Source organism: Lactuca serriola, chromosome 9, assembly GCF_051521515.1.
Source record: "Lactuca serriola cultivar US96UC23 chromosome 9, Lser_US96UC23_V15, whole genome shotgun sequence".
In the NCBI taxonomy this organism is placed as follows: domain Eukaryota; kingdom Viridiplantae; phylum Streptophyta; class Magnoliopsida; order Asterales; family Asteraceae; genus Lactuca; species Lactuca serriola.
The window spans coordinates 219,663,550-219,735,638 of NC_136416.1; the positions used below are offsets into that span (position 1 = coordinate 219,663,550).

Here is a 72,089-nt window from a genome sequence, read left to right on the forward strand (position 1 = left end):
GCTCCTAGGCTTGTACATGCCACCAAACTTTACCAAAACGTCACTTTAACTCATATATGTGTATAAAATAGAATAATAGTTGAAAATGCATATAAAAATATTAATTATATACAAAATTGCCGCCTTACGTCACGCCTTACAAACGAAGTGGCTCGCCAAGACTCGAAAAAGCTTGAGGCTTGACATTGCCGCCAAGTCACGCATTACGATATTTAGAACCTTGGTCTTAATACAAAAAAAAGATTAAAAAAATCACATTTTTACACTTCGAAGCGAAAACCTAGTAGTGTTATGGGACCCCTAGGAACCTTTAGGTCTACCACTGTTCATATACAAATAAAAGTTACATCTTCCATCGTTCAGTTAGCAGCTTTTCAGCTAATTTTGTTGAAACCATTAAACGAAATCAATTATCTATCCTATGATATCTTTGATACCTAAAAATAATTTCCAAATAGCATTGAGTAGATTGAAAATTTTTATTACCTAATTGAGATATTTTTAGACATACAACATACATAAAAAAAAGTGTATGTTGTTGCAATAATTTGTAAAACCGACAAAATTAAAAAATAAAATAAAATAAAAAAATCATACTTCTTCCGTCCAAAAATTGATATCCACGGACAAAAAACACAGATTAAGAAAACTTTAATTATCACTAATTTTATTAAATGAAATGACAATTGTAACATTTTGTTGTATTTAATTGCATCTTTTGTTGCATTTAATTCCAATAATAAGGGGTGTTTTTGATAAAAAAGATATTTATTTTTATAAGTAGACTATTATTTTAGAATAAAGCAAAAATGAAATATTGACTATTAAAATAAGACGGGGGAGTAATAAATCAATTTTCCTTTCTTGGCAGGTGAGGGATACGTCTCTTTGTAATATGATTTCACCTGACGCATTTTCCAATTGAAAAATAACTATTATGTAAAAGAACGTACAATTAGAAAAGACAATTGTCATAAAAACTCTTATGTTTGTAAGCTTTTATCGGTTTTATCTAGGGGTGTTTAAAAATATCCGCATCCGAAATATCCGATCCGAAATTTCGGATATCCGGATTTTCAGATATCCGATTTTTCGGATTAGGATACGGATAATGAATTTATAAAGTTTCGGATATTTCGGATATCCGATATCCGAAAAAAATAATTTTTCTTTATTTTTTAATATTTTAAAATGAGAAAATAGAAACATTGACATGCTTAATGGACTAATGTTCCCCACCATTTTCAACTTTTTCATGACCATTCTTTCCAAACTTTTATTGCAAACATTTCCATTTACAATCGTTATATATTTGTTTGTTATAATCCTGGTTCGTTGGCTTATAATCAAAAACTATTAAGTAAATGCTACATATATTTATTTGTTGCTATCGATATCCATCTATGTCGCAAGATTTAACATAGTTGCTATTATTAATTTTAAGAGTTGCGGTGATTTTACGGATCGGATGTTCGGATGTGGATATTTATTTAAAATTAATGAAATTCGGATATCCGGTTTAATATCCGAATCCGTATCCGAAATTTCGGATATCCGAAATTCGGATATCCGAAATTTCGGATACGGATTCGGATATCAAAAATCAACTATCCGAATTTTCGGATATCCGGTTTTGAACACCCCTAGTTTTATCTATAGTTGTATTTTAGTTTTATTAATGCTTCAAATTTGCAATTTTTTTTCTATTTTATCATTTTTGCAAATTAATCTGAAAAAACTAAAAATTTCTATCAAACTCAAGGTTTTAATGAACTAGAAAATCAAACTCAAGGGTTTTTTTAACCAGAAAAATGATAAAACTAAATATTTCTATCAAATATAAGAACTTTAATAAACATCCGGTTTTAATAAACGTAAAATATGTAAAAGAGTTAAATCGACAAAAACTTGCAAACATAAGAATTTTTATGTTATAGTCCCATTAGAAAAACAAAACTTTAACACCCTTGGTTTTACAATATATACAGGGACTAATCATAAATAAATGATATCTCAAAGGACTTAATTAAACAAAATAATTTTTTAAGCATCATGTCGATTAATAACAGAATTTCCCGCCTCTCTTATTTTTAACCTGAAACCCCTCATGCAATACCTGTAAATCACTTCGCACAACACAAAAACTTCATTTTCATTCTTCCTGTTCATCTTCTTACTTCACAAATCTTTGGAAGGAAGCAGGATAATGGATCCAAATCCAGAAATAGAAAAATATGCGAGAGCCAAAATTGAAGAACAACATCCAGATCTGCCCTTACATCTGTCGTTGCTGAAACCTGATGGTGGTTGCATTAATCCTCACTGCTATATGAAAATTTTCGGTAAGGAGTTGAATATAATCACCGTCTCTTTTTCTTTCTTGATTACAACCTCGATGTTCAAGAACTTGATGGACCTTTGTTTTTTCTTTCTCTAATTTATGTTGAGGTTTCCAATTGGATTGAATTTCAAGAGATTTATGTTGTGTTGGGATTCTTGACCTAAGTATTTGTGTGTAGTGATCCGATTTATATGATCTGTGGTTGATTTCCTGACTAAGAAAGTTGCAATCAACGCTGTTCATATATAATCATGATCTAAATTTCAAATCCAAGCTACTGTTAATGAGCGACTTTGAGTTGGTGACGTTACTTCAATGAATTCATCTGTTTTTTCACAGAAATTTCAGTTCTATAATCTGTTTCTTGAAATAATCTTTGTGCGTATATACATTTCAATTATTTGTTCAACTAACTTGATTTGTTTATATATTTTCTCACGATTATCAGAAGAAGAAGGGAAAGCTCAGAAACTAACTGAGGCATTTGCTTCAGGGGAGACACTTGTTAGGAAATTACACAGGATTCGTAATAAAGAAGTATGTGAAATCGCACATTCCCTCTGTAATTATATACAAATATGAAACCCAAGTTTCATTGATCTCTTGCGAATTAATAATCTAATTTAACCCTTCTCTTTTTCATTCACAGCTTGTCAAATTCATTGACAAAGATTTTAATGGGATTAAAGACATTCACGTAATCTCAAAAGCCACAATTGGGGTAGTAGCTGATGCTGAATCCAATCTTCTCAATCATTCATTTCTTGACATGGTGGGTACAGCTGGCGAAGTCAAACATGCTGAAGAACTTATCCTAGACAACATTCTGAAGGTCATATATATATATATAGTAGCATTTTACAACATATATAGACACCAACATTTTCTGTTTATTTCATACTTACACTTACCAATTTTGTGTGAATTCAATAACTGCAGTCATATAGTAGCATTTGCTATCCAGTAATTCTAATGCCACCAGGCATTTGTTGGGACAAAATCAACATCCCTCTCCACAAGGTGATAAGTACATACAAACTTAGCTTCACAGAAAAGGGTATTTTGGTCTTTACATTTCTGTATCTGTTTATTTAGGTTTGTCGTGTCCTTGGCACGTATGGAAGTAATCTCTTGAGAATTGAAGTGGAGACTAAAACATGGATAAAGGTGTGTTATTTCATTTACACATCTTGATCATATATTTATGTTATAAATTATATTTAAGAGTTTGAATGTTCAGATTGAACAAGGACCCTCTCCTGGTGTTTGGGAATGGGAGAGAGTAGTGAATGTATTTGGTCCTAAGGAAAATGTTAACAAGGCCAAGTCTGTAATTCAGTCAGTAATATCTGATCAGGTGATGTAATACAGTAATTATATATTAATATATAGTATTTTTTTGTTCAAAGAGTGTATATAATTGAATTTGGGTTAATGGGGTTTTTGTTGTTGCATGCATGCAGCCTGGGGAACTATCTGCTACTGAAGCACTAAATGAATTCTTGAAGCAGTTTAAAGAACCAAGTTGTAGTGAATTAATTGATACTATTGATGAGGAATCAAACAAAAAGTCGAAGAAGCAGAAGGTTGGTGAACATAAATGGGGTCAAACTTTTCTAAGAGTTAAGAAATCCGATGGAGAGGGATCTAAAGAAACAGAAGGTAAATCAGAGTTTAAAGTACCTACTTGGAGTCAAACTTTTGGACACGTAGCTTCTAGTTCTCCTGGGGGAAGTAAACAAACAAAACAAGGGAATGAATATGATAATGATGATGAATATTCCGGTGAAGTGGAGAAAGAGAAGCTGCAGGCTGAGGAAGGTGGTTCTGGTTCTGGTTCTAGTTCAACAGAAAAAGAAAAGAAGAAGATCGATAAAGGGAAGCAGCACATGAAATCTGAAGATGAATGATGTCAAGAATCAGAAGATGTCATCCGAAATCGTTATGAAATCTATCTACATTGTGTGTGTCCCATGTGTGGAATTGGAAACAAATTGTTGTTGTGTAATCATGCATGAATGATTCGAGTATTATTGATACAAAATAGTTATGAAATATTGTTTTTGGTGAAATTTACAACACCCCATTTAACAAGGGATGGGAAAATATTAGTAAGTCTTTTTTGTGTTGATGAAATGACTATCCACTCCTCCAGGTACATGTATCATAAGAAGGAATCTTTATCAAGTAAAGACGATGGAATTGACAATTTTTGTAATAATAACGGATATACACAATAATAGGGAATGTACACACATAATATATATATATATATATATATATATATATATATATATATATATATATATATATATATATATTGGTGGCAAATATCATGGAATATACACAGGAATATATAACTCGTTTTATTGATTATGATTATGATATGGTTTAGCCGTTTAGGTAGTTTAGGTAAATAATGTTCATAAGACCATTACTTAGCAATTAGATGCATGTTATTTTAGAACAAATTACATGAATGATCCATGTGGTTTGGGTTAGTTTGCATACTTGGTCCCTAACATTTTTTTAACTAAGATGGTCCCTCAAACATTATTATATTTCGTATTTAGTCCCTAATATATAGGAACCCAAACTTGTATTTCTTCCTTCTCTCACTGCAACACCATTGCCGCACACAAGCTCAATTCACAAGTGAAGCAATTGGATCACCGTTGCCGCCCGCCAAGCTTCATTTGCGGGTGAAGAAGACGGTTCGGGTTCAAATATGTCTCTAGTTTGTGCATCGTTTGGTCCCCATTTCCATTGATTTTGCCTTTTTGCAAATTCTTGTTAATTTTAGAATTTCCCTTTCTGATGATTAAGAATATGAGTTTGGTGGGCAGCAGTGGTTGTTGATTTTGAATTACGGATTTCATTTTAAAATAATTTCCATTTGCAATTTTAGTTATCATCATACAACGAATGAGAAGGCAAACGGGCAACAAGTTGCGCCGCTAAGCCCAACAGTTAAGAATGAGAAGGCAAACGGATGAATTTTGTGGTTAGGATTTGATGGCTATAGGTGAGGTTCGCAGGGTTTTTTTATGATGAAAATGTTGGAGATGGTTTTTGGCTTGCTAAAGATAAACAAGTGTATTTAGGTTTGATTTCCAATAGTTAGGAATTTTGATTTGTTGGTCCACCGAACAAATCGTCTTTATTTCCTTACCTCTACGTAATGGTGAATTTGGAGTGAATGAACGGAATTTTTGAAGACAAAATATGTTGTGAACCTTGTTAGAATCAACAACAACTAGTTTTTCGATAGGAATTCAATGGCAAGTTTATGTTTGGTGAAGGTGGGTTCTTTGGCCCAAAGACAAAAGTAATTAAACAGGGTCGAATTCTTTGGAATTTGAAAGTGAATTTAAATAAAGTAATCAAACAAATACTTTATTTAAATTTACTTCCAAATTCCAAACCTTTGATTCATAGTTCACACTAACAGGGGCGAATTTGTCAATGATTTTGGCAATTGGTTCTTTGGACTTGTTTAGTTACATTCATTTCCAAGTTTTAGAATTGTGTTAGTTAATTGTTGATTTGTTAATTGCCATTTGTTTCATAAATTAGAATAAAAAATGTATTTATTCAAGTTTTTTTTCTAAATGAATGATAAATAAAAGTACTAAGAAGATAATGACCAATATAAACATATAAGGGTTGGTTTAAGTTCACTACCTGTTGATCGGACATAACGATCATGTATGAAATTTTATCATGTAAATTAGAGAGATTTAAATTAAAAGAGCATATTATCAAAAGTAGTATTTTTTATTTGTGTTTTGTTTTTTTTTTTCTATCATGTTAATATAACTTGATCCGGACCCACAACTAGTATTTTTTTATTTTTTTTTTCATTTTCTATGGATTTCACTTGTGAACCATATGGTTTTTAGTTCTAGATTGACCACTAGATAGGATGTCTTTCTCGACATATTGGTAATGACATAGAAGGATGTGAACATGATGGCCATGATGTTAGGATTTATTTTAGTTGATGGTGTAGTTGATGTTTTTATGTTTGGGTGTTTGTTGGTTCGAAACGAAAGAGTCATTAGGTGCCTTGATGAAGATTTGAGTGTTTCTTCATGAATTCACCTCTTTATGGAACTCACAAAAGAAACACTTTCAATAAAAAGGATGAATAAGTTATAAACATTGATGGAGAAAATGACTATCATCAGTGACTCTTTTAGGGAGATGACCATCACAAAGATGACGGTGGGAGGGATAGAAGGGATAAGGTGTGGTTTGTGGATTGATGGGTTCGTTTCATATAATCAAAATAATATATAATAAGCAAGAAATATATATATATATATATATATATATATATATATATATATATATATATATATATATATATATATAAAAGAAATAAATAAGGGTAAAAGGATTTTTTTTTATGTATATTAAGGACAACATACATAATAGAATAAAGTTTAAGGATCATCCAAGTTTTAAAATAAAAATGTTAAAGACCAAATATGCAAACTCCATCATATCATATCAAATAGAACAACAATTTTGGATGATTTGGTGTCTGTGCTAAAATTATTGTAAATTTGTAATAATGTTATGGACTTAGTTTTTCCATATTTTGTACTTGGTTATGTTACAATATTAGTTTTTTCGGTTCATTGTTTAACTTTTATAGCTTTTTCCAAAAATATGTTAATTTTTGGCTTTCAAGATTTTGGTTTAGGGAAAAACTTATCCAATAAGATGCCCGACAGAAAACAATGCATGTTCAATGAAACATTTTAGTTTCGGATGCAGGACGGGGATACCATACCTCGCCCAATGCCCGCTCCATTGTCATTAGTAATTAGGAGTTTAGGAGGCGCAATTCATATTGTTTCACTAATGTTTTTGCATTTAATGTGTTTTCCATCGAGAATTGTATGTGACACTGTTCATTAGAAGTTAACATGAATTAAAAGAGAAGTCAACAAAGATTATTAAACGTCTCAATTAAACAAATACTTTCACATATGGTGTGGTCATCTTCGACCTACCCGCATCAAAAATAAAAATTTTTAAAAAATCTTGTTTTTTTCTCTTTACTTCGTATATTTCTTTTTTTTTTTTTTTAACATAGAGTTGGCCCTATTTGAACGCAATTTGCCTCTAATCATATTCAACTACAAAAACCGAACTTGAACTCCCCATCTTAATTTATACAACACATACAGTACAGGGACTAATCGTAAATAAATTATATTTAAAAGGACTTAAATGTATTAATTATCTTTTCAGTGACATGTCAAATAATAACAGAATTTCCCGCCACTCTTCTTTTTTTTCTTGAAACGCTGTACTTCACGCAACACAACGAATTTCATCTGCATTCTTCCTTTTCTACTTCTCAACTCTCAATCTATCAAACGAAGCAAGACAATGGAACCAAATCCAGAAAAAGAAAATTTTGCGAAGGCCAAAATTGAAGATCCAAATCAAAATCCAGGTTTACTTCAATCGCTGTTGAACACAGATGGTGTTCCCATGGATGATCGCTTCTATATAAAAATTTTCGGTAAAGAGATGAATTCTAACCTCCATGTCCAAGAAGTTGATCGATATTTGTTTGTTTCATCTGTATATGAAGACTTTCGTTTAATTTTCAAGAGAATTCTCTGTTGTATTGTTTTTGTTGACACTAATCTGTATCTGTTGGAGATTCTTGTTGTTTTTTGTATGAGTAATCTGATTTATATGATCTATGTAGTTGATATCCTCACCAAGAATGTTGTAATCAATGATGTTTTCCAAGAAATTTCTGTTCTATAATCTATTTCTTGAAAATAATCCCTATGCGTAGATTCATTTCATTTATTTGTTTGATTAACATACATTAATCTTTATCAATTATTTTCTCATATGGTTATCAGAAGATTATGGGAAAGCTCAGCAACTAGCTGAGGCAATTGCTTCAGGTGAAAAACTTGATAGGAAAGTATATCGGATTCGTAATAAAGAAGTAGGTACATTCCATCTGTTACAAATATGGAACTCATGTATGTTTTCATTCTCATTCTAAAAATTCTATTTACAGCTTGTCAAATTCATTGACAAAGATTTCGAAGGGATGAAGGACATTCACATAATCTCAGAAGCCTCAATCGGAGTATTAGCTGATGCTGAATCCAGTCTTCTGAATCATTCATTTCTGGACTTGGTGGGTACTGTTGATGAAGTTAAACTTGCTGAAGAACTCATCCTGGAGAATGTTCTAAAGGTAATTAACTCCCTTGTTTTTGCAAAAAAAAAAAAAACCTTTCATCTTTCTGACTAATGTTTCCATTATCTGTAGACATATAGTAGCGTGTGTTATCCAGTAATTCTGATGCCACAAGCAATTTATATGGACCACATCCAAATCCACCTCCACAAGGTGAGAAATATATACTATACTGGACATAAAACAAGAAGGGCATTTTGGTCATTACTTGTCTGAAGCCTTCTTTTCTCTGAATCTGTTTATATATAGGTTTGTCGGCTCCTTGGAACCTACAGGAGTAATCTCTTGAGAATTGAAAAGGAGTCGGGTGCATGGATAAAGGTTTTTTTATTTCATTTAAATATCTTGAACCATAATTAAATACATTGCTATTACTAAAACTGTCGATTTTTTTTCAGATTGAACAAGGTTCTTTTCCTGGTGTTTGGGAATGGGAGAGAGTAGTGAATATATTTGGTCCACATGAAAATGTTAACAAGGCTAAGTTGTTAATTCAGTCAGTAATATCTGAACAGGTGATGTAGTTATTATTTTTTTTTCTTTTAACTTGTTATTCAAAGACTGCATATAATTTAATTGGGCTTGATGGGATTTAATTTGTTGTTGCATGCAGCCTGAAGAACTATCTGCTACTGAAGCACTAAATGAATTCCTGTATCAGTTTAAAGAACCTAGTTGCAGTGAATTAATTGATCATAAGAAGTCTGTTATTAATGATGAATCAAACAAAAAGAAGAAGCAGAAGGTTGGTGAACCTATTTCGGGTCAAACTTTTCTAAGAATTAAGAATTCTGGTGGTGGAAAATCAGAGGGATCTAGTTCTAATCAAACAGAAGGTGAATCAGAAGAAAAGAAAAAGCAGCATGAGTTTAAAGAACCTACTTGGAGTCAAACTTTTGGACCTGTAATTCCTTCTCCTGGGGAATCATCAGAGGGAAGTAAACAAACAGAAGAATCCGGTGAATTGGATATAGGGAAGCAGCAGGTGATGCAGGCTGAGGAAGGTGGTTCCAGTCTAACAGATGAAGAAAAGCAGCAGCATTTGCAGCATAAGAAATCTGAAGATGCTGGTCCTTTGTCAGCAGCATGATGGATCGGGTGTGTCACATGCATGCAAATGGTATTAGACTGTGTAGGGAAGGGGAACAAATTCTTGTTATATAATCATGAATGAATGATACAGATGTTTGTAGTACAAAATGGTTAGGAAATCTTGTTTTTGGTCAAATTTACATCACCCCATTTTACAAGGGATGAGAATCTTAGAAATTTTTGTTGTGTTGATGAAATGTCTATTCCTCCCTCGGGCACATATGTATATCGGATTTCGAAAACGTTTGATTGTATTAACAAAACGGAAACAAAGGAAGGAATATATTTTGGTTGAATTTATGTGTTGTTACTTATTGATGAAATGCCTATTGGCATATGTTGTCATTATTGGTGTCGCCATTATTTCTAATTTTTATTTTTAATAAAAATTTACTGTGTTAAATGTGATTTGAGAATTAAAGACCAACAGCTAGTTGGCGAAGCATTAGCTAGCTGACGAACCATCAGTTGGATGATCTGTAACTAATCCATAGCTAGTTGGTTGACCAGTAACTAGCTTGGCTGACAATCAGCTGACAGAATGGAGGCCCAATTTAGTTGTGTAGCTAGGGTTTATGTGTATACTTTGCCTATATAAAGGATAGTAGCTAGGGTTTAAAGTGGTCGTCGTGTATTTGATTGTGATAACATTTTTAACTTTGTGAATAATAATACTCCCTCATGCCATGGACGTAGGTCATACTTATAAGAATATTAACGAAAAGGTTGAAGATTTCAATATTATGTGATTGATTCTATCTGTATATACAATGCAAAATTGAATGACTATACATAAATAAATGTGTGTTAGGTGTTAATATGCTCTCGCAAGACGGACGATCATGAGAATAGTCCAATCTTGGATAGAAGATTGTTGTAGCAGTGTTTTTAACAATGGTTTGGTTAGAACACCCGCAAGTTGGTCACCTCTTTTTATATGTGTGACACGTATATACCCTTCTTGGACTTTTTCGTGAACAAAGTGAAAATCAAGGGCCAAATGTTTCATTCTTGAGTGGAATAATGGATTTGCAGAATAAGGAGTGGCACTCAAATTGTCACAAAAAATGGTTAGGTTAATATTAGATTTGTAGCCAAGTTCATGTAGCAGAGAAATAATCCATTGAACTTTAATTGTAGTTGAGGCAATAGCATGAAATTATGCCTTTATTGATGATCTTGCTAAGGTGAGTTGTCGTTTTGAGCTCAATGCTACTGGGTTGGAACCAAGATATACAAGATATCCTTTGGTACTTCGATAAGTTTGTTTGTCATCTGTCCAATCTGCATCTGTGAATGCATGAAGATGTAATGGGAATTGCGTCATATGAGAAATCCATGGTGAATGATACCGTGAAGGTACCGTAGTAGCCTTTTTAGGGCAACCCAATGAATGTCAGTTGGGCAATACATGAATTATGATAATTTGCTGACAGAGAATGAAACATCAGGGCATTTTAATGATAGATATTGTAAACCACCAACTATAGATCTGTAGTCCGTAGTATTTGGTATGGGTGTGCCATCAGTAGCGTTAAGGTGAACAGAAGTAGTCAAAGCTTTTCTTGATAGCAAGTACAGTAAGTTCACTAAAGCTCTTCTCCATATTGGATTCAAGCATTACAAGGCTGATCATTCACTTTTTATCTTCAAACAAATGGACATTTATATATCATCCCTTATCTATGTTGATGACGTCATTCTTCTGGAAAAATGATGACCAGTAGATTACTAAAGTCAAAGCTTTTCTTAATAGCAAGTTCAGTATCAAAGATTTGGGACCGTTGAAGTACTCCCTTAGCATTTAAGTCACCCAATGACGGATGGAATGGTTCTCTGTCAACGGAAACATACCCTTGATATATTGGTTGATAGTTGTATGAAGGTTGTAGACCAAGTGCTTTTCCTATGGAGCGAAACATCCGTCTGACTACCGAAGATGATTCTCTTTTGACCGATGTTGGAAAGTACAGGAGGCTCATTGGTCGTCTTCTATATCTGCAAGTCACACGACTCGACTTTACCTTTGGAGTCAGCATGCTTAGCCAATTTGTTTCCGCTCCTCACGAAACACATTGGAATGTTGCTCTCCGTGTGTTGCGATATCTCAAAACTACACCTGGTCAGGGTATTTTCTTTTGACCGATGTTTGAAAGTACAGGTGGCTCATTGGTCGTCTTCTTATCTGTAAGTCACACGACTCGACTTTACCTTTGCAGTCAACATGCTTAGCCAATTTGTTTCGCTCCTCACGAAACACATTGGAATGTTGCTCTCTGTATGTTGCGATATCTCAAAACTAGACATGGTCAGGGTATTTTCTTTCCCACGAATGGGAATTTAACCTTGGATGCATATTGTGACTTAAATTGGCTTGGTTGTCTTTTCACGCAACGCTGGTTATTTCATTACTCTTGGCGGTGCCTCCATTTCTTGGAAAACAAAGAAGTCAATATGTGGTATCCTGTTCTTCTGCTGAAGCAGAGTATCGGTCCATGGTCACTACTTTAGTGAAATTTTGTGGCTTTGTTGGTTACTATATCTTGAAGCTCCCCACACAGGTGCAACTCGTCTTCATTGCGGTAATCAAGTTACTTGTCATATCACCAAAAATCCGGTTTTCCACAAACATACTAAACATGTTGAGATGAACTGTTAATTCGTCCGTGAGAGAGTTGAGGCGTGAGAAATTTTTCCAGCTGCTATCCACACTAAAGATCAACTTGTTGATCATTTTACTAAACCTCTTGGGATTGAGGGTTTTCGTTTACTACTAGGCAAGATGGGCGTTCACGATCTTCACGTTCCATCTTGAGGGGAAGTGAAGAAAATCGTATTTATTTACTTGTTTAGCTAGTTATGCTTATCTTATTAGTACCTAGTTCCTGGAAGGACTCTACTTTACCTCTTTATTTTGTTGATGTATAAATACTCTCCTGATCGGTTTTATGAATGATAACCTGGAATCAGTTGATTCCAGTTTGACTTATTCTTGTTTTCTATAGATCATGTGTTACTATCACTTGTTGTATTAACTTATGAGATTAGTTGAGTAGGCTTTGCCTTAGTTGTCTGCTATAAGATAGCTAGTTTTAGGGCTTTCGACATAAAAAAGCTTATCCAGCTTGGTTTCGCTATCGCTCATGACTTGTATTGTAGTCATCCTGGAATGCCTTTGTACTATGTGCCAAGGAATCCTGACTAATTTACTAATTCGGGGGAAGATACTGAACTTTTGTATTTGAAAAATATTTCAGGGGGAATCTCTGAGGTAGATGTCGGTTGATAAAGGGATCCCTGATCATAATTTCCAATATGAATACTATGCCTGACCTGAAACTATTGAAACTGACAGCCGAACCCAATGAGCCGAGTCTAATAAATGAAAAGTATGAATACTATGCCTAACCTGAAACTTTTGAAACTGACAGCCGAACCCAATGAGCCAAGTCTAATAAATGAAAATATGATGGGTGAGTTAATTATTTTCTTTCATGTGAAACCGACAGCCGAACCCAATGAACCAAGTCTAAACTTTTAAAACTGACAACCAAACCTATATGTGTTCTCATTTACAAATAATCAATCATGTGATGATTGAGTTAATTATTTTCTTCATTCTATAGTATCAAAAAAAATCTCCACTTTTGAATCTTACAATTGATATAAGATGTATGTGATTTGAATCTTTCAAGACTTTTAACCCTCTAACATCTCCTATCATATATGCGTTTCACCTACACCATAGAATATTAATTTTTATTATTTTATGGATTACTTTATTAATGGTATGATATTTATATATAAAACGACGTCATTTTGTGTATTTTGGTTCGGTTTGGTGTTTTTTGCTTTCGAGATACTGAAAAACCAAACCGAACCTAAAAAATCGGTTTTTCTAAAAACAAAAACCAAACCATTGGTTTTTCAAATGTTTTGTTTTTTTGGTTTCGGTATTTTCAATTTTATTTTGCACACCCCTACGAAAAGATGTCAAACAATACTAATTAAATGAAAATATAAAAAGAAATTCGGCAAACCGTGAAAATTTGTTGAGCACTTATTCCTATATTTTGCATTTGATTAATATTAGGTACTTTTGAGCCAATATATAAATTATGTTATTTTGGAGATATGACATAAAATTAGTTTCACGAATGTAAATGCATCTTGCTAACTTTTGTAAAATGCTTTTTATTTCAAATAATTAAGGGATTTTCTAATATGTGTCCTAAGGCATATAAGAAGTATTAATTAATCATAATTATTATCATAATTAAATGTTAAGCATATTAATTATAAGAAATATTATCATAATTAAATATAAAATTCATTAATAATCCATAATTAATGCATTTCACATTTAATTATGGTAATAATTTAGAAAATCCCAATAATTAATAGTAGTTGATTCGTAAATTAGGGATTAAAATATATTTTTTTAACGTTCTTAAAGAATAATTTTTCATATCTCGCGTCATATTGTTGGTAGGAATGGCAATGGGGCGGGTTCGGGGCGGGGCATGGATTCCCAAACCCGCCCCGATAACTTTCGGGTATCTTATCGGGGCGCTCCATTGGGTTTCGGGTTTCCCCGTCGGGCTTCGGGTATCTTATCGGGTTTACAACAATTGATAACGAAATCTTTATTCTCTTTTAGGGTACCCCAATGTCTTATAAAATATACATGTTCTAACAACTCTTTTAAATTAAAAACATGATGCATCACTTTAATAAAATAAACTGGACGTTATATTAAAAATTATTTGATTTAAGTTTTTGTTAATACGTCAAAACACATAAAAATGATCATTAACACCAGATTGTTAATAACTAAAAAAATTATCCACAATAAGTATTTTATATTTGAAGGCGTACAATTAACCGCAAAAATTTTTGAACATTATATATATATATATATATATATATATATATATATATATAATCGGGGCGGGGCGGGTCGGGGCGGGGCGAGGATAACCCACTCCCTGTCCCGAACCCGATAATGACCCGTTACCCGACCCGAAATGATCGGGTTTCGGGTTTCCCCATCGGGTTCGGGCTTTTTTGCCATCCCTAATTGTTGGTTATTGCTTTAACGCAATTTTTCCAAATTCCAATTATATTCGATTAGAAGAATCTGAACTTGAACACCTCTTCGTTATACAACAAATACAGGGCCTAATTGTAAATAACTTATATCTCAAAGGACTTAAAAGTACAAACTCATGTCTATTAATGACAGAATTTCCCGCTTCTCTTCTTCTTTACTTGAAACCCTTCGTACAAAAACCTGTAAATCACTTCATGCAACCGAAAAATAAAAATCATTTTCATTTTTTCTGATCGTCTTCTTTCTACAATCGTTCGAAGTGTGCAACAAAATGAATCGAAATCCAAGAAGAGACAAATTTGCGAAGGCCAAAGTTGAAGAACCAAATCTAAATCTTCGTTTATCTACAGAGCTGTTTCTGAAACATGATGATCATCCACTAAATGATCTCTGCTATATGAAAGTTTTCGGTAAGGATTTCATTATCATTACGAAACTGTATAATATCAGCTCCATTTCTTTTGTTTTTGTCTTGTAATTTCCACGTTTAAGAATTTGATCGATGTTTTGTTCCTTTTTTGCTTATAAGGGTTCTTGGAGAACTTCGTTCAATTCTCACAAGATTTCTGCTGCGGTGTGTTCTTGTTGTCTTTTTGTATCAGTAATTTGATTAAAATTACCTATCTGTTTTGATTTCATTATCAAGAAAGCTGTTAATTAGTTGTAATCAATGTTTTTACTTCTCTAATTTTCAATATGAAGATAATACTCGGAAAGCTCACCAAGTAACTCAGACAGATGCTTCAGAGGCCAAACTTGATAGAAAAGTATATAGGATTCGTAATAAAGAAGTACGTGATCACATTCTACGTATCTCATATCTGTTACAAATATAGAAATCATTTTCGCTGAAAATTCTGTATATATTACTCTTTTTCACAGCTTGTTACAGTCTTTGGGGACGATTTTGAAGGGATGAAGGAGATTCAAAGAGTCTCAAAAGCCACAATTGGGATACTAGCGGATGCTGAATCCAATCTTCTCAGGCATTCATTTCTGGATATTCTGGGTACTACTGAAGAAATTACATCTGCTGAAGAACTCATCCTAGATAAAACCCTAAAGGTTATTGAAAGAAACAAAAAAAAAACTACGATGATTATTTTTCATTTGATACTTATATATAATTGCAAATATTGTGATTAATTCATCTTTTGTAGACATATAGTAGCTTGATTTTTCCAGTAATTCTGATGCCACCAATCATTTATGGAGACAACATCACCATCCCTGTCCACAAGGTGCATGATTATAAATATACACTTAACTGAATCAAAAACAAGAAAATCATTAATGATAAGATCTTTATATGAAGGCTTCAATTCGTGTATATATATTATTGTATATGTTTATATAGGTTAATCATGTCCATGGCAACTACAGCAGTAATCTGTTGAGGATGGAAATGGAGTCTGGTGCATGGATAAAGGTTTGTTAATTAATTATGATCTTAATTAACATGCATATTTTAAGGAATAAGTAAATTGCTATTACTATTATAACTTTGAATTTTCAGATTGAACCAGGTCTCTCTTCTCTTGGTTCTGAATGGAGAGTAGTGAACGTATTTGGTCCACAAGAAAATATTGTTAAAGCAAAGTCGTTAATTGAGTCAGTAATCTGTGAGGTGATACATGTTAGTTTTTTTAACTTATTAATTAAAAAACTTGATAGGTTGATGCATGTAGAATTAAATTGCATGGGCTTTATATATCTGGGATTTTGTTCTTTCTTTGAGTTTGATCATGCATGCAGCATGAGGAATTATCTAGTGATGAAGCGTTGAATGAAATGATGCACCAGTTTAAAGAAGCTAGTTGTGTCGAATTAATTGATGGTAAGAAACTAAAAGGGAAGCAGCAGGCTGAGGAAGGTGGCTCCGGTGGGGATGTGCATGAAGAAGATGAAGTCGATGAAAAAGAAGGTGATGAATCGAAAGAGAAAAGGCAGAAGGGTGTTGAAGAATCTGGTCCTACATTAATATTAGCGTCAGGGTGTTATGGATCGTATCTACACTGTGTGTCCCATGCATGCATGGAAATGATATAATAGATATATATTATATATATAATAGATATTGTGACTCGAATCGAACTCTGGTTAATTATGTAATCATGAAGGAATGATTCGAATATTCATGGCTGATACAAAATGGTTAAGAAAGAAATCTTGTTTTGTGTCAATTTAATTTACACAGCCCCGTTTAAACAAGGGATGAGAATATTAGTGAGTTGTAGTAGTGAATTGATGTACAAAAGGTACGTGTCCATATATATACTTCCTTTTATTTGGAAAAAATGTAGAGATTATGTCAAATTTGGTACATATATGTGTTTAAGATGGACATCCATAGTATTTTAGATTCAACCAAATCATACAGTTATAAGAAAGTGTAACATGGAATTTGAGAAAACAAAAAAGGAAGTGAATAAAGACACAAACATTAACAATAACAGAAAAAAAAAAAAATACCAAATCAACAACGGTTTTAACAAATTATAAGGACGTGTAACATGGAAATCGAGTATAAAAAATAGCTAAAAAAGCCAAAACACCTAACAATATCATCAAAGATGTGATTATTATTTTTGTTGGTCTTTGAAATTTTCCAGAAAGTACACCACTTTCCGTACAAAAAACTGGATTGGTTTTTCCATAAGTCTCTTGGGTGTGGGCAACGCCATTCAGGCGTTATCTGATGTGGCAGCGTCATAACGGGGGAACACCGCCCCGGGTAGTCGTTATTACGCGTTATGTTACCATATGTTATCACGATCACGGGCTATAACGCGTTGAATAAATCAAACGGTTGAATTTTCGACCGTTTTTCAAACGGTAATATTAAAAAAAAAAATTACACTATAAAATATATACAACTTATATCATTTTTAACTACAAAAAACATAAATCTCTCTCAACAACATAATTCTTTCAATATTTCAAAGCTGAAAATATGAATCGTCTTGATCCGGCTCATCCGTTCAATGATGATAACGACGATGACGATTTGTACGTGACTATGATGTACCAGTATTATATGGATAACGTACTACAGCCAGATCCAGCTCCACCACTCACGCGACGTGCGGCGTTAAATAGAGATCGTGAGGAAGGGCATAGACGTCTAGTTAACGATTACTTTGCGGAAAATTGTGTCTACCAGCCAAGCGATTTCAAAAGAAGATTTCGTTTGCGAAAAAATGTTTTCCAAATGATAGCCAACGCTATGGAAGCAAGGTATCATTTGACTCGTCTTTTATAATTTACAAAATGTCACTTTTAGATAAAATAAATAAAACTTTTGCATGTTTAATATTTAATTAGGTATGAATTTTTCCAAATGAGATATGATGCTAGAGGCAAACGAGGCTTCACAGGGTTGCAAAAATGTGTAGCTGCAATTAAACTTATGGCAATAGGGGAGTCGCCCGATTCTGTTGACGATTATATGAGAATGTCTGAGAGGACCGCACGAGAAAGTTTGTATTTATTGGCAGGAGGTGTTGTCGAAACCTTCGGTGACCAATACTTGCGCAAACCTTCGTTGCATGATATGCAACAACTATATGCGGCGCATGAAGAAAGACATGGTTTTCCGGGTATGCTTGGGAGCATTGACTGCACACACTGGCAAATGGAGAAATTGCTCCGTGGCGTGGAAAGGCCAGTATTCGAGCGGTCATCATGGAGCGCCTTCGTTGGTATTAGAGGTCGTTGCTTCACAAGATTTATGGATTTTGCATGCTTTTTTCGGGGTTGCGGGTTCTAACAACGACGTCAACGTTCTCGATCAATCACCAATATTTGACGACCTTTTGTCAGGAAAAGCCCCGGATGCTCCTTTCACAGTGAATGGAAATGAATATAAGTTTGGGTATTATCTTACAGACGGAATATATCCACAATATTCCACGTTTGTGAAGGCGTTTCGACACCCAATAGATCCAAGAGACAAATATTTCAAGAGACGACAAGAAGGAGCACGTAAGGACATTGAACGTGCTTTTAAGGTTTTGAAATCAAAATGGCACATAGTTGAACATGCAGCGAGACCTTATGAGTTAGATACTCTACGATATATCATGTATGCATGTATCATAATGCATAACATGGTTGTCGAAGATAAAGGACGCAATATTGCAACGTATTCGCCTACGGAACCAAGACATGTGCAATTTCAACCAGGGACATCAGAATATTTATATAGAGTGGTTGATATTCAAGATCAGCGAAAACACAAGCAACTTCGTGAAGACTTGGCGGATTACATCTATATTGGTCACGAAGATGAAGATGAATAGTTTTAGGGCAAAAAATGTAGGTTTTATCATTTTTTTTTTTTTTGTTTTTTTGTTTTTTTTTGTTTTTTTTAGATTTTTAAATGTGTTTGTGTTTTGTTGTAATTTTTTTTATGTTGTTTTTAATTTAAGATTTATTAAAATTTTATTTTTACGTTTCAAATATAACGCGTTAAATAAAAAAAACAATTCGAAATACATAAAACAAAACATCAAAAAAAATAAAAAAATAAAATAGAAAATAATTAGTGTTATCACATGTTATTAGATGTTGTCCATTTCCACATTGGGTGTTATAACACCATGTATGAGTAGGATGCTGACATGGCACCTTTTGGGTGTGGTAACATGTGATAACATGTTGTCCACACCTAGTAGTCTAACCAGTTCAGTTTTTGTATAACAAGTTCAACTAAAACCGAACCACCAGTTCAATATAGGTTTTTAGGAAAGTGTGAATCAGTTTTTTACCATGAGTTTTCCGATTTTCGTAACCGAAAATACCTGTTACTTTAACTTACTTTCACTACAAAAAAAAAATCAACCAGGTAATTAGGTTTTAACTGAAAGCGAAATTAAAAATAACCGGCTATTTTAAAAACAGAAACTTGTTTTAACCAGCCTTCGCTACAAAAAAATATGTCATTTAGTGGCACATAAAAAATGTCACTAAAAACCCAAAAAATGCCACTAAAGGCCACTTGGAGAATCTACGACACAAATAAGAAGTGTCACTAGAAACGCTCCCACTAAAACCCTTTAGTGGCATTTTTCGGTTTTGACGCTGCAACATTTTGGGACTTTAGTGGCACTTAGTTATTTGTCACTATAGAAAATAAGTTTTTTGTGGCATATATTATGTGCCGGTAAATACTGACTCATTTCTAAAATTTATGTTCTTTTAGTGGCACTTTTTTAGCCGCCACAATATAATAAAAAAATTTATTACACATATTTTGTGTCCTTAACACTAATGTGATTTTAAAATTATACTACTAATATCAACAAATCTTTTGTTATAATATAATAAGAAAAAAAGCTAATTAAATTATAATTCATGAAAAATAATAAAAATTTCATTGTTATACATCAATGCCAAATTAATTTAAATATACAACTACATAGACACTAAATATAAAAAACAACTAAACAAACAACTTTTTTTTTAACTTCATTGCAGTTGAATTTATTCTCAAACTTCATGTTATCTTCAATAACCTTATATAGAACCAACACTAGCAATTCTCTGTCAAATACAAAAAATGAAAATGTCAAAAGTTTTTTATAATTTCATTAGCATATTATTTACCTCCTTAAACACAAGACATGAGATATTACGGTAATTTTGATAATATCCAGGCTGCAAGATATATATGGATATTTTAGTACATACCTGACATATAGTTGTTTTACAGTTTAATCAATAGTGTGAAAAAAGCTTGGTTCTAAAACTTCTGCATGCTTAGCAACATCTATATGGAGCAAGTTTAGTAAATTTTTATAAAGTTACACATTTGACTCTTAAATATCAAATACCGACTCTTTTAGGACAAAAAAGTGATAATATTACCTTTCAAACATCCACCCTAAATAAACCTAAATCATAAAATTTATTAAACTTTTAGTATCTTTAATGAAAAATATATAATTATAAAAAAAATTAAAAAAAAATTTACATCATGACGATCAACTAAGTCAACTAGTTTCCTCCACTAGCCCAAATTCTGTCTATAACACCAAAAACTACCCTCCATTTTTTGGTATTAAGTATATTAAGTATCTGAAATGTATATAAAAATGAAAATCATGAAATGAATTTAGAAAAGAAAAGGGAATTTTATAAATTTAGTACAAACCCTAAAAGACAAGTTACAATTGCTTCTTTAGTGTTCTTTTAACTACATCACATTGTTGTTTAGTGCTATGCGTGTACATTATATAGGATGGTAGAAACAAGTAGGCTCCTCTGTTGTAACTGTCAAAGAAATGGAAAAAATGGAGAAAATTTCAAGCTAAAATGATGTTTATATTGGTAAAATGACAATTATACCTTCTGATCAAATCTTTCATTTAAAAAATATTAAATAAAGTCCAATCTTTTTCCAGCAGACATTTAAATTAATCTCTCGGGATTTCAAGAACCCGTGTCATTATCTAATGTGGATTTGATGGAATCTTCAAAAATCAACCAAAAAAAAAACTTGTGGATCACACTATCTATTGACACTATCATACATACTTATAAAGCTAACATTTTTTCTTGAATCTCATGCATTTGAAACCCCATTTTTTAACTTCCTTTCACCACATTCATTTGAAACTCCTATGACTTTTCAATTTCTTAACAATAATACTATAAATAAGTTAAATAATGTTCTATAAACAAAAAATGGTGTTTTATTACAATATCTTCATCTCACATCGATGGTGAGAGTAAACAAGAGAATGTTTCTTCTTCTATAAATAGGAAAGGTTGTGAAATGTTTCAAAGGGACCAAACCATGAGAACTTCCTCATGCCTACCTTTGTAGGATTTTGAAGGTATTATTTGGTGAGATTGTCTATATTGGCAAGTGTCCAGTTAACTTTTAGAATTCCAAAAATGGTTTTGAACCGAGTTTTTTCAGGTTTAAACCGTGTTTCAGTTAGAATTTTTTTTGTAGTTGGGTATATTGAGTTGAACCGGAGCTGGATCAATTTGGACCGATAAAGGAATCATTTTCCTTTCACAACAAACATTTGGAACTCCCATGATTTTTCAAATTATTTCTAATAATATTATAAATAAGTTACATAATTTTATATTAATATAAAAAAGCATCTACCTAAACCTAAAATTATAACTGTTTGAAAAATAACTTAGATTCAAAAGCACGAAATATATACAAACCGGGTTTCACTAGAAAAAAATATGTAGTTTTGTATATTTAGTTGAATCGGTCCGAGTTTGATCTATTTGGACCATAAAAGAAGCATTTTCCTTTCACTACATACATTTGAAACTCCCATGATTTTTCAAATTGTTTTCAATGATATTTTAAAAAAGTTACATAATGTTATATAAATATAAAAAAACATCTACCCAAAAATAAAATTATAATTGTTTGAAAATTCGATTTGATCAAAAGCACGAAATATATACGCAAATTATATTTTATAAATGAATTCTTTTTATAATGAACTTTTGAATCTTGAAAATACATATAAACAAGCTTTCTATATTAAGTACCTAACTGAATTTATGATTTTAGAATTGAACAAAAAGTTATTCAATAAAAACTTACTTTTTTGGATAGCAACTTACGAGATTATAGAAAAATGGAACTATTGAACAATAAAGAAAGGGTAAACAAGAGAAAGGATGTTTTACTAAATAAGTTGAATAATGTTTTATTAACAAGAAAGCGTGTTTTATTACAATGTCTTCATCCCACATCGATGGTGAGAGTAATCAAGAGAACGTTTCCTCTTCTATAAATAGGAAATGTTGTGAATTGTTTCAAAGGGACCAAACCATGAGAACTTCTTTATGCCTACCTTTTTCGGATGTTGAGGGTATTCATTGGTGAGATTGTCTTTATTGGCAACTGTCCATTTAAGTTTTAGAATCCTGAAAATGGTTTTGAACAAGATTTTTTTAGGTTCAAACAGAGTTTCATTTGAAAAACCGTTATGTAGTTTGGTATATTGAGTTGAATCAGTCTGAGTTTGAACAATTTGGACCGATAAAGGAAGCATTTTCCTTTCAGCACATACATTTGAAACTCTCATGATTTTTCAAATTGTTTCTAATAATATTATAAATAAGTTACGTAAACATAAAAATATAATTGTTTGAAAATTAAATTTGATTCAAAAACACAAAATATATACAAACCGGGTTTCAATAGAAAAAACGTTGTTTAGTTTAGTATATTAAGTTGAATCGGTCTGAGTTTGATCAATTTGGACCGTTAAATGAAGCATTTTCCTTTCACCATATACATTTGAAACTCCCATGATTATTCAGTTTGTTTATAATAATATTATAAGTTACATAATGTTATATAAATATAAAAAAAATCTACCTAAACATAAAATTATAATTGTTTGAAAAATCACTTTGATTTAAAAGCACGAAATATATACTCGATTATATTTTATAAATGAATTCATTTTATAATAACATTTTGAATCATGAAAATACATATATACAAACTTTCTATATTAAGTATCTAACCGAATTTATGATTTTAGGATTTAACAAAAAGTTATTCAATAAAAACTTGATTTTTTTATAGCAACTTACAAGATTACTGAAAAATGGAACTATTGAACAATAAATTTTCTGGATAACATTTTATTTTTATTATTTAATATTTTATTTAACAAAATGAAATTATTGGCAAATAAAGAAATGAGTTTAATTAAAATGTCTTCATCCCATATTGATCGTAAGAGTAAACAGGAGAATGTATTCTCCTCTATAAATATGAAAGATTATGAAATATTTTAAATGGACTAAGTCATGAGATCTTCCTTGCATCTAACTTTGTAGGATGTTGAGTGTATTCTTTGGTGAGATTGTCTTTGTCGACAAGTGGCCAATTAAATTTTAGAATTTTGAAAATGATTTTGGATCGTATCTTTTAGATGTGGATCGAGTTTAATAAGGATTCGAGTGTCTTCTGGTTGAGTTAGGCAAACTCGCTTCCATTGGAGGTCGAGTTTAAGTAACATGCCGAGTATTTGGTTGTGTTAGCCAAGTTTTACAACCCTGTATGTAATACAATTTAAAGTTTTAACATTATAAAGGGCGTTACTATTATCATATGTTCTACATATTATGGTAATATTTATGATACAAAACATTTTTTTTACTATTTAAGATAAAAAGTTGTCTCTATTATCATATGTTGTACATAATGATAAATTTTAAGATAGATAAAAAGATGTCTCTGTTATCGTATTTTCTACATAATGATAATGTTTAATATAAACGTTTTAATTTAATATGAAATTATTATTTAATAGATAACAATAACGATTTATTTATTTTTAAAAATTATTTATTTTTCTATTTTAATCATATAACTTTGTATATGCAAAACAACTTCAAATTCCAACCTTATCTTTTATAATATAGTTCAACACAATAACAATACTAAAAATCATTTTTTATATTTTTTATGAAATTATTATTTAATTGTTAATAACAATGATTTAGTTATTTTTAATATAAAATATTTTTTTTATATCTCACGCAACGCGTGGACATTCGCCTAGTTAATATATACAATGTAAAAGACATAGTTTCATTATGCACACCTGCATTCCAACTTTGCCATTTTCTTTCACCAGGTAAGGTAGGCCTGAGAGAGTTATTTCTAGTAAACCTGTTCATTGTAGAGTATGTTGTCTAGATGCATGGTAGCAAGATCACCCTCTTGCACCAGATTATAGCATTCTACTTTAACTTTCTTTCTTAATAGAACATTACACTTTCAAGACTCTTCTTAGGGGTGTTTCTTTTTACTTAATATGGACATAATGAGTTAAGAGGTTAAGTGAATAAAAATCTAGCTTAAAGAATTATGACACTAACCATCTACTTTTTTGCCTCGTTTTTTATTTCTTGCATTTAATATTTAAAATTACCCTTTTGCCATTGTCATCAATGCAGACACAAAGCTTCTTTAATTTTTTTTATAAACATAAAATATATTACAATTTTGTAAGCATAAAAATGAAAATGACGCACCAGATTCTCTGCAAGTTCAGCTCCAAGATACCCACCAGCAACACGATATTGGTTATCAAAGAGCAGAAAATCTGCAACTGTTGTCTGAATGATACAAATAGTTTTCAGTTATAAAAACAACCAAAGATATAAAAGGACGTTATACAAAATATAACAAGGAAAATAAAAACAGATAAATCATAATTTATTTTGGTTTGAACCACCCTATGCAGATCTGCTTGAACCACCCATTACCTTGTGTATTGTAGTTATCGTCATCATATCATCATGTAATTGGTCAAATTGTGAAGCATAAGCCCCTCGATTCCTACCTCTCCTGTATAAATCCTGCTTTGAAGCAATGACGTTCTTCAATGACTCAAATAACTAACCAAGAAACAATGATTTCACATAATATAGATTGGGAGCGAGTTTATGTTAACACATGTCGACTAAAATTTCCTAGCAAATGTCAATTTCCAATACATATATCAACTATTTAAGATAATAAATCCACAACAAGTTGAAAAAAAAAGAATGAAATTAACAAGGAGGTTGAAGTGCTTACTAGTTTCAACAGTTAAAGAGGATAAATATCCAACTGGAGTGCGATTCTGCCTGATGAGATTTGAACTAATTGAATTTGAAGCTCTGAAAGACGATGCACAAAAAAATTACCTTTGATTTAGATAATCATAACTATCGAAGTTCGACAATCTTGGTGAATTGCAACTGTGCATCACAGCCGTTGATGGATGTGAAAGATCCTAGTTATAAATCGGTGTTTCTGTAACGACCCAATTTTCATGTCCAAAAATTTCATTTTAAAAGAACATTACTTTTAGAAAATATTAAAAGTTAAAACATTGTCCAAAAGCCAATTCATACATTCCATCAAAATATCAGAGTACAAGTCCCAGTGAAGCTCGTAAATGCGGAAACCGGAGAGTGTGTGTGTGACGTGCCGCTACCGCGCCGGCTCCTTTCCCCCAGCTGAGGAGGTACCTGAAACCAAAACCGAAACTGTAAGCACAAAGCTTAGTGAGTTCCCCCATAATACCACATACCATGCAACATATAACAACCACTGTACAGCTAGGAGTTACGGGCCTTGCCCACACTCGGGAAGATACGGGCCCTGCCCACACTTCGCTAGCCGGGAGATACGGGTCGTGCCCACACTCGGGAAGATACGGGCCCTGCCCACACTTCGCTATCTGGGAGATACGGGCCTAGCCCACACTCCAACCTCGGAGAGATACGGGCCCTGCCCACACTCAACCGCTATCCCATAACATACAAGTATCACGCAGACAACAAGTATAAGCAATTCTATCATATTAACACATATATCATACTTGACTAAACCCAGAGATACGGGCTCGGCCCACACTCTAGTACTAGCATCTCGTCTACACGGGTCGGCCTTGGTGCCTTAGACCCGTTCCTACTAGAAAGGAAACTCACCTCGAAATAGCTGCTGGTCTGTGTGGGAACTGATCACCTACTACTGCTGCTGCTGCTCCGGAAACCCTCCGGCTGCAATTCCCACAATATACTCAATCAAACACTGCTCACTGACCTTTGGGTAAAATGACCATTTTACCCCTGACTTTGCCCTAAGTCAAAGTCAGAGTCAACTTTCAGTTGACCTCGACTCGCCGAGTTGGCTTTCCGACTCGCCGAGTCCCTATGCAAACGACTGCCCTGAATCCCGATCCTACCCGTCGAGTTGGGCGACGACTCGACGGGTTCGCCTTCATGACCAATATTCAAGTCCTTCATCCGACTCGTCGAGTTGTATGAACAACTCGTCAGTCCATCTTCATCCGAAGAACACTCATGCTAAGACTCGCCGAGTTGTATGAACGACTCGTCGAGTCTGTTCTTGATCTAAGGAGATTGCCTTGAACTCGCCGAGTCAGGGCATTGACTCGCCGAGTACCTCCATAGATGGGTTAAGCTTCCGACCCACTGAGTCACACCCCGTGACTCACTGGTCACTCGACACTACGAAAAAGGGGACAACTCGGAGACTCGCGAATAGACTCGCCGAGTCATATGAACGACTCGCCGAGTCGTCGCCATGCACTCCTAAAATATACCGATTTGCTCGATTCCAGTCCATGCCATTCATAGATCTGGACTTCTAGGACACGATTCACACGTAAAGTTTCCAACTTTACGTGTGGGTATTCACCAATATGGATTTTAGGGCTCAAAATGTCTCAAAAGGGTAGATCTAGGGCTAACAAGCAATATGGGGCCAAAAAGCTAACAGATCTGAGCCCCTGGAGCTTAATCTTGACTAGATCCAAAGGCCAAACGCCTTATTACGACATACAAAGCACATACAAGCTTGGGGATTTGACCAAGAAGGACCCAAATGAAGTTTTAAGCATAGAATCAAGGGGAAAACGAGTTATACCTCAAAGGAACTGCTGGAAGAACACAAATAACGCTTGGATGGCTTCCCTTCTTCTGGATCCACTTCCTTCCCCTTCCAAAGCCTTCAAACACACACACACTAACTTCAAACTCACAAGAAATAGCTTATAACGAGAGATACAGGGCTTAAGGGTCAATGGGGGCCGGCTTGGGGCTGATAAGCCCTTTAAATAGGGTGCAAACCCCCGAAACTTAGGGTTTCATCCAGCAGCTGTGACTCGCCGAGTCCAGGATATGGACTCGCCGAGTCATCAACTTAAACGTGTCCCGGGTCCCGCATCCACTCGGCGAGTCGGACCCATGACTCGCCGAGTCCAAGGCTAAAAGAAAGGAAATACTCAAATAACATTACGTACCAGGAACCGGGTGCTACAGTTTCTCTCCCTTCCTGCTTTATAGGCATTGACGATGGCGACGTATAGTCTAGAAAGTCAAGGAACTCATGTTAATAATATTCATATTTCTTTTGTTGCTTGAAGAGCCTTTACTTCGGCTCCTGATTCGAGGACAGTTGATCCAGAAAATCATCATCTCCGAGAATGTTCTCGTTGAGAAGATTATAACAAAAGAAGCTCAGAGAAGAGAGATAACACGATAAGGAGCTCTAATTCTCATCCTGTTGATTTTGATTTCGACTTTGCTCATCATAATTCGGATAAGGATCCAATAAAAAAAACTGTTTGATCTTGGCAAACTCGCCGTCGGCCTGGTTGTATGATATGAGATGTTAAATGCGATCAATTAGGGTATAAGAATTGGGGAAACATCATATTTTATATATAAACTATATGCAATAAATGACGATTCCTTTCGTAGAGGGCAATAAGGGGGATTCAACTTTTTTAGTGGCACAAAACCAATTGATAAAACACATAATAAAACTTTAGTGGGCATATAAAAAAATATATGTCGTAAAATATAAAGTTTCTAGTGCCATTTTAATATATTTATGCCACTAATGAATACTAATATTAGCCACATATATTATTAAATGTCATTAAATCTATTAATTTTATAGTGGCATATAAAATATGCCATTAAAAACATGCTATAGTGGCATAAAAAAATTGTCATTAAAAGTGTATGCCACTAAATGTCATTTTATTTGTAGTGCTTAGTGCACCTATCTATTCTCCACTCTCGGTTCATTGGTACTCGACAAGCTATCACAACGGCTAGAATCTGTCGGCGGTTTAAATTTTGATTCTTGTTAGTGGTCTTCCCCTTCTTTGTTGGTTCTACCCATCTCCTTGCATTTTGCGTTTCTCTACAACTAGCGACAAATACTTCTCTAGTATCCATCCTTCTCATGTTCTTCAATCACTCGTCTTGAAAGGTGGCCAAAAGTTTGAAAATATTTCTTTGTCTAAGAAATGAAAAATGAGAGAAGCTAATTTGGAATGTTATTCAAACCATAAGTCTTCTTCTTATACTTTTCATTTATCTTTCTCTCATTTTGCTTATCACGTCGTCACATAACTTTCATATTATTTCCTTCTCAATCTTTCATTTATTCTTACTTTTTCTTCCTATCATATTTCTTCGCACTTAAAATTATGACTTTTGTCATATTTAATAAAATTAATAAATTTTTGTTACATTTGTCATTATCTAAAAGTGGTAGGAGAATAAGTATGAGGAAAAAATAGATGGACGATAGTGAAAAAATTAGAAATCAAAATGATTAAGAAAAAAAATCATATAAAAAGAAGTTAAATAATATTTTTTTTAATTAAACCACTGCTATGAATAAAAAGAAAAGAATAACTAAAATATCAATGACATAAACTAAAATAAATGTGGAATTTTAGTTGTGTACTTCAGTTTTAGTCGCAATATAGTCTCATTATTTTTCTTTATAATAATTGAAATTTTAAAAGGTTGAGGGGGTTTAGCAACAAAAAACTAACATGGGCTTCAAATTAGTGAGAGGTTCATTATTTATTTATAATACTATGTGTGAAACCCGGTTGATTAAAAAAATTATATATGAAGATATAAACTTTAAATATTTTTTTAAGAAAACAATAAATATCAAAGTGTAAACATTAAATATTTTTTAAAATAAAATTTCAAAATATATATACAAACACAATGATGAATAAATAAATAATTCAATTTATATTAATAAAACAAACTACAGAAAAATAATTATACTTTGATCATATAACATTTTTTTTAGTTTGTCAATAAAAAGCAACAAAGTTTGATTATTTTTTATATAAACCGTTTTGCCTTAAATGACAATGAACTTTAAAAGAAACATGTCAATTTTAAATTATATATATTAAAGGAAACATATTAAAATTTGAAAATATAAAGAAACAAATTAAGGAGATATTAATTACTTTCTATAACCTAAAAATTAGATAGTTAATTAAGAAAATCAAAAATTACCACAAAATGACAAGTGAAAATTAATTTCTAAGAATTAACCACAAAATTACATGTGTCTAAATGCATAAGAAATTGACAAGTGTTAAAAAGTTCTTTATTTATTAGGGATGATAGTTTGAATTGTAAAGGAGATTGAGGGGTGCAAAGCATCCAGCAACCCCCCTACTAGCTCCGCCCATGGATAAAGGTTTGTTAATTATGATCTTAATTAACATGCATATTTTAAGGAATAAGTAAATTGCTATTATTATAACTTTGAATTTTCAGATTGAACTAGGTCTCTCTTGTCTTGGTTCTGAATGGAGAGTGGTGAACGTATTTGGTACACAGGAAAATATTGTTAACGCAAAGTCGTTAATTGAGTTAGTAATCTGTGAAGTGATGTTAGTTTGTTTGAACTCATTAATTAAAAAACATGATAGGTTGATGCATGTAGAATTACTTGGGTGAAGGCATGTGCTTAGGAGAATGTTCATCGGAAGAAGAGTCATTCGGTTGGGCTGGCCGACGTCGATGGTAAGTATGCAAAGGTGGAGGCGTATTTGTGATAAGATCAATGGGTAGTGACGAATCATTGATTGGATCTGTGATCAGATCCACATAATAGAATTTTGGTGGGTTATGTGGATCATCGGGGTGAAATCAAGAGAGCACTTACTACGGTTGGTACGATTGAAGAACGGGGTAGTTTCAAAGAAAGATACATAAACGCAAATGAGATGTCGTCCAAGATTAGGAGAGAAAGATTTGTAACCTCTTTGTGTCCGAGAATAACCCAAGAAGATACATTTGAGAGACTTTGTGTGTAGTTTATCTTTTCTTGGTTTGAGATCATGGACAAACCATGTGCAACCAAAGACACGAGGTAGAAGGGAAAATAGTGGTTAAGTATGAAATAATAAAGAATGAGGGATTTGATTTTTTAACACTGAAGAAGGCATGTGATTAATTATATAGCATGTTGTGAGAACGGCATCTCCCCAAAAACGCAGTGGAACATTGTTATGAAGAAGGAGAGTATGTGTTGTTTCGATCAGGTGTCTAATTTTCCGTTCAGCCACTCCATTTTGTTGCGAGGTATATGCACATGAGGAGTGATGAAACATACCCTCTGAGGTCATGAATGATTGAAAGCGAGTTGAAAAATACTCTTTTGCGTTGTCACTTCGTAGGATACATATGGGGATACTGAATTGAGTTGTAATTTTAGAACAAAAAGACTTAATGATAGAAAATAATTTAGATATGTTTTTCATTAAGAATAACCAGGTACACCTTGAGTAATCATCAATGAAGGTGACAAAATAATTAAAACACAAATGTGATGTAACATGACTAGGAACCACACATCCGAATGAACTAAAGTAAAAGGAGATTCATATTGTTTATTGACTCGACTAGGAAAGGAATTACAAATATGCTTTCCCAACTGACATGACTCTCACTCTAATGAAGACAACTTTGCAAATAATGGGTACCAATTTTTGTAACTTTGAAAGGCTAGGATGTCCCAAACGATGATGAATAATGGCATAAGAATCGGTTGTAATACATGGTGTGGGTGAAGATGGTGGTGTGAGCTAGTATAGCCCATGGCACTCACGTCCTACACCAATCGTCCTCCCAAAGTTTTGATCATGTACAAGAAACAAATCATCCAAAAAGGTAACTTTAAATGGTGGGGTTTTAGCTATTTTACAAACATAAATAAGGTTGAATGGAAAACCATGTACAAAAAGGACATCAAGAGATAATGAAGGCATAGGTTGGGCTTGTCCAATGCTCGTAGCTTTAGTTTGTGAGCCATTAAACATGGTAATATGGGACAATATATTTGAGTATGTAATGTTAGATAATAAATTTATGTTATCAGACACATGTTTAGTAGAACCAAAATCAATCACCCAAGGACCCATCGGGGATGATTGAGATACACAAGCAATGGGAGATTGGTTATCTTCTCGTAGTTTTAGGAGTTCTGCATAGTCAGCAGCAGAGATAAACACATTGCCTGGTGGGGTTCCCTCATTATGTGCAACATTAGCTATCTTAGGTTGTTTAAGCTGAAAGCATTGGTTAACTATATGGCCAATCTTATTACAATTATTGCATCGGGGCCGGTTTCTATTCCCGCGACCATGGTTGCCTCCCTCCTTAGATGCAGCAAGAATTGCAGAAACAGTAATGTTGGAACCAGTAGTGATGTTTGTTGGTGGTAAAATACGAACTAGTTGCTCAAACACATTATCAAGATTTAGAACCCCGGGAATAGCTAAGATTTGGTTACGAACATAATCAAGATCTGGACGCAATCCTGCAAGTGAAAGAACCACAAAGAATTTTCCACGTTATTCATCTTGCAATTCGAGATTGGTAGAGGATGGCATCAGCTCATTGAACTCTTGTCAGATAGTCTCTATGTTCCCAAGATAGGTCTTCATATCTTGTTCTTGCCCGATTTTCTTCATATTAGAGACTATTGTGTATAAACGATTGATATCGTTCGAGTAAAGTTTCTTTGCTTTCTGCCAAACCTCATAGCAAGAGCGATACGATCGGTGTCGAGCAACAATCGTTCGATCTATAGAATCCAGAGGGCGTTACAAAGGAAGGCATCAGTCTCCTTCCACTTGGGTTGGTCTTTGACATCAATGTTTTTCAATTTCTTTGTCAAGTGATCATCAAGACCTTGACTTATAAACCACAGCTCCACAGTAGATGACCAAGTCATATAATTAAACTTGTCAATTTTTTAGCAAAGAGAAGTGGAGAGGAAGAAAGATTGAACATGTTGTGTGTTCCATACATTGTTTAATAAACATAATAAAAGAAATGCTTGTGATAGGAGTATGATAACCGAGAAAAACACTTATCAGCAAAGACGAAAGGATCTTGAGAGTGATAGTCAAGGTTTGGTACAAAACACAGGAACCCTAAAGATCAGGAAATTAAAAAAAAAAAAAAAAAAAAAAAAAAAAAAAAAAAAGGAACACAACAGGAATAGTAACGCTGCTCTGATACCATGTAAAAGATTGTAATCTATAGTTTACACAAAATAAAGATGTATAGGGCCTTAATTTATACTAGAGTCTATCTCACTAATCTAGACAACTATGTAATCATGGAAATTATACACCTTGATTTACTCCTAATTGACAGCTTAAATTACAGCTAATTTACAACCAATTTTCAACAGAATCCATTCCTTCAAACTATCACATTATAAAGAAAATGGACAAGAACCCAAGATCTAGAAGCACCAACTAGAAAGCTTGGTACTTGAATACTCACAAGGGTCCAGCATGTGTTCAAGATGGTGATGATGAAGTTTGCCTGCTAGATTAATGCACCAAAACACCTTCTTTTTCTTCTTCAAGGCACCAAGAATACCAAAACTCTCTAAGGGAGGCTAGGGTTTAAGGTACAGGGTTGGAGGCTAAAGAGGATGTCCTAATCCTCTGGAAATGTTGCTTAAATATGGTAGGAAACCCTAAAATTACGGGCTTGGGCCCGAACAGTTGCCACACCGTGGTCAACCTACTGTCACGTCATGACACTCATGAGAAACATGCATTCCATTTAATTTGTGCCACATCGTGGGCATCCATGCACCAGATTGTGGCATAGAGTTTTTCTCAAAACTCCATCTTTGGTCTCTGATAAATAGTAAGCTAAACCAACCTGGGAATACAGGTGTTACATGTTGATTAAGATATCCCCATTTTGCAACATCTTTAGCTTGTTATTGCTTTTCATCTACAAAAACTAAATGTTGAATAAGCTAATGTCTTCCTTTTTAGTTTGACTTGTTGTAATATATACATACGAGATAACATACTAGTGTCGATAACAGATCCATCTCAACTTACTTGGTTGCACACATAGAGCATATAGTCGATAAATGAACATGCAATAGATAGGGATATATTGATATTAATCGGTTACATATTAGGTCAGTTAATTGAGTTTGATCTTAAGGAAATTACGCGGCCTCCTTGTCTTGCTAAGGGCATTTATAATGCATAGAACTCTATAGTTTGATAGATTGTGACATTAGAATTCCACTTTTTTTAGCTGTGGGAAAGTTGAGTGGGTATATGAGTAAGTACTCAACATTTGCTAGCAATATAACGAGTATTTATATAATCAAAGGGAAAACCATGGTTTAATTTATCTTGGATATCCTTCATTTTTAATAGGATATTTTAATGCAAGTTGGATATACATGGACAATCATTGCTCTACGAGTGGTTAAATATTCTTGTGTAGGAGAGGAGTCATTTCTTGGGCATTTAGGAAACAAATCTGCATTACTAACTCAACTATGGAAGTTGAGTTAGTTGCGTTATTCCCTGCTAGTAAACCTGTGTGGATTTTATCTCCATGAATTCAAATGGGAATGGGTTGACAGCTTCAATCCTTATGACATCCCGATTCTCAAATATTTGGAAAATATAGAATACTATAGTGAACATTCAATTGATTCAATATTTTCATTTATGCATGATTTGAGTTGTTTATTTTGTTTGTATTAAGTAAAGAATTACATTAAAATAGGGGAGGGGAGGATTGTTGGTGATCACATGTCATTTTGAGTGTAATATGAATTTATACTAGTTTCAAAAGGAACCAAAGTTAGTAATACAATTTAGGTGGTGAAAATGCACACAGCTTGATCATGAACACAGTGAATTATATAGGGTCATAGGTGTTGTAACCCCTTGCAAGGTCAAAGGATCAGAGCCCCAAAACTTTCACAGAATACCGAAGTTGTATCTGTGAATATAAATAGAAGATGAACTCCAGTTGTGAAATTAAAGCATATGATATATACAAGTTCAGAAAAATTGAACATTTTTATGAATTATGGGGGAATGGGAAGGAAGCATATCATGTAGTTTAAATTATGTAGGATTAACATAATACGATATAGCTTTACAATTACTAAGTGAACATAAACCAATACATCTAGTAGCGAATCAGGAAACTTACTACTAGTATATAATATCATCACAGAATTTACATTTAACACACATAAACTGATGCATATAATCAGCTGGCTTTAGTCCCACTCCCAGTGTTTCCACTTGAAAGAAATCACAACCCATTTTCTGCAACAATTTCACAGGTATTATTAATCAGCATTTCCTTCCATCATATTTCATATCTCCACGTCAGCACCACATAAAACAAATACAAATATTCATAACAATGGAACAAAAGGAATACAAAATGTCACAATAATGAACAAAAACATGGTTACTATTTAATTACATTGTCCCCATCTCTAAATTCCCACATCAATATGCAAGAAAAGCAATGTACTTTGATTTTTTATAGCATCCTACTTTCATTTCCACTTCAAAAATCTACCCACTTAAAGCATAGTCATCTAAATTCAGAGCATTTTACAAATGTCCTAATAAGAAACTAAAATTGAAAGTACAATTCTATAATTGGTTGGATTTTTCAAAAACTGAAAGTATAATGCTGTAAATAGAAATAAAAAAGAAGATATAACTTGAAGTACCTTGCTATTTCTTGCATTTAGCCTTCAATTGTATGACCAAATTAGGCAAAACGAACCTCCCTCTCCCACCTAAGATCTTCAGAAAACTCCATGACCGCACCTCTGGGATCACCATTTGATAAAGACAAGTAGTACTGGGCAGTACCATCATCAACCTGCATGCTTCTCCTCAATGAGTCGATTATCCTTCTTTTTCCTTGCTCAGAGGTCACGTTATTCAACACACCAGTCACCCTTCTCTCAGGTTTACCTTCCAGATACAAAACTGCCACTTCCCTCTTAGCATGAGCATCCAATTCTATATAGCATGTGCCATTGATGAGAAGGCTTGGCGAGCTTACAGGGATCAACAATCTGTCCCTTGAGTGTATCCCGTGGTCGCTCATCATGTTGTTCAAGCGTTTAATGTCCATAACCTACAGAAGAAACAGAGTTAATCATCACATCAACGAAGAACAAATAGATTGAAAATTCCGATTAGCATCATGTAACAATTCGACTGAGATAAAATCGGATTCCACACTACACATGGAGTGACAGATAAGAAACGGAGTGAATTTCCATTCTCAAATTACAATCAATTCTTCATCCCTGATTATCTATCACACATAGATTGAGGAACCTGATGAACAAATAGATTGAAAGTTTAACAAGACAGACGCAGACAGGGATTGAGGAAAACCTGAACGGAGTACTTGACAGCGAGGCTAGCAACAGTGTCACTGCGAACCAACCGATGTGAAATAGCGAAACGGCTAAGTCTATTATCTCTCCAGAAGCTACCGGAGCTAGGATTCCCGATCACGCCCTTCAGTTTCCACGGCGCCTTGAAAGCCCTAACCTGAATCTCTCGATCAGAAGCTACTGAACTCCACAACCTGCATACACACGCCGACCGTGCTAGATCTACCACCGGAAGCTTTTCGAAGATCGTACGCAGGATATCTTTACAAATTAAAGCCGCAAAATTGGAATTCATCGGAGATATGGTGGTATATGAGTCATCGCCGGTAATTGACGACGCCATGGAAGAGGATGAGGAGTGTCGGGTTGGGGTTTGTTGTTGTTGGAGTGGTTGGAGGATGTCTTCCTCTTCTTCACCACAGCATCCCATTTTTAGAGAGAGAAAGGAAATGTGTCAAGCAGAGAGTTATGGTGGTTTACGTGGATAAAACTTTACCATTTAAGAATCTTCGGTAAAATACCAGATGAGTCCCTTAACTACTGATTATTCCCATTTTGGTCCTTAATAAAACATTATATTCTCAAGACAAAATTGCAAAAATGGTCCCCGTGGTATGTATTTTTTTGGGGTTTTAGTCCAAACTGCGACTTTTTTTGACTGGTGGTCCTTTTGAGGTAGTTTGCTTGTGATTTTGGTCCTTCGCTAAATTGAAAAGACTAAAATACCCTTTTGATATATTTTATATGTTTATTTCTATTTAATTTTAAGTTTTATTAATAAAAAATATTGGACCCATCTCTCTCTCTCTCTCTCTCTCTCTCTCTCTCTCTCTCTCTCTCTCTCTAAACACACACAACCCCTAAAATATTGTCGGATTCATGCTTTGCCTTCTCCACTGCTATGTCGTTGATCATTGAAAACAAAATGCTCTTTCTTCACCAGCTTCCCTTTCTTTTTGTATTCGGTCTTCAGAACCTCACCGCCACTAGCATCCTTCCACAACCTCCACCGTCACACCCTCCTGATGTAGGTGGGGAACTCATCAGCTCAGGAACAGCAACAGAGCACCATCCTCCTACATATTTCTCCTTTGACGTGGCTCATCCATCTACAAGAACAGGAGATGTTTCTGAAGTAGCTTCATGTGTTCTTTTCCAATCTACACGGTGGAACCCGATAACAATTCCATTGATATCGAATCTGTACAGGATTGTAATTGGATGACCAAGAAATCAGATACAAGACCTACATCACATAAAAAGAAAAAACCTCTGTGAAAACCTAGAAGATGAAAACTCAGAATGATCGAGAAATCGGAAACCGATTACAAACTCAACTTTTTAAATGAGATGATTTGGAGAAAATCTACACACACATCATGGAAAACCAACATGTTAAGAACTTAGGAAATCTTATTTCAATTGAAAATTTCCACCGGAGCAGTTGTGCCTTTGTTGCACGTACCGCCGACCACGGTGACGTGTGGCAGTTGTTCTTGGTCGTTTTGGCTCGATTTCGACAAAAAAAAACGGGAATGATAACTTGTGGATCACTAATTGAAGTAGATGGGTCAATGAGGGATCTTGTTGGAGGTTGAAAACAGTCGCGAAATGGGGGAAACTTCCAGTGGGTTTTTCTCAAGATTCACTCAGCAATTAGGGGTGTCGACGAGTTGTTTTTTGACCGATAGTGGGTGCAGCTGGAAATGATGCTCTCCAGGGGGTATTTAGGTTTGTGTATTGTCTAGAAAGAAGGAAGAAGTAAGACTGGAACGAAGGACAGCAACCTCCGGTTGCTGCTTTGTTTTTTCACACACATACAGAGAGAGAGAGAGTTATGGGCCCCTATTTTTATTTTATATATATAAATACTTATAGGAAAAAAAATATGGAAAATAAATATGGTAAGGGCAATTTAGTCTTTGCAATTTATCGAAGGACCAAATCACAAGCAAATTACCTCAAATGGATCACCAATCCAAAAAAATCGTGGTTTGGACTAAAACCCAAAAAAAATGCATACCACAGGGACCATTTTTGCAATTTTGTCTATTCTCAACCCTAAAATTAAATACCCATTTAGACAAAGGTATAGCAAAATATAATAGTTGATGATGCAAGCTCTAGTCACTAGGGATACCCTTTTTGAATTTAGAAGTTATGGACCAAGGATAATCTTAGCAAAAAGTTTAGGGTTTGCCAAACTTTTTGGTAAGTAGGTCTTAATATTTAAGTTAAATGTTTTCTTCGTCTAATTTTAATTGCGGTTTGAAGAATCTAAAGAAGAAATGTAATTTCTAGAAATTGATGAATGAAGAATCAAACAAGAATGAAACATGAGATAGATGAGGTTAAAGCAAGCACCTTTGACTGAAGATTGCAATTCTAGAAAATGAGTTGAATATTTACAAGATAAATACTTGCTTTTACATTTTGGGCTTTAAAAAGAACTAATCAACTCAATATAAATTATTTACTCACACAAACTTTAAGAGGGTTGAAGTCAACTAGCGGACTCAGGGCAAATGAAGCTTTATAGTGCACATCAATGATTAGGAACTATTGTTCATCTGTATTAGACGAAGTCTTAATTGTCTTTTCTTGTAAAATTGTTTTATTGTGAGTTAGAGAGATAGCTTGAATCTGACTTAAAGAAACGGGCCCTAATTTTCACGTGAGCTAGGATAATATTTATCTAAGTACCAATAAGTTGAGTGGTTAAAGTTATACTAAATGTGTACGTAATAAGACCTGATGCCTATGTAAGTTTGTTTTTTTTTTTTTTTGTAATAGGGTAAATAGCACAAAAGACATACAGTTTACATTAAAATTCTAATCTGACACTGTGTTTTTTTTATTGTCTGAAATTTGACATTGTGTTTTCCAATTTGTTACAATTCTGACCACTTGACCGGTCAACCCGGTTACATGATGACGTGTCAGTTTTGATGATGTGGCATGCTGACATGACATGTTGACGTGTTAAAATTGAATTTTTTTCCCAAAAAAAAAAAAAACTAAGTTTTCAATTTTTTTCGATTTTGACACTAAGTTTAATTTTTTCTTTCAATTTTGATACTATGTTTTTTTTTGTTCCAAATCGAACAACATTTTTTCCAATTTTGTTCAATGTTGACAATTTTTCATTAGAAATTGTATAAATATTTTTTTAATATATTTTAAACCGTATAAATATATTTTTTTCATTTAAAAACCATATTTTTATTTAAATACAAAGTGTTTGTGTTGTTTACATTCAAAGCATAATGTATAAATATGTATTAGTTATATCATGAGAATCAAACTAACCATAAGTTTCTAATAAAGATGTAAAAATTTCACGGGTTGCAAACTTGACATCCGAGTTTTGATCGACTACACGCCTCCAAACCCCCAAACTCATTTTAAAGTTGTGTATTTAATATAAAATACGGTTTTTATATAACTAATACATATTTATACATAAAATTATGGTTTGAATGTAAAAGAAAAACCTTGTATTTACGCAAAACTGTGGTTTTTAATTGAAAAAAAAACATATTTATACGGTTTAAATGTATCAAAAAAATATTTATACGGTTTCAAATAGAAAATTGTCAACATTGAAAAAATTGGAAAAAATGATGTTCGATTTGAAACAAAAAAACGTAGTGTCAAAATTGAAAGGAAAAATTAACTTGGTGTCAAAATCGAAAAAAATAAAAACATAATGTTTTTTATGGAAAAAAATTCAATTTTGACACGTCAGCATGTCATGTTATCAAAACTGACACGTCATCATGTCATGTCAGTATGTAACCTGGTTGACCGGTCAAGTTGTCAGAATTGTAACAAATTTAAAAACACAATATCAAATTTGAAAAAAAAAAAAAAAAAAAAAAAAAAAAAAAAAAAAAAACACCATATCAAATTAGAATTTTAATGTAAACTGAGTGTCTTTTATACTATTTCCCTTTTGCAATATTACCGGATAAACCTCAAATTCTTGGTAAAAATATTGATTTTTGAACAATTTTGAGACTTTAATGATATTAATAAAAAAATAAAAAAAATAAAAAAATAAAAAGCCAAAAAATAATTTTTTTTAACAAACCTAAAACTTTCTTACCATCCTAAATCGTTTTCCCCAAAACAAAAAAAAAAAACAAAAAAAAAAAAAAAAAAAAAAAAAAAAAACCGACCTAAAAAGAGTCATTGCCGCTTGTCCCTATATGAATTCATTATTATAAATTTTAAAAACGCTTAAAAACCAAAAGTAGCATAGTCTTTTCGTTCATTTTTTTAAATAAATCTTTATTATGTGAAAATAGTGAAGATAGAAACTACAGCAATATGATGTTGTTTATGAATAGTACCAAATTTAGTTTGATCACCGAAGAAAAAACATTTTCGTCTTATATATTTACTGATAAATGATATTGTAGTTGTTAAACATAGTGAACTTAAAAACTAGGTTAGAATCCGTAGAATTTATGGTAAACAAATTAAAACAACATATAATATATAAAAATAGTAAATGTTAACGAAATGTGATTTTTATATAGAGTTTGATTATCATAACTATTTTAATTTGATATGATAATGTTGTATAATTAAATAGAAAATTAAATAAAGTGGAAAAACAAATATAATCAATCATGGAAATAATATTGCTTTATTAAAAATTAAAATATAATATAATTTAGAAAGCAAAGATAATTATGAAAATAATGCTCTTTTATATAAAATAAAAAAGTAATATAATAATATAAAAGATTTGAAATTTTTTAGATATAACATGCATCTCTTTGTCAAGTGATTTCATATCATTTATATGTGAACGTTTAAGTGTGAATGTTTTTAACCCAACTATTGGTGAGTTTTTTCAAAAAAAAATTGTTACTTACGGATTAACAAATGATCAGCTTATTCAAAAGAATATAATTTATTTTTCCTCCTATTTTACTTTTAATATTTTGTAATATATTAATTATTTATATTTGTGCTAATAATAAACTGATATGTTACTTAACATACTTAAAGTATACATTCATTAAAATAAACGACATATATTTCATATTAATTTTATTTGAAATAGATCTATGTACATAAAAGTGGAATAAGATTATAACTCAAGAAAATGTTCATGTTACATATCTTCATATATTGTGTTGTCGAGTCGTCACATAATTGAATAAAAAAATTGAAAGGATTAAAATTTTGAAAGGAAATCCAAAAAAATTAAGATTTATTACACATTTGGTGGACGAACAACAATGAAATTCAATTCCTCTAATTTGTTATATCCTGTTTGCTTTACCATCCTGTCAAAAAGAATTAGAGTCCAACTTAACTTAAATGACCAACATTTACTTTTATCCTTTTAACCTATTTTTAAAATTTATATTAAAGGGGTGGTTGGGATTGCTTTTAGAATGACTTTTGGCTTTTAATTTTTCTAAAAAGTCAAAAAATAAACAAAAAGTGTTTGGATAATAGAAAAGTCCTTTTGAAAATGACTTTTGCACAGAAGAAAATAATGGCTTTCAAAAAGTCATAAAAACCTGACTTTTTGTGAAAAGTTAACACAAAAGCCCTTTTCATTCCACAAAAAGTTATTTTATTAAGAATCCTTCTACAAAAATACTTTTGATGTTGAAAAAGATCGCCAAACACCCCCTCACATATAAATGCATAGCCTAATTTCATAAATCTATAATAAAAGTAATATGACTTTAAAAATCAAAGCATATGTGACGGAGGTAGATGAAATAATTAGTGTCTAATTTAAAGGGATTGACATAATAAATCAAATTGTATTCAAAATGAGAAACTATGACGGAAATTCAACCGGATTTATTGCCTAAAATCCATTAAAATCAAATTGGTAGATAATCAATTTCTTTATATTATTTGACAAGTAATAAATGATTAAGAATAACTTTCTTAAATTTTTGTAATAACATAAACATTTTTTTAATAACTAATTGGTTTTTTTAGAGGAAGAAAAAAAAATCAATTTCTTATTTTAAGAAAATTACCAATTACCATTTATAATAGCTATAATAGAAATTTTCAAATTTTTATAGGAAAAGTTACATGGCAGAAAAATTAATAGAAAAGGCTTTATAAAACAATGACACGTGGCAAACCGGCATGTTCATCGTAACTATTCTTTTATTAGATTAGAATAGAGAGGGGTAGATATTTTCCCTCCATCAATCTACTCTGATTTTGTTTGTTTCTAAGAGACGATTTCTTTCATCTTCTAGCAAATCTCCTATTAATATCAACACAAATAACAAATACGGAGATACCACACCTATGCATGAGGTGATCAATTTATGGCTGATGAAAAAAAAGACATAAAACTGGATAGAAGTGGAAAACATGACAATTGGATTTATGAAATTCAAAATGTAAATATAACATCAAAAAAAGAAGTATGAATGTTGGATTAGATTAGTCCCTAGCCTAAAACTCCCGGCATACAAGCTAAAACCTTGACTAGTTACATGGTCCCACAAAAAACATGCCGATGCCAGTTTCAAAAGTTGACTGATAAATGCAAAGAAAAGTGATCTGTTTATAATTAATTTATTTATTATAGTTCTTCTTTCTGTGATGATGTTTCATCGTTGTTGGTTTTTCCTGAGAAAATGGAACCCAACATTTCGGTTATTTTAGTCGTATATGACTTGCATTCCGGCTCTTGCACCTTCGCGTTGCATAGCTCATCATAATTGTGCTTCAAATGTGGCACCGCTATTTTCTCCTGTTGGAACAAATTAAAAACATACAAATGTTGCTCTCTATTCTATTTATAGGACAAAACAACTCACAACTAACTCTGTTTCGCATTTATCAAACTCAGACTCATGTCAATGTCACAACTTTTTGTCCCACCTAAAAACGATGGGACAGGGAGTCACTTTCAATCTATCATATGTGCAAAAGACGTAAATGCCCTCATTAACCTGATCATCGAAAAGAAACCCTAGAAACCAAGAGGAAATATATTACCTTGAAAACTTCAAATGGACAGAAATCAGTACCCCCGCATCCCTGTGTATAAAAGATATATGGGTTTTAATGTTTGTTTATATAAACTTTTGCAACAATGTTGTTTTTTAGACGAAATATGCCAACCATGATCAAAGAGCTGTTTTTTTTTTTTTTTTTTTAATTAATGAACTTAATGGGTTAAATACTTAATCTGTACAGTTATACACAGACTGTTTCTTTTTTACTTAATTTCGACAGAATGACTTAATGGTTTAGCCAAAAAAAGAACCTGGATCAAATATATTAAATTGTTAAGAAATTTGAAGATAATCCAAATATAGAAAAGATGAAGGGAAAGACTTACAGCCATTGGGATTGGTTGTTCATTGTGTAAAACTTGCATGAAATATTTATTTGTGTTATTTCGGGAACAGCTGTATAAAACTAAAACATTATTCCCAGCAAAAGGAGCCACTCTGCTTCCCCTCCATGTTCTTTTCTCTGGGGGTTTCGGGGGGTATTTCAACGGCTCTTCTCTTTGTATTTGTTCAAACTCTGCACATAATAACAAATAATTAATTTAATTTTATATAAAATACAGATAAAATAACTAAGAAATACTCACCAGATCCTTCAAGAAAGAGTCCAATCAAACATGAAAAAGGAACCAATGTCTCTGCATGTGCAAACCTTAACGTTGCCTTTTCATAACTCCCTGGTGCATACCCTTCTATAAACAATAAATTAGTAACAACATAAACTGTGTATTCATAATTCATAATTCATATAAATAATAAATGATAGAATTTTCTAATTATTAGTGATTACCTTCTTTTGCTTTAATCGCCTGCTCCATGGACAATATTACATCTTGCAGCAATGGCACTCCCATTCGATAATTTAATGCATTTCCATAACCCTTTACTATGAACATTTCCAGATCATCTGTCCACTCTAATAGACTCACCTATATAAATCATTTTTTTTTGTTTTTTGAGTATATAGGATTTGACAAAAATAGCATCCTACTATAGTTTCTGCAAAATAATTAATAATTGTGTGAATATGAGTACAGATGTACCTCATCATTAGTGAAAAGACCACAAGCTTGATCAGTTATGTCTAACAAGGATGCTTCCTGGAATTTAGTACAAGAAAAGATTTATTAATTAAATACAAAAAATGATTTCCACAGTTGAAAGTTGAAGCCCATCACATGTTTATTACCTGCTTGCATAAAAACCAAAGTGTGGTGGTATCTTTGATTGTGAAATTAAGCCCATAACGTGCTGCTAATGAATGTGTTATCTCTTCTAAAACAGGTTCTTTAAGCTTATCAACAGCAGGTTCCTGTTGTTTCCTATAAGCCTGCAACAAAAGGGAAGCAATTAGGAACAATCTTTAATTTTATTATGATCATATCATAATACAAAAAAGGTTTAGTTATGTACCTTGTAGTTCTTACAACAATCATGGAATCTCAACATTATATCACTTGCACGACTTTCACTCAAAACTGCAAAAGCTCGATGCTTTCCTACTCCAAGTTCTCCTCTCCCACTGAACATGCCCATTCCAAATGAAACAGCACTAGCTGAAGCTCTGGGAATCTAAATCATATTCAGAACAGATATAAAACTGTTAAAACTTATAAGATATGGTAGAAAGAAAAACCATGTTCAAGCTATAGGTTAAGGAAGGAAAACCTGGGATGCTCTAATCTGATATACATCATGGTGATATTCGTCACTAAACAGTTGTTGAAACCGTTCCCTGATTCTGATTCCAAGATTATACATTTCATCTTCTCCTTGACTTATTAGTTCTCCACCTTTGGTTTTCCCCTTCCATGGAGACCTCCATTCCCACAACCAGGAAGGAAGTTTTTCCAAAGATGCCCCTCTTTCTTTTGCGTCTTTCAAAAGAGATTTCAGTTGAGCTGAAAAATTTTCCAGGTCTTTCATCCTTTTCTTGGTAGGTGCACGTGTCCCGTGCCTTGCCTGCAAAAGGATTCACACAATGTTTGTAAAGTGTAAGCAGATATGCATACAAAATGTTGAAAGATATATGAAGAAACAAGATATTGGAAATACCACAAGATTTAGGTGGATAGGAGAACATTGATCAGGGATGTTTGATGAAACAAACGGATTTTCTTTCATGTCTTTTGAAACGCCATATCTGCAGTCAAAACATAAATCACTTCATAAGTTACAAAGGGATTATTCAAAAACATACACTGTGCACTCACAGTAAACATCATTAACACATACGAAGATAAACTAAGATGTAATGTGATTCTTGTGCATAGAAATCTCAACATATGATACATTTCCCCCCTTGAACAACTAGTGAACGTGGATACATCTAGTAGCTGGATATAAAATGTCACTCGCGCTAGGATATCTTTAATTCCTACTATGACTAATAACGAACCATTGAAATCCAATTTTATTTTCTTCGAATCAATTTCCGTCGGTTATTTCAAGTTTAATAAAACCCTAACTGTTCCAATAAGATCATTGCACTGATTGAATCTCAAATATCCTCAAGGAAGTAAGACCAAAACCTACCGACATTAAATTCCTCTTACATAAAAACACCGTATGTGTCGTATTTACTTTTTGTACACTTGTTGATTTGCGAAACGAATCACACCTTTGAAGCTGAACAAATGAGAAACCTAGATCATGAGTGACGAAATCAGAGAAAGGGTAAAGAGTTTACCGTGTTACGGTAGCCAGGTGTTGACGAACGTCAAACGGTTGTTCAGCAGAGGAACTAAATTGAATACGATATAAAAACAGTAGTATGAGGCCTATCTTCGCCACCATCGCCATTGTCAGACACAGACGAGATTCGCCGGAAAGAAGAAAGTTGAAGGCTGAGGAGAAACGAACAAACTGGACTTCTTTTTGGATTCTATCTATGCGTTAAAGGAAACTGACCCACCAAACCGACATGGATGATGATCATAACCGTACAGTTAGATATTGACACGTGGAAATTCATTCTTCCTTCCGTCAACATCTCGTGACATAAATCAGATTATTAGTAAGGCCTCGTTTGATAGTTGCTGATTGAGAAAATGCTAACTGAGAAAGGTCTGTCTGGGTAATGATTGGGTAAGAAATTCTGTTGTTTGATTGTACATCTGACTGAATGTGTTGAGTGATGAAAAATGACCATTTTACCCTGCTGTTATATATATTGATGGATTAAATTGCTGAATGATTATAAAAACATACATATTGTCATACAAAATCTAAATTACACACAAATAAAAAATGTCATACAAAATGTAAATTAAACATAAATAATTTAATATCCAAATAAAAACATAATGAAATTTAAAATAACATAATTTAATGTAAAGTATGTGAAAGTAGTCGATTTGCAATCTGATCACGCAAAACACGCATATATTCAACGGCTTCTGGACTCCATTCTATGTCTTGTATGTTTTCTCTATCAATTCCCTCACCTTGGACGTCAGGAGTAACCATAGTGTCCTCCTCAAAATTTCTAAACAAGTCATCTTCTATATTGTATTTCCTTATAAAATTATGGACCGCGACACAAGCAATGACCATGTCTCTTTGCACTGTAAAAAGATAAGGAGTCATTTGTTTTAAGATTGGGAATCTCGCCTTCAATACACCATAAGCACGCTCAATAACATTTCTAAGTTGTGCATGAGCATGATTGAACCTTTCTTCTCTAGTTAAAGGTCTACCTCTTCGAAAATCGGCTAACCAATACCTAGTATTGCGGTATGGAGCCATAAACCCACGAGTGTTTGTATATGCGGCATCACAAAGGTAATATTTATCTGCAAAAGAATGTGACACATTATATAATGACACGTATTATATAAATAAGATAGATAATAAAAATTATATAAAGATTACAAACCTGGTGGAGGAAATGGAAATCTATAAGTCGAATTGAATGCAACTTCTTTCAAAACTCTTGAATCATGTGCTATACCCTCCCATCCAGCCCAAACAAAGGTGAATATCATATCAAAATCACAAATTCCTATTACATTTTGAAAACATTCTCCTTTTCCTCTTCCTCTATAACGAGTTTGTTGATCAACAGGTACAACCGCATGTACAAGAGTTCCATCTAATGCATCAATTGCTCCGGAAAAAATATTTTTTTAACCGTCTATGTCGTTCCGAGTTATGTCTTGTTAGGTTAGGAGTTGTTAGTACCAAGGTTGCAGAAATCGTTCGACGGTAGCTCGGCGGTGGACTGGGGTCAAGGGATTAATCGGCTAGGCGGGGATTAATCGGGGGATTAATCGGGGACCATTAATTATTAAAAAATTAATAAATAAAACATTAATCCTAAGAATATAACATTATATCTATTTAAAAGTTACTAAAAATTAATAAATATAACATTATAACATGATACTATGATTACAAAAACCCTTTTGATCCCTAATACATCAGACCTAAATTACCAACAATTGCATTTGGATCCAAGTCTGCATAAAATGGGGAGAAAAAAGTGTTATGAACAATGGGTTCCAATAGCATCAGGAAGAGATGTGGACCTGCAACCTGTTGTCTACTGCGTTTGGAACTTTGTGAATGTTAAGGAGTTGTTGGTACCAAGGTTGCAGAAATCGCTCGACGGTAGCTCGGCGGTGGACTGGGGTCAAGGGATTAATCGGCTAGGCGGGGATTAATCGGGGACCATTAATTATTAAAAAATTAATAAATAAAACATTAATCCTAAGAATATAACATTATATCTATTTAAAAGTTACTAAAAATTAATAAATATAACATTATAACATGATACTATGATTACAAAAACCCTTTTGATCCCTAATACATCAGACCTAAATTACCAACAATTGCATTTGGATCCAAGTCTGCATAAAATGGGGAGAAAAAAGTGTTATGAACAATGGGTTCTAATAGCATCAGGAAGAGATGTGGACCTACAACCTGTTGTCTACTGCGTTTGGAACTTTGTGAATGTTAAGGGATTCAATAGCAGGAGGCTGTGGATATGTGGGAATTCCATGATCGATGATTCCATCCTGATTATTGCTATATAACTATATAACACACAGGAGGCGGCGACGATTGTAGAAGCTTCAGAAGGCGAAGACTGGTTTAGCTTCGAGGATGACGACTGACAGACTGCGACGACGTGAATGGAAGAAAAAAACGGTGTCGGAGGAGGGACAGATGACATCGAAGAAGAAGATGGCGTCGTTTTAGAAGCTTCAATTCATGCTTTCTTTCATTCCTTCATACTACAAAGAGAATTTCAAAAAAGAAAAGAAATGAATGCGATGGAGTGAGAAGAACCCTAGTAGCAATTCTAACAATTTGACACTTTTGCCCTAAATTTTTTTTTTTACCGATTAGGGCGCCTAGACCCGCCTAGACCCGATAATCTCCGTCTTTGACCGATTTTGACCACGTCCGATAATAGGGTCCGATTAGCTATAAACGTCGACGGTGGAGGACCGCCAAGCGCCTAGGCGCCGATTAATCGGCCGCCTAGGCCGATATTTGCAACACTGGTTGGTACTATAATTTCTTTTGCAAAACACATCATTGCTGTTAGGACCTCGTGAAAACATTGATGAATCGTTTGTGTGGAGTGATGAAATCTTCCCTTAACCGCGCGAAAACGTTCATTATGTCCTATAACATGTAAGAAGATAGCCATCTTCTCTTCAATGCTTATTGTCCTACTAGATTGCAACCAATTTTTTTGGGTAAAATGGTTGCATAATAATGCAAATGCCTCTTGTGTAAGACGCATCATATCGAAACATTGTGTAGGGTCTCCGTACATCAAATCTTGTGTATATGCATACCCGCTTGAATCGTTATCTCTAATTCTATGAATTCTGATTAGTCTGCGCCGGTTTGACCTCAACCAATAAAACACAAGTAAAACAAAAGCTACAACTTCACCATCAGAAACCATACTTGATCTATTACAAACAATTAGGTAACATGTTAAAGTAAAAAAAAAATAATGCACCAAAAAAATGAGTAAACAACATCAAAAGTAACAAAATTCATATAACAAACGTTATATAACAAAATACTAGTAAACCAAAAAGTCATCAAACATAGGATCCAAAAAACTAGTAAACATCATCCAAAAAAGTCATCAAACATAGGATCCAGAAAACTAGTAAACATCATTAAAAAAAAAAAAAAAAAAAAAAAAAAACCTAGTATCCAAACTTTTCTACCCGCACCTATCAAAGGTAACCATACTTCCTACCCGCACCCATCACCCACGACTCACAACTACTATGCGAAAGTCGTAACCAAACTTTTCGAACATCAGCACTTTCACCAAATAGCAAAAGAGCGGTCTTGTGTCTTTCATCTTCTTCTCCCCATTCCATTTTGTTCAATTTCTCCATACACGCATCAACATCCTTATCCATTTCACTTTTTTCAATTCTTTCATTTTTTTTCCACTAACGACATTGCAAACTTGACAATGTCCTCTTCAACTTCTAATGCCCTTGCATCTCTTTTTTTTCCACCAATTCTTTTTTTTCCACCAACTTCCTTATTTTTTGAACGTCCCGAAGATTCTTCACTTGCACCTACGTGTTGTGTTGAGGTTTCCATTGGAACATCATCATCAAAATCATGGGGACTAAACTCTTCTATAGGACGAGAGAGTGTAGAAGATGGCCCCCAACTTTGAAATCCGGTTGATGTAACGCCTGTGTTTCTGGGCTTGTCGTTAATGTTGATATAATAGTCTAGGTTAACTTTTGTAACCCGTTTTGAAATAATAGAAGTATATTATTCGAGTATTATGTGTTTTGTGTCTAATTGCTTAATTATGTGGTTTGATTAATTAAGAATAAAAATAAGCGTCAAAAGTAAAGTATGAGATAAGTCCGATATCTTTACATAAAGTTGTAGTGGTCGAAATGAGGTTTCCGAATATATAAAGAATGCCAAAATCCGAGTTATAACGAAGAAGTTATGACCTGTCGAAGTTTCGCGACAGAACCGGCACGACCCAGCGCGACGTAAATAGTGAATTTAAGGTAGATAGATATCTATCCTTAGTGATCTAAATGAGAATTGAAGATCTCATCGATAGTAGTGCAACGACGAAAAGACAGACGGAAACGGAGTTCAGATGAAGGAGTTGTGAATTTCGAACGGAGTTTTCCTGTCCCGGCCTACTAAAGATAATATATAAGTAATATACTTATAATATATTAAAAATAAATCAAAATTAGCCAATGGAGTCTAAACGAGAGTTGTAGAGCATAATCTCACCTTCGCGTCGATATAAAGAACGTCGAAAACGGAGTTCGTATGCGAAAGTTATGAATTTCTGAAGTTCGGGGCGCGAAACCCCAAAACTGTCAGAGACCACGACGTGGCAAGCAGTGCCACGACGTGGCAAGTCTCCTGACACCTCCGGAAGGCCCCCAGATGCAACTTGGGATGACGCATGCAGTGACGACCAAGCCCACGACGTGGAAAAAGGTTGCCACGACGTGGCAAGGGCCAAATTTGCCCTATAAATAGATTTGAAGGGCAAGCCGTTTAGGGTTGCTATTTTCTCTCTTTTCTCTCCCGTTTTGCATCGTTTTGCGTGCCAGAAATACCTCGAAGCCCCGGTATTATTCTCAAGCCCCGAAGCAAGTCCCGAGATCCCGAGAAGTGCGGTTCCCGAGCCGAAGCTCTGCCCGCGAGAAGTTCGATTTTTGTGAAGATCTTCCAAATCTGCTGAGGATTACTACTTCTGCAAGTCGTAGTGCTGTCTGATCATCTTCTGATCAAGTGAGTGTATACTACCTTTCATAAACACGATAATACTACAAGTATGGTTTGAGTGTATTAAGTATATTGTTGTTTATGTGTATAATTTTGTTGTTATAAGTGTGAATGTATATTCATTCTCTTCTATCTCATAGATCTGATTTACTTTCTATGAAATACGTGTTATGTGGGTGTGCCTCATCTGTTATGTGGAATATGTATTGAATGAAAATGATATACAGGTTTTAAACTATGTATGAAAATATATATTTTTATCTACTAATATGTTGGGTAGAACATGGGTAGATAGTTGGTGTGTAATAAACAGATGAGAGGCCTCGATGTTGTTGTTGTTGTTGATCTAGTTATTCAGCGGAGTATGGATAACGACCACAGACTCTTTCTAGACAGTCTTGTGGAACGCTAGCAGGTTCATAACCTGTAGGTGTTGTGAACGATGTGTTCACCGGTGTACTCTATCCCCCTCATGGTTGCCTTTAGGACATCTATTGTTGAGGAAACCCCTTAGCAGTGATGTCCGTCCCGATGAAAATCCTAGATTAGGTCCCTCGAGATAGATGTTATTTTAGGGACGTAAAGTGAGGATAACGGGAATGGGTAATCGGGATAGTGATTGGTTGGTGAAATTAAATATGAATATTTATTGTGGGTTGAAAACCCTATATGCTCACCAGGCTCCCAAGCCTGACCCACTCAGTTTTAAATGTATTACAGGTAGTGTCGCGAGGGCATAAGATGGTCGAATCATCAAGTTGTTTTGTTTACAAGTCTGTATATGTATATATTTGTTGAATGACTTGTAATGTTATCATTTATGCTTTATGGTCTGTATCGGAACATGACATCCCGAGTTTTGATTATATAATGAAAATGCATCTCTTGATGAAATGCTTTGATAAATATTATTTTATCATGTTTTGTTTTGGGAACAAATTCCGCAACACTTTTAAATCAAAAGGATTTACTCTGAAATTATTTTAAAAAGCATAAATGAAATCGGTCTTTTTTGGCCGTGATTTTGGGGATGTCACAGTTGATGTCGACCCTTCAAATAGTTGGGTGCAAAGATCAGGGAACAATAGGGGTTTAGTTTTCAATGACAACACGAACTTGTTCAACTGTTTACAATTTTTATAAATATTAGTATATGTTATGAAAATAATCATAATAGTATTGATTAAAAAAATAAATTTAATCAAATAGTATATGTTATAAAAATAATCATAATAGTATTGATTAAAAAAATATTACCTTCCCCTCTTCTTTCCATTGTTCATCGGTCAAATTAAATTTATTTTTTATAGGATCATATATATTGCCGGTTTTGTTTTTGAGTTTCACCCAAGCAACATACTTTGATTTGTAGTAGTCAAAGTGGTTTCTCATTTGCTTCTGATCAACCTCTTTACCGTGTTCGTTTATCAATTTTTCGCGTATTGTCTTCCATGAACTTGCCTTAAGCCCAGAACCCTCACGACCATTAGTGGTTAGTTCATGGATACATGCATCAAGAAAAGTTTTGTCCTCACTCTCGTTCCAAACCAACATCCTAAAACATTAATATTTAAAGTAATTTATCATAGTTTTTATCAAGTTAAAGAACAATTTTAAACATAAAGCAATTTTCAACCAAGGAAGTTAACATCATCCTAAATTATGATTTGATAACTTATACACAAAACATCAATATTCAAGCTAACAATTTCACAAAAGAAAACAAGCTAACAATTAAGGTCAACAATATCAAAGATATAAAATTAGAAAAAAAAAACAGCCCAATTTTTGATTTTATAGCTTATACTTTTGATACTAACACAAGCTCAATAATTGGAAGGCATGTGATGTTGCATGCATTCCCCCTCTCGCCCACTCTTCAAGGAACAATTGGATTATTAAAAAAGTTAGGTTACCATTAATTTTATAATAATTATTTATTATTAATTTTACTTTTGTACTTTACACATAAAAACACAACATTTGATTGTATTTTCTGTAAAACATGTGATTGTGGAGAAAACACAACATTCAATTGTTTCTCCGGTTCATATTTTACTTTTGTACTTTACAAACCTACTTGTATTTTCCGATTCACATTCAATTTCAATTCACAAGCTATAAAATCAAAATTCAGAAAAAAAAAAAACTTCCAATTCACTTTCAATTTCAATTCATAAGCTATAAAATATGAACCGGAGAAACAAACTTCCAATGTGAATTGGAGAAAAAAACTTCAAATTCAGAAGAAAAAAAAAAAAAAAAAAAAAAAAAAAAAAAAAAAAAAAACTACCAATTCACATTCAATTTTAGAATTCATAACATTAGAAAAAAAAAACTTCAATTTTCAGTTCTTATACACAAAGAACTACAAAACAAAACATAAACAAACTTCCAATTCACATATAATTTCAAAATTCATCATATTAGAACAAACAATTTCAGATTTCAACAAACAATTTCAGATTTCAGTTCTTGTACACAAAGAACTACAAAAAAAGCTTATCATATGAACATACATGTTGAGAATTCATAATATTCTAACAAATACTAATTTGATGTCATAAAGAACTACAAATTTCATACCATCAAAGCATAAATGATATCTGATTTTGAAAATTATTAACAGAAAAATTATCTAACCTGTGTGATGGATCGAGAAGGCGTCACTGATGGCGGTGGCGGAGGTCCGGCGATCCAGCGGCGGAGGTCCGACGAGATGGCACAGGTCCGACTGGTCCAACTGTTTGGCGTTCAATGTTGTGGAGTTCTTCCTGGCGGCTGCTGTGCTTTTAGGTCACTGGAAGGGAAGCGAATGGGGAAAGAAATAATGACGCAGGGGCAAGATAAGGGCAAGATTGTCTAATTTCCAGTCAGCAACTATTTAAAAACTGAGCCAGAAAGCGATTTGGGTCAGCAGATCTTACCGAGAAAGCTCAAATCAAACACCAAAGGTCTGACCGAGTCAGCCCAATTTGCTGACTCGACCCAGTCAGACATTTATCAAACACTCCCTAAGTTAGACTTGTCGATAGAAAAAAAAATTAACTAATCAATTATTTTTAGTAAATTCTATTATGAAATCACTAAATTTTTTTCAATTAAAACATTTTTACAAATTTTTAAATAAAAAACTTCATGATTAATACATCTATTAAGTGTTAGGCTTTTATATGGTTGTTAGTCATAGAAATTAGGGCTACTATGTTGATTCTTTGTTAATCAAACAAGATTTTGATTATTTTGTCTTGTATCAAAATTTGGGATTGTAAGCATGTCAACTGAATCAATTGATTAGGGTTTAATATGTGTCGTATTGCATTATGTCAAATTTATTTTGTATAAGTCATCAATATAATTTCCTCTTTCTCAAAAAGTTATCAATATAATTTAGTGTATTTTAGTGTCTTTTTTTCCTTGATTTAGAACAAATGGGATTATATATTCTGGGAGTGTGAATGAGAGTGAGAGATGTGTATATGTGATGTTGTTTGTTTTTTTTGTTTTGCCTTGAGTTGTTTTCTATTGGTTTATATTGGAGATGTTTTGAGGATGTAATGATGTAGTTGGTACCTTAGATAATATTTTTTATAGTCAATAATATTAGGTTAAAACTCATGGACACCATGGATGAAAAAGAAAAAAATATTATAAATAAATCAAGATTATAATTGAACAATAATAAGAAAAAATTTATTAATTTATAAAGATAGATGTTTTCAAATATTCTGAAAATATATATATTATTAAAGACGTGGGCTTGAAATTTCGTTCCTTGTCAAAATAATAAATTTATTAATTTGTACTTGCATGATAGAGGTTTGAAATATTACAAAAATGATAACATTTTTCATGACATAAGTTTTATGACACACATTAGTTTCACATGAAATCATTACACTTTTTAGCAAACTAATAAGTTATATTTTCTGATTGTAGATGTTTAAGCCACAACAACATATGCATGCCAAGATGAAACTAATTTATGATATATTATCTTGACAAAATATCCATTATAACTAGATATAAGTTTTTGCATGCATATTTCATAATTGATAAATATTTTTCATGTGTATTCTCCCCCAAAATAATGAAAACATTAAAAAGGGGTCGTAAACACTCAACCTTAAAGCGTGAGTTTGATTTGTTCAAAGTCAGTTTATTTTGAGAAACTGGACGTGAGAAAGTCAGAGGTTCTTCAATTTCAACAATTCTAACCTTATTAGGATTAGGGGACATATTATATGTAGGTAAATTTGTTTTACTATGCTCAGAATATATGTCTATTAGCTTATGGTTACCAACATACGTATCTAAATGGTGAATATCCTGATCAGAACCCAAAGTCCAAATTGTCAAATGGTCTCAGAAAATGATAGTAGAGCAGCTTAACGTTTGAATCAATATGCTCAAGCTCCTCCATCATCTCGTCAATGTCGTGAATGGAAAAGGTGTCAATGTCTAGCAAATCAATGTATATTTGTTTGCCTTTGATGTACCTTCTTCCAAAGAACTGTGTAAACTCTCCACCATGGTGTAATCTGATAGAGAATATCGTAGGATGTCCAACTATAGATTGAGAGGAAAGATCAATTAAATTCCTAACATATTGATGGAAATTATGAACACTTACCATATCTATGAGAAACGTCAATCTCGTCCATGGTAGCACATATCCTCCAAGGCATCATCGTCGTCTTCAACTGTAGTGTTTCACGTTTAGGGTTTTCTCGATCAATGGTTTTCAATCGGGGTGTGTGAAGGTTTTGTGTCCGATAAAGAGATATAGCGTGAATGTTATAAACAAATCATCTTATTTCTAAGCGGTAGAACGTTGCAAAGGTAAAAGGTCAAATATGCCTCCGGCATGCAAGACACGTAAGGAGTCTAATAGAAAAAGTTGATGAAATCTTATAACATGGACTAGTCGCCTTACATAATTAAAAAATGAGGATAGTCTGAGTTAAAAAAAAAATTAGGGACCAAGCTTGCAATTTATGCTAAACCATAGCGACCATTCGTGTAATTCTCTCTTTTATTTTTTTGAAAAATTGTCAAACGGTCATATGACTGTTTCTTTTATATTTCTTTCTTCCTTGTATTGAAGCGTAGTAGCACTGACGAAGCTTTTACTCACGATGCATGGGGGCGGTGTAGCTCCTTCACTTACGCATGACTATGTAAAGTCGCTTCGATATAGCCTTAGGGTTTTAATCAAAATAACAAATGTGTCATAACATCCAATTACACTTCCGTTAGGCTCCTTAATTGTCACAAGTAAATTTCTTATTGTTATTGTTATAACATGTGAGTAATTTTTTAAAAATATACTAAATCTTTATCTAGAGCAAATTACAAAAATTGTCCCCTTTCTTATTGTCACTTTGTTTGGTCCAAAAATGATTTTTTTTTTTTTCAGTTTTAATTCTTATTTCAAGATTTTGTATCAATTTTGGTCCACGGGGTTATGAGTGTGATTCTTATTCAATATTTCATATCCACTAGTCTTTATATCAAGATTTCAAGGACCAATATCAAATATGAAACTTTGAAAAAAGAGATTTCAAATATGACATATCAAAAATAGAATACATAGGACCATTTTTTATAACTTACCCTTTTATCCATATTTTGCAATTAAACCTACTTTTTGAGTAATAAATAGCGAATTAAATCTTTTGGATGGCTTGACAAAAGAGTTTGAAATAAAACAATTATGTTGCCGATACAAACTTCAACATATTTTGATCTCCGGGACCACGTGGTTTACATACTACATGGCTTGAGATTTTTCTTGAGCAACAAGATCCACACTTCCAATTTCTTTGTAGTTTTAGAAAAAAAAAATTGTGAAAATTTTTAAAAAATAGACAAACTAAACGCGTTTTCAAAATTCTCATTTTTCTTGGAAATTTTTTTCAGAAAAATGTTCATTTTTCGTCAACTAAACGCACCCACAGTAATTTTGTAGGATGATTAGTTTTCAACATTACTTTTAAAAATGTGTCATGGTCATTCAACCTAAATGTATTTATTCTTCCATAAGATAAGATTACATGCTAGACTCCAAAAATTACACGGCCGCCATAAATTCCGGTCTATATAGATTGCAACTATTTTACACAATCAAATTTTGTACAACTGAGCCTTCAATTTTTATTTTTTCTGGTCAAACAAAAATATTGTGAAAAGGTAAATAACATACATAGACCCATAACATAACTAAAAAAATACTGCTAACACAAGCATGCAAGAACGGAAAGGCCATAAATAAGGCAAGATTGAAGATACTGTAAAAATGTTTTTTTATAATTTGGTGTTTTAATTGTCGAATTCAACAATTTAAGCTTACAATAACAACAATTTGTATGGAACTAAAGGAAGGAGCACTCATAATGGCTTATGAAGGGTGGGATCCATAGCTGAAAGCTCTGCATACATGTTTGATATTTCCTTTGCAAAGTACGCCTTTGCCTGTGGTCTCTTCACCTGAAACAAACAAACACCACAGTTTCACTCCTTTTAAGCAACCACCTACTTACTAATAATAGCAACCTATTTGCTCTTTTCCTTACTAGAACCCATCATTTTAAAAATCAAATCAAATATGTTGGTATTATTTGGTTAAAGAAGTAGGTTGCTATTATTATCTGAGAACAATAGAGGTAGGTCAGGTGGGTACCTTGAACGTGGGGGTAAGAAGGCCATTTTCCACACTAAATGGTTCAGCCACTAGGGTAACAGCTTTTGCAAACTCAAAACCTCTCAGCTGAAATAAATAAAGATGTAAAATTAGTGTTTGTTGAAGAAAATATAAAAATTAAAGTAAAAGTGGTTGTCATATTTAAAAAAAGATCACCTGAGCTTCCCTTGCTACAACATCCATCTCACCCAAAACAGCTGCTTTTGCCCTTGGATCATTGCATAGTTGTCCTAAATCATTATACTGCATACACACACACCCGCCCCATAAAACCTTATTTAATGAAATAATAATAATAACATATGATTAATGATGATGGTCTGAATATGCGTAAATGACCATTTTACCCTTCTGTTCACAAGTGACTGACAAATGACTGTTTGTTTATTTGAGAACTGTTTAGAAACGATGCTGAATAACAAATGACTGTTTCGTGTCAATAAATGACCATTTTATCCTTCTTTTTGTAGGAAATTACCATTTTACCCTTCTGTTTATAATTGACGCTGAATTAAAAAAAAGTCGGTATATGACCATTTTACCCTTCTGTTTAGAAGTAATGCTGCATAACAAATTACTGACTACGTGAGTAAATGACCATTCTACCCTTCTATTTATAGAGTAAATGACCGTTTTACCCTTATGTTTAAAAGTGTTCTGAATAATACAAATGAGAGAGTTTACTTGAGAGCAGTTAAGAAGTGATGCTGAATAATATGTGTGAAATTGACAATTTAAGAGTAAATGACCATTCTAGCCTTGTTAGAGTACCTTTATGCCCTGAGATGCAGCCCAATCCTTCATTACATCCGGATCAACAGAGATGATAGCCACCAAAGATGAGTTGAAGCTATCACCTGATCACACAAAAACAGTCAGCAGGTTATATTTATTTATGTTTAATTAATAAAGCAAAATCAGTGTCCTTGGTCCTTACCGTATATGAAACTCTGGCTAATAAACCTACACTTGGCATATACATTTTCAATTTTATCAGGTGCTATATACTCCCCTTGTGCCAGCTTAAATATGTTCTTTTTCCTGTGTCACAAATCAAAGAATATTTATTCTTATTTCTTAAAAAAAAAAGACCAAAATGCCCCTGGAGTTTCTCAATAAATACATACCTGTCAATAATCTTAAGGCGTCCTCCAGGTAACCACAATCCAATGTCCCCTGTGTGAAGCCAGCCTTCATCGTCGAGTACTTCTCTTCTGCTCAATTATGTGAAAAGATCATATCAGTTGAACCAACAGATTTTATTTTTTTTATAAAAAAAAAAAAAGAAAAGAAAAAGAAATTATGTTAGTGACAGACGTCTGGACTTCATCTTTGTAGTAGCCTTGAAAGATGATGGGCCCACGAACACAGATTTCTCCACGAGGATGAGGCTGATCATCAGAGGTGTAATTCATCTCAGGTACATCATCAAGTTTTATCTCTGAAAAAAGAAACATAATGTTAGGACACAATCACACAACAGATTCTGATTAATAGTTTGTTTATACAAAATCAGTTAAATGATGAAAAACCGATGACATGTGGAAATTCAAAAAACTGAATTGTGTCATTTTCTTCAAGGTTATCAGAAAAAGAACCAATAAGGCTGATTTTTCTAAAACCCTTAATTTAAACATGAAAATAATATTTGAATTTAAACATGAAACCATGTATGACATGTTTTAAGTGCTAAAAGTAATTATAAAAACTCTATCTTTAAACATACAATGTTGCAATAGAAAGAAATGAAACTAAGATGTAAAAAAAAAAAAAAATAGCACATTGCTATTTCTTGCATCTAAACCTTCCTAAAAAAAAAAAAAAACCTCACCACATGCAGGATTAGGAGAACCAACATGACCAGACAAGTTATCACCATCATCCATGATTGTTATGACACTGCAGCTTTCCGTCATACCATACCCTTCAATAACTGAACACCCAAAGCATCTGCACAAAACAAAAAGACGAAAATGTCCCTAAAAAGATAGCTTGATGACATATAAAAAGGCGAAAGAGTGTGTTTACTTTACTATAAGTAGAGTTGATGATGATTAACTTACACCCTTAAAAAGTCCATGATATCAGGAGACAAAGGCGAAGCACCTGAGCCCATGAAACGGACACGTCCTCCAATTTTTGCTTTTATTTTATTGAATACCAATCTGTCCCAAATTGGTGATGGCTTTCGACCTACAACAGACACATACAATAATTACCAAAAGACGTAAATACCCTCCACTTCCTTATTATTGAAAATATCCCTATTAAAGGTTGTCCGGTCTTGTCCCGTGTAACACACGCAGCCTAACGAACAAGATCTAACAAAAAACATTCAGTCTGTGTATAAATAAACAAGGGTATACCCGTCATTATCGCCTGTTTCTTAGAATTGTATGCAGCAGTAAATAGTCTGTGCTTTAAAACCCCAGAAGTGTTTACAGCATTCATGATCCTACACAAAAACAGGCCCAGAAATGTTAAGGATATTAATTAAAAAAAAAGGAAATTTATTTAGATTTTAGAAATGGCTCTACCCAGCATATATTCTATTGTAGAGACGAGGTACACTACAGAAAAGTGTTGGTCTTAGAACTGCCAAGTCATCCATCAATTTCAAATTGTCCTGCACAAAACATAAACTAATATCAGACAAACCGTTGTTTTTGGGTCTGTTTATTGTGGTCCCACAAAATTCTCTTGCAATTTTGGTCCTTATATTGATCTATCTTAACAATTTTGGTCCTTGTTCCAAGTAAAATGATGACTACTCTACCACCCTTTATTTGAATTTTTGATAAAATAATTAAAAGAAAAAAAAATCAGAAAAGAGTAATATAGTCATTTCACTTGGAACACGGACCAAAACTGCAAGAGAAGTTACTGGGACCAAAATTGCAAAAATCAGCTATACAAAGGGACCAAAAATGTAATTTACTCTAATCTGTATTACCAGTTTGACATGCAACCAGGCATCTTAAATTCAATGCTTCTTTGAGATATATTAATTTATTGATTATTTGAAAAAAAAATAGTACTTTTCCATTGAATTGTAAAAATTAAAGCAAGCTACATGTATAATTGTAAATAAATAGTACATACCCCTTGGTAAAAACCAACAGCAACACCACAGTATGACAACATAATTTGGTTAGCTCTCTCATAGATATGTGCCAGTGGAAGATAAGATATGTAACTGTCCATTCAAAATAAAGCATAAAGGAGTATTTAACAGAAAGTATGAGCATAGTCATTAAATTTGGGAATAGAAGAGAAGGGCTAAAAATGCAAGAAATAGCAACATAATTTCATTTATTTGTTTAGTATAGCATCTTTACTTTGATTTCTTTCTACTTTGAAAAATCTACTAGGTATAACAGTGAAAATTGCTATAACTGGGTGGATTTTTCAATTTTGTAAAACGAAGAAATGGAAGTGGGATGCTATAATAGTTAATAAATAAATTTATGAAAGTATGTTGCTATTTCATGCATTTAAACCTAAAAGAGAAACATACATGTCTGTGGAGTTGAATTTAATTGACAAGGTCATAGCTGCGACACTTGCAATCAAGTTCCCATGTGTCAGAACAACACCCTACACACATCAAATACATAAATTTAATATATATAGATTTTATAAATTTATAAGTAAAAATTGAGATGCTTAATGTTACCTTTGGTGTTCCAGTAGTACCACTTGTGTAGCATATGGTTGCAATGTCTTCAGACTTTGGAGGGCAAAAAGGTTTAAGATTATTATGACCCTACAAGAAAGATTATTAATTATTAGGAGAAATTGATATTATCAAATTAAGCTACTAGGAAGTATTAACTTCTCCTTATAGAAGAGTATTGATGCTTAGCGATTTCCTTCTTTTTCAACTGAAATTAGAGTTTTTTTTTTAACTTCCTAAAATACCAAGTTGATAAAACAATTAAGAGTCCTTAATTCAACCAACCTGACTCAAGAGTTTTGAATAAGATACAAGTTTCACACCGGATGTTTCCGGAAGAGAGGGAAGGTGCTCTTCTACCCCTCCTACTACCTGAAAAATGGATGCCACAAGAGGAAAAGAATTTTATAATAAAGCAAGCAACATCATTTCTGTATAAATTCTTTGTTGCTAAAAAACATACAAAGAGGTTTGAGAACATACCACTATTACACGTACACTACTAATCTCAGATAAGAAGCTCAACAACTGCAAGTTGAGAAAAGATTGTAAGCCTTGATTCTATAAGAATATTTTTTTTACAACTTCTCCTTTTCGATCTTTATTCAAATAACTTTTTTTTATTTTAAAATGACTTACGATGTTCAATGTACTTGGCACACAAAAAACCGCCTGTAAATCAGCATGATTTATGATGTACTTAACAGCATCAGGACCTGAAAATCAAGTATTAGGAACACACTAGAGATCTTACATCTATAAAAAAAAACTTATGACACCACACTTACACACCAAGAGTGTCATATAAAGGCACAGAAACATATGAATATGCTGAACATGCATGATCTGCAACCATCCACTCTGGTCTATTTATCAAATAAAGTCCAATGCATGCTCCCTGCTCCAAAACAACCCAAATCATATGGCTTTTAGACATTCTTTTATGGTTAAATGCAAGAAATAACAACATACTTTCATCCATTTGTTGATTATAGCATCCTACTTTCATTTATTCTTATTCAAAACAATGTATTTTGAAGATTCTACCAAATTGTATCAATGTCGAAATATAATGTCTTAATAAGAAAATGGGTAGTAGATTTTGTGAAGTATAATTAATGTCTTGATAAGAAAAAGATTGAAAGTATAATGTTGTAATAGAAAGAAATGATAGTGGGATGCTATAATACACATATAAATGAAAGTAAGTAGCTATTTCTTGCATTTAAGTAACATACTTGAGCAAAGCATGTTAGAGGAGATGGAGAAAAAAAAACAGAAAACTGAACTCACTTTTGATAATCCATAATACTGCAGGCCAGATCCTATTGCAGAACGAGCAGTGGCTGTTTCTCCATATGTCATCCACTTGTACCTTAAGGTACAAGTCAGTCAAACATGTTAATAATAATATGAGTTAATGTGAAAGTAGTCAACTCTGGTCAACATGGAATGGAACTTTGTTAAATTTATAAGTAGACTTACTCGCCAACTGTTCCATCTACTCGTACACGTGAACCCAAGTACTTGTAATCTGGGTATGTATCAACTGCATATCTGAAAACATAATATCACTTATTGTGAAATTCGTTTCAAGATTACAAATAAGGTTAAGAATCAGTTATTAATTCTTCCTATATAACAACATTGTGATGAAAAATCTACCCAATTATAGCAAACACAATCCAAATACAAAACAATTTTCACTGCTACTACTAAGATTTTTCAAAGTATAATGTCTTATATGGGAAAAAAAAAGTTGAAACTACAATGCCTTCATAACAAGCATACTGAAAGTACAATGCTGTAGTTTGAAAAATCTACCTAATTATAGCAATTCCACCCTACAAAGCAATTTTTAATGATCGTTGCATAGATTTTCAAAGTATAATGTCTTAATAAGAAGAAAAATGTAAGTACAATGCTATAATTGGGTAGATTTTCAAAGTACAGTATCTTGATAAGAAACATACTGAATGTAAAATGCTGTAATAGAAGGAAATAGAAGTAGGATGCTATAAAACACAGATAAATGAAAGTATGTCGCTATTTCATGCATTTAGCCATTTAATCTAAGTAACACTAGTAAAACATGAGAAACTATCATAAAGGGGCAGAAAATTATCAAGAAGTGTTCATAGTGAAGATGATTAAGATGCTCACACAAAGCTGTCATGCAATGTTTCAATATCAGGATGATCAGGAAATCTGGTAAGAAGCTTCAATGGAGAACGTGCAGATCTGCCAGGATGAATCAGTTTTGTAAGAAGCCAGTTATACCAACATAGAAAAAATAAGATAAAACTATAAAACTGAAAGATTATTGACTGAAATAAAATATATCTATCCACCTGTATACATTCCATTTTCCTTCCTTCAATTTCTCTGGAAGAACAACACTGTATCTTTGCTCTGCAGCATATTCATGAATGTGTGATTAAATTAAACATCATTTAGAAACTTATGTTTATTAAGTCACTTTGTGTGTGGCACTTCAGATCATGAGATAAGTTTAGTAAAAAAATCTATGAAGTTCTTCATTGACTTGACATAAAGTTCTTAATTTACTTAATAAACTGTTTCAAGACCACTTTGTACTACTTGCCTCAATAATTCAAGTCTATATACCTATGTTTCCAATATAACATGCTGCTTGCCTATATGATTTGACTTGTACAGTAGTTAATGTGAAAAATAAAACAGGGAAATTAGGGAAGAGGTGCTTGTATACATAAGCGGAAAGATAAAAGAAGGTTCTAGAATGAGATTTCTAATTAACATAGCAGGACAGCAGAAAACTGTTACATAAAGATATCTAATTACATAAGCAGAAACTGTTTTATATTTACTTGCCAATATCATTTGACCACTACAGTAGGTAAGGTGAAAAAGAAAAAGTACTATTACTCATCTGATACTTGGAATACATAGAACAGAATCAGATGATTACCATCAAAGAATTCTCCGGCAGTGCTATTGGTTTCAATCTGAGAGTGGGTATTGTCGGTTGACGTAAGAAGATGGCTGTGAATTGCAGTAAGGCGTCGACCAGCGATCGAGTTTGAATCCTCCATCCAATAATCAGAAGCTCGATTACACTGTCAATCAGTTGCAGGTAAAAGATAAAACAGCAATTACAGAATCAATCTCCAGTTTTGGGGCAATTGGTGGTCGATATGAAAGTCTGAATTTGATGTAGATACATATACACGCGTGTGTGTAAAGAAAAAGGAAAATAGAGAGATAAATAGTATAGAAAGGAGGGCACGCAATTCTATGGTGAAGATGACAGAATAAATTACAATAATTGTTTGATAATTGAGGAGGATATATATACACATACACATGTTGTCGAGAGAGATGAAAATTGGAAAGGTATTTAGGGAATTGGATAAGGGTTAGGTTAAAAAAGAAATCAACGACCTCCTTCCATACTTGAAACGATCAGATCACAGGAAATGAATGACAAAGTGACGGCTGCATTCAACGAGCCGTGTGGGGGTCATGGGCCGACATCTGTGCATAAACATTGTCACATTAAAAAGTGGTCCTCAATAAGATTTTGATATGTTTCCAAATTGGATTTTACTCGATAAGATTTAGATTCTTTATACAGTAATTAAAGGCTTTTAGGGATCGGTGGGCTTAGTTGTTTTAGATGGCAAAAGTTTTTTTTGGAAAAGTTACAAAAAAAATAAGGTTTTTTAACTTTTCCAAAAAGTTGATTTTCCTTCCATCTAAAATCCAAAAGTATCTTTTAAAAGTCTTTTGTCAAACATCTTTTACCTTTGATCTTTTCCTAAAAGGTCTTTTGGTCTCTCAAAAGCTAAATCAAACACCCCTTTATTCGGTTTAATCTTGTATATATTTTTTATTGGGTCTGAGTCGGTTAGAGCTGACCCAATAATCAACTATCAATAGGTCAAAAAATTTACTTTATGTTATAGTAGTTGTCTAAATGGGATAATAACTTAAAATGGTAATATATTTTTCGATTTGTACACATTTGGTCATTGAGTTTTTTTTTTTTTTTTTGGGGGGGGGGGGGGGGGGGGGGGGGGGGGAAATCTCTGGAAAAGTCTCAATATTTTACCCTAATTTACGAAAAAATCCCAAACTAAAATTGGTTTATGAAAAAGTCCCCAAAACCGGTAAAAATGATGATTTGGCCATATTTTCCCGGTTTGTCGGATTCATTACTTACCCGGAAACATTAAAGTCCCATTATTTTACCATAATTTTCATTAAAGTTCTATTATTTTACCATAATTTTGGACTTATTCGTAAATTATGGTAAAATAATGGGATTTTATTAAATCGTTAAGTAATGAAACCGGTAAACCGGGAAAATAGGGTCAAATCGTCATTTTTACCGGTAATTAGGACTTTTTCATAAACAAATTTTAGTTTGGAACTTTTTTGCAAATTAGGGTAAAATATTGGGACTTTTTCGGAGATTTCCTTTTTTTTCGTCCACATTTATCCCTTCAATTTGTTAAACTGTACACATCCAGTCCTTATGACCGGTTACTCCAGATTGGCTAGAAAAAATGATTTATTAAGGTAATATATTTCTCATTTTGTACACATTTAGTCCTTAATATTTTTGTACACATTTAGTCCTTAATATTTTTTTTGTTTCAAAATAAGTCTATTTTTGTTTTTGTACCTATTCAGTACTTATGAATGATTTATTTAGGGTTTTCTCACGACATCCTATGTGGGTCCATCATTGATGAGGTGTTTGGGGTTGTTGATGTTTATGTCAATCACGACCTCGACTGTTTGGTTGCATAAATCTTGTGGTTTGGCTTAGGTTTTGTGTTCCGAACGTTGTAACTTCTTCATACGATATCTGATTTTAACGATCTTTATATCCACATGTTCGTTTTTTAAGTCTGATAAAACTTTCGTTAATATTACTCCCGTTAAAATATAATATGTTTTTACTTACGATTTTATAAAAAAAACATCCATACAGGCATTCATAAAAAACGTATGGATATAAAGATCGTAAGTAAAAATATATATTACTTTCTAACGGGAGTAATCTAAACGAAAGTTGTAGTATACTAAAATACAAACGCATAGATATAAAGATCGTTAAAATTCGAGATAGTATGAAAAAGTTATGACGTTCAAAAGACATGACCTAAGCAACCAAATAGTCGAGATCGCGATGGACATAAGCATCAAAAGCCTAAAACACCTCGTTAATGATTGTTCCACGTAAGATATTGTGAGAAAAACCTAAAGAAATCATTCATAAAAAGGACTAAATGTGTACAAAAATATTAAGGACTAAATTGTACAAAATGAGAAATATATTACCCTATTAAATCATTTTTACCGGCTAACCTGGAATAGTCAGTCATAAGGACTAAACGTGTATATTTTAACAAGTTGAAGGGGTAAATGTGGACAAAAAATAAACTTAGTGACCAAATGTGTACAAATCGAAGAATATATTATCTTTTAAGTCATTATCCCTATTCTCAATATTTTTTATAATTATGAAAAATATATATTTGTAAAAATATAAATTACTTTAATAAAATGATATGATTAGCTAACTTTACAAAAGATTAATTCAAAAATAAAAGAAAGTTGGATATATGATGTTACTAAAAGAGTCATGGACATTGGTCATAATGCTAGTGAGAGTGTTCATGGTATCAATCATTGTATATCAGTTTGGACACTACACGCACCGCTCTGGGTGTGCATTAGTGTCAAGCTCGGTTGTGGCATTGGCATGTCGCGGTCTTTGTGCTCTCTCTTACTCTTATTTTGTTTAAATTGAATTGTCTAAAAAAAATTATTAAAAAAAACATGACATGACATAGTGTCCAATCTTTATGGGTGGCACGAAACCATAAAATATGATAAAATTGATATGGCATTGAAATGAAACTAATAATATAGACAAAAAGATATGATACCATTCTCGTCTAATTCTCAATTAAGGCTGGTGGGTATGGGTGCGGTCCAAGACCGCACTTCGTGCCACATAGGACGCGAACACTGCCCTCAGACCGCGGTCTGGTGCGGTCGTAGCCGCAGTGCGGTCCTCCAATGCCGTGCATTTTGATTGGTTGAGGAAGGTAGCCGTTGAGCATTTAAGCTTTTCTTTTTCTTTTTCTTTTTCTTTCCTATATATATACATATCAACTTAATTTTTTTTCACAACACAATCTCCTTTATCTCCCAATTTTTTTTTAAAATCACCACTCTCTCAAAAATGTCATATTCTTCATCTTCTGAAGAATTTTAGACTATTTTGGATACCGCTGTTACGTGTGTTCAAATGGCGGAACAAACATACAACGTTGTATGTAACAATGCAGCTGCAAGTGCTCAACAGAGAACACAAAGATATTTTTACAGAAATCGTGAAGAAGCCAACCAAAGTTTAGTGCAAGACTATTTTGCAGAGAATGCCACTTACCAAGGGTATTATTTTTATAGGCGCTTCAGAATGTTCAAAGGTTTGTTCGAACGTATAGTTGAAGATGTAACGAGGGAGTGCAGTTTTTTTCCAACAACGCTACGATGCTAGAGGTACACTCGATTTCACTCCCTTACAAAAATACACGGCCGCACTTCGTCAGTTAGCATATGGCATTCCGCCTGATGCGTTAGACGAAAGTTTTAGGATGTCTGCTAGGATAGCACAGGACAGTCTCCATTTTTTCTGCAAAACTGTGATTCAGTTTTATGGTCCAAAATATTTACGTAAGCCTACACGTAATGACATCCTGCAATTGCAAGCTCATCATGCTAGTGTGCATGGGTTTCCTGGAATGCTAGGAAGCTTAGATTGTCTCCATTGGGCATGGGAAAATTGCCCTACAACATATCATGGGCAATTTACCCGAGGTGATCATGGTCACCCAACGGTCATACTTGAAGCAGTTGCATCACAAGATATGTGGATTTGGCATGCTTTTTTTGGTTCTCCTGGTTCGATTAACGACATCAACGTTCTTAACCGTTCACCAATATTTAACAACATATACGATGGATCCGCACCAGATTCTTCTTTTCAAGTGCGTGGAACGCCATATAAGTATGGTTATTATCTGGTTGATGGAATCTATCCTGAGTATGTTGTGTTTGTTAAATCGTTTTCAGCTCCACATGGTTCTAGAAGAAAGAAATTCAAGAGAGCTCAAGAAAGAGCTAGGAAGGATGTTGAGCGTGCTTTTGGAGCTCTGAAGAAACGATGGTTCATATTGAAAAAACCAGTAGCTTATTTGGGTGACGAAAAACTTCAAGAAATCATGTATACATGTATTATATTGCATAACATGATTATTAAAGACAAAGGAAGAGCGATATGTGCGTTTGACGAGGAAGAAACCATACCAGAGACACAACCAATAGAAATTGGTGGCGAAGAGTATATAAACAGGAGAGCAGAAATACGTTGCACTGAAACATTTCACAATCTTCGCAATGACTTGGTGGAACACATTTACGGGGTTCAAAACATTAACCTTAATTTGCGTCCACCGGATGACCCCGAAGACGAGTTCTCGGAGAACGACTTTACGTAGTTTGCCTTAGTTATTTTATTTATGTTTTTTAAGTTTCTAGGATTATTTAAATGTCATGTGTGTGAGTTTTTTTAAGTAACACAATGTACTGTTTTTTTTTTAATTTTCAAGTAATGAAAAATAATGTTTTTTTTATTAAAATAGAAGTTATATTAAATTAAAATAGTTAAAAAAAAGTTTTATTAAATTAAAATATAAAAAAAACAAAAAAAAATGAAAAGTGTGGCACCACACCCTTGGTGTGACATGAAACCACACTTGAGTGGTAAATAGTGCATGACGCTTAAGTGCGGTTTCGATGACACCACTCCCTCCGGCCTAAAGCATCACATCTAATAATATAGATCTTTTAAGTAACTTAATGCCTTTAAATGTGACATAGTATAGGATAACATACTCAGTCACATAATTCACTTTATTTTTATTATTATTCAAGTTTGTTTAAAGGAAATTAAATATAATTTTTAACGATTAATAATTCAAACTTAACAATCAAACTCGAACAACTAATAATATACTCATATCAATTCAAACCATTAAGGTCTTTCTAACTACTCGAGGTTCTTACACGTAAATATAAATATAACTTCGCGAAAACTTTTAACGGTGAATAATAAAAACTTTTGATCAACTTTACAATAAAGTTTATAATATTAACATAATATTTTTATTAGTATAAAAGTAAAATGTAAAATAGTTCAAAAAATAATCTTCCAATAACATTTTTAATACAATTCCGACGTTTAAAAAAAATAATAATAATAATTACAAAGATAAAATTAAATGTGTGTGTGTATATATATATATATATATATATATATATATATATATATATATATATATATATATATATATATATATATATACTAGTCGTTTACCCGCGTCAAGCGTCGGGTGTGAATCTTTCATAAAATAGTTTCTAGTGGCAAATAGTTTTTTTTGCACAAATAGTTTACTACATCTAAAAAATTATCAATAATATTCATTCTAGCAAATATGAAATCAGTAAGAGTAAAAAATGAAGAGTTACGATCGTTTACAAATGTGTACAAACACATGATTTATTATCTTGGTGGTTCATTAGATATTAGTAGCTATGACATAAAAAACGATCATATTAATTTATGGAAGTAAGTTTCACCTAAATGATAATAAAATTTCGAATTGAGGATATAAAAAAATACCTATGTTTGAAAATAAAATAAAAATTATGATATTAATAACAACACAATATAAATAATAATTTATATAGAAACAAAGGACATTCCATTTATTTATTATTTGGTTTTAAAGTGAGATTTCCTTCAAAACCCCATCATTTCTTGGTATTCGGCTTCTCATATGACTAAAAATGTTGGTGACAGTTAGATATACTTACTGCAATAGTACCTATAAATACACGCATACAATTGGTCTTTCAAGTCAATACACTTTCCAACACACAACTGTCAATTATGCAGAAACCATGCTTCACATGATAATATCCACTACTTAAATCATTTAAAAACTATTTAATGTTTTCACTTCTAGCATTCAACATATATCAAATATCTCTATTTATAGTAAAAACATTGTATTAAAAGATAATATACGATGAATGAGACAATCAATAAAATTCAAAAAAACTTTACCTTCCATTGAAGCGAACAAATTGATAGGAAATAAAATAAAACATTACCTAAAAGGAAAATTTTCTTATTTTGAAAATAAACTGAAGACAAACAGTCACAATTGTTTTCATATATTGAATACAAAAGTCATAATATTTTTCACATATAGAAAATAACTATCACATGGGCAAATGAAATTTTGATATTGCTAAGATAATCTATATAAAAAAGATTTCATTTTTTTCTGCTATGCTTTGGTGTTTTTTGTTTTCCCCAAAATGATATTTTTATTGTCTGTCTAAATAACCAAATTTAAGAATCAGGTAATGTTTACTACCATTTTTTATGTAGCTGCATAAATAATCCACATAAAAGAAAACATTAGAGACTACAATATAAGTTGCATTGAATCTAATATAAATTAGGATTGTATGTGGACTCATTTACCCTTACAACAAATAAAAGGATATCAACGGATGGAGTAGATCAACACCTTCTTGCCACCACCCTGCAAATTAACTAGACAATAACAATATTCTAATTTTCCTAAACTACACTTTCAGCCACAACCAATTGTACAATAACATGAAACCAAAACATGATTACTTAGATAATGGCAGCATACTTTACCATAAGTACATGCCTACATCACATTTAAACAACAAAAATACAAAATTATAGAACTTGCATTATTTCAGCTTGTAAACAAATACTTTCAGATACAAAGGAGGATAGGGAGAAAGATCCTATTAAATTAAACACCTATAAACAACTCAAGTGTGAGAGATTTGTAGACAGCTAAATGAACAGTTAAATGTACCTTCGTTAGAGCTCAATAAACTAATTAGCAACCAAAATATTTTGGTTAAGGGTTACATGTTCCACCTTAGAAGTAGGGGGAAATGGAAAAGTCCATATTCAGAAGCCAAAATGAATAAGAGGCAAAATATGAAAAATGAATAACTTCTAAATAATTGAAATCAAAGTTGTTGTCAAATCAGAGATCTTACCCGATTGAGGCAGATAAGGTGAGATTACGGATATTGGAGCCCCTAAAGTCACAAAAAAAGGTAAGAACAAAAAAGAAGCGCGGGTAAGGAAAAAAAAGCAATAAATTTAAAAAAAAATACCTAAATCACATGTTGGTTTAGGGTTTGGTCAAGCTTTTTTTTCAAACCAATACCCTTCTGCCCTTAAATCACCATCAGTGAATGTCCTTGTCCCCTATTTTTCCAGTCGATATCTCTTTTCCAAATCCAAATGCATACATGAGCCTACAAACCAGAATAGAGTAAAAACCCCAAACCAATTCCAAAGCAAAATAGAGCCCGTATCTAACCTTGAATCACAGACGTAGTTAAACCCACATGCTGCTTTTTGGAGCCCTTATTTAGGAATTTTAGGATTCAAGGTTGAATTATACCTCTTTAATTTGTGCTATGAATCAGTCATCACGAAGTTGACTAAGTCGATGTTGCCACCAGAACGCCTCTGGTGCCTTCATCTCCATTTTACCTAATTTTCCAAAAAATATAGAAATCAACCTCAAGATTTTTGAATCAAAGGAAGTTTAATATGATTTTTAAAAAATATTAATTTTAAGGGTTTACCTGCTGTGAAGCTTAAAATAAACAACATGGATGAAATAATCACACTTTGCCATTGCATCTAAGGCGTCGTTGTTGGTCCAGAAAGAGGCAGTAACTAATCAATTGTCCTTCATCATCATCTTCCATTACTGTTCAAGACGACTTCTTTGTGGAGTTGATTTGATCAAGTAAGAACCGAAGAAAAACAAAACTAAAAAGAGAGACAATGTTCAAATCAAAATCAAAGATTAACACAAGAAAAGGAGATGCCTGACCTATCTCTCTGTTAGGATT

At 33.0% G+C, this 72,089-nt stretch overlaps 6 protein-coding genes and 1 long non-coding RNA gene across 7 annotated transcripts; 1 reads left to right on the forward strand and 6 right to left on the reverse strand.

The window, feature by feature from the left end:
• The first annotated feature begins 17,746 nt into the window (after window positions 1-17,746).
• LOC145076578 (uncharacterized) lies at window positions 17,747-19,094 on the forward strand. Its single transcript, XM_079022402.1, has 3 exons — window positions 17,747-18,030; window positions 18,118-18,494; window positions 18,616-19,094. Exons 1-3 carry the CDS (start codon window positions 17,747-17,749, stop codon window positions 19,092-19,094), a joined length of 1,140 nt encoding a protein of 379 aa, XP_078878528.1.
• Window positions 19,095-20,158: 1,064 nt separating this feature from the next.
• Window positions 20,159-25,593, reverse strand: LOC145076843 (uncharacterized). Its single transcript, XR_013692822.1, has 4 exons — window positions 25,379-25,593; window positions 25,066-25,158; window positions 24,832-24,915; window positions 20,159-20,337 (listed from the first exon to the last, which is right to left on the reverse strand). It is a non-coding gene; the product is annotated as an uncharacterized LOC145076843 (long non-coding RNA).
• An 8,957-nt stretch (window positions 25,594-34,550) lies between these two features.
• LOC145074517 (peptidoglycan-binding LysM domain-containing protein) lies at window positions 34,551-36,344 on the reverse strand. Its single transcript, XM_079020880.1, has 3 exons — window positions 35,868-36,344; window positions 35,186-35,601; window positions 34,551-34,766 (listed from the first exon to the last, which is right to left on the reverse strand). Exons 1-2 carry the CDS (start codon window positions 36,297-36,299, stop codon window positions 35,227-35,229), a joined length of 807 nt encoding a protein of 268 aa, XP_078877006.1. The 5' UTR covers window positions 36,300-36,344; the 3' UTR covers window positions 34,551-34,766; window positions 35,186-35,226.
• A 5,882-nt stretch (window positions 36,345-42,226) lies between these two features.
• Window positions 42,227-45,782, reverse strand: LOC145073871 (histidine acid phosphatase family protein). The gene is made up of 11 exons (XM_079020346.1): window positions 45,581-45,782; window positions 44,947-45,034; window positions 44,560-44,853; window positions 44,305-44,463; window positions 44,081-44,221; window positions 43,935-43,991; window positions 43,682-43,820; window positions 43,479-43,583; window positions 43,218-43,408; window positions 42,872-42,913; window positions 42,227-42,623 (listed from the first exon to the last, which is right to left on the reverse strand). Exons 1-11 carry the CDS (start codon window positions 45,691-45,693, stop codon window positions 42,453-42,455), a joined length of 1,500 nt encoding a protein of 499 aa, XP_078876472.1. The 5' UTR covers window positions 45,694-45,782; the 3' UTR covers window positions 42,227-42,452.
• Window positions 45,783-46,218: 436 nt separating this feature from the next.
• Window positions 46,219-46,877, reverse strand: LOC145076579 (uncharacterized). Its single transcript, XM_079022403.1, has 2 exons — window positions 46,769-46,877; window positions 46,219-46,685 (listed from the first exon to the last, which is right to left on the reverse strand). Exons 1-2 carry the CDS (start codon window positions 46,875-46,877, stop codon window positions 46,219-46,221), a joined length of 576 nt encoding a protein of 191 aa, XP_078878529.1.
• A 1,484-nt stretch (window positions 46,878-48,361) lies between these two features.
• On the reverse strand, window positions 48,362-49,295 carry LOC145076580 (uncharacterized). Its single transcript, XM_079022404.1, has 3 exons — window positions 49,120-49,295; window positions 49,016-49,030; window positions 48,362-48,827 (listed from the first exon to the last, which is right to left on the reverse strand). Exons 1-3 carry the CDS (start codon window positions 49,293-49,295, stop codon window positions 48,362-48,364), a joined length of 657 nt encoding a protein of 218 aa, XP_078878530.1.
• A 7,651-nt stretch (window positions 49,296-56,946) lies between these two features.
• LOC145076188 (long chain acyl-CoA synthetase 7, peroxisomal-like) lies at window positions 56,947-64,365 on the reverse strand. Its single transcript, XM_079022151.1, has 23 exons — window positions 63,988-64,365; window positions 63,389-63,449; window positions 63,201-63,278; window positions 62,523-62,594; window positions 62,331-62,412; window positions 61,830-61,935; window positions 61,677-61,753; window positions 61,521-61,565; window positions 61,323-61,409; window positions 61,038-61,127; window positions 60,879-60,958; window positions 60,464-60,557; window positions 59,899-59,987; window positions 59,728-59,816; window positions 59,425-59,554; window positions 59,193-59,311; window positions 58,679-58,802; window positions 58,489-58,575; window positions 58,299-58,402; window positions 58,133-58,218; window positions 57,518-57,604; window positions 57,341-57,427; window positions 56,947-57,147 (listed from the first exon to the last, which is right to left on the reverse strand). Exons 1-23 carry the CDS (start codon window positions 64,109-64,111, stop codon window positions 57,049-57,051), a joined length of 2,097 nt encoding a protein of 698 aa, XP_078878277.1. The 5' UTR covers window positions 64,112-64,365; the 3' UTR covers window positions 56,947-57,048.
• Window positions 64,366-72,089: the final 7,724 nt, after the last annotated feature.

Bases quoted from the DNA above. Each gene is read 5' to 3' on its own strand.
- LOC145074517 (XM_079020880.1), bottom strand. From the start codon at position 36,299: ATGGGATGCTGTGGTGAAGAAGAGGAAGACATCCTCCAACCACTCCAA. The intron at 35,602-35,867 runs GTTTTCCTCAAT...TTTCTTCTGTAG, and splicing joins CTGTCAAGTACTCCGTTCAG to GTTATGGACATTAAACGCTT.
- LOC145073871 (XM_079020346.1), bottom strand. From the start codon at position 45,693: ATGGCGATGGTGGCGAAGATAGGCCTCATACTACTGTTTTTATATCGT. The intron at 43,821-43,934 runs GTACATCTGTAC...TGATTTATATAG, and splicing joins GTCTTTTCACTAATGATGAG to GTGAGTCTATTAGAGTGGAC. The intron at 42,914-43,217 runs GTAAGTCTTTCC...TTTTATACACAG, and splicing joins AACAACCAATCCCAATGGCT to GGATGCGGGGGTACTGATTT.
- LOC145076578 (XM_079022402.1), top strand. From the start codon at position 17,747: ATGAATCGTCTTGATCCGGCTCATCCGTTCAATGATGATAACGACGAT. The intron at 18,031-18,117 runs GTATCATTTGAC...ATATTTAATTAG, and splicing joins GCCAACGCTATGGAAGCAAG to GTATGAATTTTTCCAAATGA. The intron at 18,495-18,615 runs GTATTAGAGGTC...ACCTTTTGTCAG, and splicing joins ATCATGGAGCGCCTTCGTTG to GAAAAGCCCCGGATGCTCCT.
- LOC145076188 (XM_079022151.1), bottom strand. From the start codon at position 64,111: ATGGAGGATTCAAACTCGATCGCTGGTCGACGCCTTACTGCAATTCAC. The intron at 60,959-61,037 runs GTAACATTAAGC...TGATGTGTGTAG, and splicing joins GTACTACTGGAACACCAAAG to GGTGTTGTTCTGACACATGG. The intron at 57,428-57,517 runs GTGATCTTTTTT...TATTTATTTCAG, and splicing joins TTGTAGCAAGGGAAGCTCAG to CTGAGAGGTTTTGAGTTTGC.
- LOC145076579 (XM_079022403.1), bottom strand. From the start codon at position 46,877: ATGATATTCACCTTTGTTTGGGCTGGATGGGAGGGTATAGCACATGAT. The intron at 46,686-46,768 runs GTTTGTAATCTT...ATTCTTTTGCAG, and splicing joins ATTTCCATTTCCTCCACCAG to ATAAATATTACCTTTGTGAT.
- LOC145076580 (XM_079022404.1), bottom strand. From the start codon at position 49,295: ATGGATAAGGATGTTGATGCGTGTATGGAGAAATTGAACAAAATGGAA.